This window comes from Electrophorus electricus, chromosome 4, assembly GCF_041902795.1.
Source record: "Electrophorus electricus isolate QZ-2024a chromosome 4, ASM4190279v1, whole genome shotgun sequence".
NCBI lineage: Eukaryota > Metazoa > Chordata > Actinopteri > Gymnotiformes > Gymnotidae > Electrophorus > Electrophorus electricus.
The window spans coordinates 2,881,048-2,942,624 of NC_137500.1; the positions used below are offsets into that span (position 1 = coordinate 2,881,048).

The following is a 61,577-nucleotide window of genomic DNA, read 5'->3' on the forward strand; positions in this document are numbered from 1 at the left end:
CCTGTTTTCAAAACAAGGCTTAAGCAATCATAAAAAAATAAAATAAAATATTCCAAATTCCTCCTCTCTTAGCTGACATGACAATACAGAATATACTAGATTATTAATATTCATTAAATATTAGTTTAGGTGGAGATGGGAAAAATAATTAAAGATTAAAGATAAAATATGAATCTTAGGGTTGTGTGTGTGTGTGTGTGTGTGTGTGTGTGTGTGTGTGTGTGTGTGTGTGTGTGTGTGTGTGTGTGTGTGTGTGTGTGTGTGGTCACTATAAAGTCAAAGAGGTTTTTGAATGACAGCTTCATTAGAATGTATCACTATGGGTGACTTGTGGATGAGGCAATAAACTCAGTGAGTGGTAAACTGGACTGTGGATGTCTCAGAGGTGCAGGAGGGAGTTCTGACCAGTGCAGGAGAACAGAATGCAGCAGCTCTGTCTGTATTCTGTTCTCTGTCCTGGCATTTCTGTTACTTCCACTGAAATAAAGCTTCATTTTGGACATTGTCTGCTCTTTTATAACTGATAAACATCTTTAATAATGTTACCAGACAGTTTCTTGGTAATGGGACAAGCAGGAACGATTACTACTTTAAACAAATATGACGCTTTTACCCTGTGATTCAACTTTTGGTGCTTTGTTGTAAACTTCATTTTTATGCATATTTTCCAACTTCAAGTTGAATGGTTAATGATTTTAAGCATATCAGGTGATGTGTATTTGTGTAATGAGGGAGGATGTGGGCTAAGGAGATCAACACCCTATAAGAAGCTGTGCATAATTATTAGGCAGCTTCTTTTCCTCATGCAAAAAGGGGCCAAAAAAAGAGATTTATCTGACTCTGAAACATCAAAAATTGTAAAAAGTATTCGAGAGGGATGCAGCACTCTTAAACTTGCTAAGATATTGGGGCATGATCACAGAACTGTCAAACATTTTGTTGCAAATATTCAACAGGTTCACAAGAAATGTGTTGAGAAAAAAGACTCAAATTAAAGATTAGAGAAGAATCAAATGTGAAGTGACCAGCAACCCATTATCCTCCAGTACTGTCATATTCCAGACCTGCAACCTACCTGGAGTGCCCAGAAGTACAAAATGTTCAATACTCAGAGATATGACCAAGTGAAATGTCACATAAGGTGAAATGTCAAGACTGGGCCAAGAAATATCTGAAGATATCTGATATCTGAATTTTCAAAGGTTTTATGGACTGATAAGATGGGAGTGACTCTTGACAGATCAGTTGGATGGACCCATGGCTGGATTAGTATTGGGCACAGAGCTCGACTTCGACTCAGACCCCAGCATTGTGGAGGTGAGGTACTGCTATGGGCTGGTATTATTAAAGATGAGCTAGCTGGACCATTTCTGGTTGAAGATGGACGCAAACTCGTCTCCCAAACCTACTGCCAGCCTTTCGAAGGCACTTTCTACAAGCAGTGGTAAAGGGAAAAGTCTGCATCTTTCAATGAGACCATGATTTTTATGCAGATGTAACGGCACTCCGGTCTGTTCCATGTGGACAAACAGCAGGGCCGAATATTAGAGGGATAACATGGACAGTACAAGGGGTTGAAAGACTTTTATAGTAATTACACTGTTAATAGAGGGAACAAACTTGCTGAAGTTCTGTAAAGTAATAATTGTAATTTTCTTACATTGTTCAGGGTGGCCAACTGACTGTGTAGGTAACTACTAGAGTTAATGCATATGTGTAGGTAATTACTAGAGTTAATGCATATGTGTAAGTAACTACTAGAGTTAATGCATATGTGTAGATAACTACTAGAGTTAATGCATATGTGTAGGTAACTACTAGAGTTAATGCATATGTGTAGATAACTACTAGAGTTAATGTATATGTGTAGATAACTACTAGAGTTAATGTATATGTGTAGATTTCTACTCGTGTTAATGCATATGTGTAGATAACTACTAGAGTTAATGTATATGTGTAGATAACTACTAGAGTTAATGCATATGTGTAGATGTAGATATATTTACTATAATAAGGTAACGGGAGTTTGGCTTCAAAGCATGTACTTGTTTTGTTCAGCGGTTGTAAGGGGACAAGTCAAGCGTACTGCCCCGAATTGAGGGGGAGTTGTAGTTTTGGTTCACGTTATTGGAGCAGGTAATTTTCTAAATAGAAAGGAGGAAGATAAAATTGTGACTACTGGCTCTGTTTGGATATGGGTATATTTTATTTTAATAAGACAATATTTGGATAATGGGAAAATGTTTTAAATTTTAGCCTTTGTTTTGAACCATAGGGGAGAGATATTATGAATTCTACATTATGAAGTATCTAGAATTGTTCGTTCTAAGGGGCAAAGATTAAATATAAGGAGTGGCATTGGAATGCAAGGGAGAGATGCGTTGATTGAATGCCATAATTGGATGTATGTTAAGTTGCCTTATTTGGGTATAATTCTTTGTTGGCCTTGATGACTGAATTTTTTTTTTCTCTATGTTTTTTTTGGAATTTATTTATTTTTTTGTCTGCTTATGGCATCATGCCCCTCTCACTGGACTTTTTGAATAAATCTCCATCATTGGCACACTTACTACTGGGATCATTTTGACTGATAGACTTACAGTCCTGAAGATGTTCAGAGGAGGCTGCAGTGTCTCGGCCAAAGAAAGTAGGTGAAACCAACTGACTAGCTACAAATTTGGCTGCACTGTGGCTCAGCAAGGGTTTAACAGACTCCTCTACAAATATATCTGACGCTGAAATTGGCCTCTCACAAACAGTACCATCCTCTCTGATGGTTGGAAGTACTGCAGACAGTAGAGCACACTCACAGATTCAATGAGTTTAACAGGTGAGGAAGCCTGTGCCTCTCTTGAAAATGATTCCTGTATCCCATGGAGCAACCCCAAAACCTTCTTCTGCATGGCTCTGTAAATACTCAGGGGAGCAGAGAAGGAACCCTTTTGTTTTGGGCTTGGTCCAATTACAGTGCTAGCATTCTCAGACATGGCAGCTGAACTCTATGAAACACCTTCAGTTTCCTTCTTCAGCTTTTCTTCTTCACTGAGACCTGCTTCTATCCCACGTACAATAACAACTGTTGGATACAGCGAGATAGCAGATTTTGTGACTGATCACAATGGTTGCACACAAAATCCCAAACTCTGGCCGTTGTATTTGGCTGTTAGGGAAAGATGGATGTGTGTGTATATGTGTTCCAGGTACACTGCCAGGATTTCTACCCTGTTTGAGACTCTGCCCCGTTCCTTGCGGTTTTCCAGCCAACTGTATCAGCTATTTAAAAGTCCCTCCCACAAGAGAGGGAGAGAGAGAGAAAGGAGACTGTGTGTTAGTTTGGAGTTTGTTTGGCTGTGATTAAAAATTTGTATGTTTTGTGTATGACCTTGTTTTTCTCCATTTTTGGACTTCATCTTTGGCTTCGCCCGTCCTGCTTTGATAGCTGTGTATATATACATATATGTAGATTGTGTAAAGAGTGTAAATATTGTTTGTTTGCTACTTTTGTGTTGGACACTGGTGGTAGGGAGTGACTGCCATTTTTGTTGGGTGTGGGTTTTCTCTCTGTTTATGTATCAGAGAGTTAGGAAAGTATTTTGCATGTTTCTGCTATTATTAGGATTAGTTAGTGTGTAGTTTTATTTCATTAGTGTCGGTTTTGGTAATTATTTTGGCCTGGGTCACTCCTGAGGGAATTGCACCAATAAGATTATTTGTAAATGATAACCTCTGTACAATACACTAAAAAAAGCTTCCATTTGTGTTTCTGTTTGTTTTGTTGCTGTTCCTTTTTTTCACAAATTCTATTACATTAGCCATTTGCACTTCTTTTAGCTTGATACGGCCTCACAGCCTAGATGGGGGCGTAACATTGGCGTATACTTCATCAAAGTCATCCATTCCCAGGAAACATGTTACCCATGTTTAGCACATATATGCTTAAACCCCATTCTCGTGTACCATATCATAATGAATAATATAGAACTGAAGGTCAGATAATGATTATACTCACTGCTCATATTTATGACTTCTCCCAACGTTCAGATGGCTCAGACCCCTACTGGGTCTTCTGAGCAGTTTGTCCCACAGGGTCTGGTGCTCCCAGATCACATCTATCTATCTATCTATCTATCTATCTATAAATTGTTCCACAGGTAGGATAGACTGGATGGATATATATTCTTCACGTGACCTTTTTTTGTCCAGGCAGTGTATATGGAGTTTTAAGCATCCCTCATTTGTATATGTATTAGCGCTGATGTAAACAAGGACATTATTGGAAAAATACTTTTAAATTCAAACAATCCATGGTTTTCAAACGTATTTCATTCTTAAAAATCTACTCCTCAAAATAATCGATTTGAGTGAGTAACGGTGCTTTTGTTATTTTTGCAGTGGTGTATTGTGGTGGGTAGCATTTAGCTCGTATAGTTCCATACTTTTACAAATCAACAGTTGTTTCACACAATAGGACATGAAATAAATTCCTATCCGCTGTTAGAAGTGAATTTAGTCGGATTAAATGATCAGATTTCAAAAGTGGCCTCTATTGGCGGTAACTGCTGAGTGACACAAGCCTTTATGTAGAGCGCAGCGCTTGTGATGTCATCGAACAATGACGTCACTCAAACGCTGGCGATAAAGACTTTTATGTTTTTGTTCTACAATAGGCAGAGGCACAGGCAGAGAAGCAAAGACTGCAACAACTGTGTTATACTCCTGCCTCTTCATTTGCAGCTCTAACTCACGCAGCCATATCAGTAAGTGAAGGTCTTCCAGTTTGGATGGAGACTCCTCTGATTCTACGCCCAACTCTGACTGTGGTTCATCCCCACCACTAGCCTCTGCTGAAGGTGGAGATGTCACTGGTTGAGCTGGAACCCAGGGACCTCATTTCTTTATGGCAGGATACCCTCCACTACCGAGACTTCCTAAAAAACAGCCTTCACCTCCACCTCGAGGTATCGCCACATCAAAGAAATCCTCTGTAGTGTGAAGTGTTACAACACCTATCAAACACCTCCAAATTAGTGCAGAGTGAGAAGTCCACTATTGTGAAAGCATCCATCCTAACACAACAGCCAACAATAAACTCACACCCCTCGGACAAAGTGAAAAAATGCCAGACAAAGCACACAAACAAAAAAGGGACGAGCTCTTAATTTCTGTTATGACCCAGTCCAGGTAGGGTCTGTGACAGAAATGAGTAAATGATTAGCTGGACTTAAATGGCAAATGCAACTGAATGTGAATGATGGATATGTGAGTAAACTAAATGGAGCAAATCAGAGATGAATCAGTGACTGTTGTATATTGATACATGATATAAGAGTGTAATACAATAGGCACAAATAACACCAGACAGACTTCAGGTGGGTCAGCACTGAAAATGGTAAATCAGCAAACACAAATAAAGAAACTGACTGACCAAAGTGGAACTACATAACCTAACGAAAACAAAATGAGCAGCAGGAGCTTTTTGTACGACCACTGAGTGAGTTTGTATCACTGTGGAGGACTTTTGGTGGCGGCACAAAACCCTCAGTTGGACATAAGTAACTTTCACTGCTTATCCAAATGTTGGTATTTTCTGAAATAATAATCGATATGTTTGATGTTTGATAATGATGGAGACTTAAAACATGTTGCGGTTGCATTTCTTGTGGTTTACGGTGCAACAGCTATTACGGGGTAATTTATCTAATAATATAATGTATGTTTGTATTTTGTTTAATTACTTTAAAAATCTGAAAAGCATTTGGGTAAGTCTTATGAGTTTTCTAAAGCATTAATGTCGAAGCTGCATATTACATGGTAAATAGTGGAGAGAGCGGCATGTTTAGATCAGGAGGTTTTTGTATGGACAGGAAACAAGATTGTACCTCTGCGGTGGACTTTCAGCGGCGGAACAAAGCTATCAGTTGGACGTGAGTAGACTTTAGGTTTTCTTCACAAATAATCCACGTTATCTGAGCACGTCAATATGCCCGGTGGTTCTGTAAACCACCCGTACTCTTTTATAGACTAATTGTGTACTGACATGTTCTCCTCTCATTCATTAATGTGCTTTTAGATAGTCTGTGTTTATTACTCAAATGTTCCTCTGTTTATTGGTCAAAATGAAATAAAAAAAATTTTGAATAAATATTATAGTCTCTTATTTAAAACATTTCCCACAACATTACTCATAACAATAAATATATTTAAAGTCCTACATTTCTATACAGCAGAAATGCTAATGTGTGATGACATATAGGATTAAACTTTGAAAAAGCTGCCATTTTATTAATCGTAATAAAGAAGGAAGCAGGAAGCCAGATATTATGGAAGCAAAAAGTAAGATATTTCCACATTTCATTCAGTAGAAACTGTAACATGAGTAAGTCGGTGTATTTTTGGAACATCAGGGGCTGGAGGACAAACCATCTTTGGCCCTTTTAGTATATCACAATATTATCATTTTTAGTTTATTTCTGCCAGAAAATAATCCCATCAGGCTTTATATCACTTTGTAGCACAAGATGGGCTGTTTCAATACACTACTGTCATGGGTCACTTATGAAGGCAGAAAGTTGTTCTATCCAAAAAAGACTAAACATTTACAAATGTATCATGAAAAATAAATCTGCCCTACCTGAACAGGTTTAACATACAAACACCCCACTCACATGATATCCACCCCGACTCTGTGTGTGTGTGTGTGTGTGTGTGTGTGTGTGTGTGTGTGTGTGTGTGTGATAGAGAGCATTGCATGTTTGTGTGTGTGAGAATTTTACTGAAAGGAAAATTTTATTTTGAGTTTTCAGACAGTTTAGTAAAAAGTCATTGTTTCAGTTGGTGGCATTATTTCATCTTGTTGTGTAGTAAGTTTATTTAAGCAAGTATAGTGAGGTTATTTAACTTTACCCCCTAAAGATCTTAAATTTTTCACTTTTACTTGTTAACAAAGATTTAGAATGGACATGAAAAGTATGTGTTGGTAGAAATGTTGCACAATGGCTGAGAATAATCAGAGGAAGGCACAGACATGGTGATTAGTGCTTTAGTGTGTGCTTACATCACCTCTAAACAGGACAGAATCTCCTGAAGATTACTGACACTGATTTAGCAGTCATGCTACTAGTAGAGATTTCTTTTCTCTAATAACTACCTGCTCTATTATAAGAACAACTGCCCCAAGAGACCAAAGGTCTCAGTACTGCAGCGTTGTGACAGGTTTCTGATGCTCCATGCACTGGGTGTGTGTAAATGTGCCTCTGTGGGGTCTTGATAAGCACTAGATAAATTCCATGTGTTGTTATTATTGTTATAACTGTAGTGTTTTGTCTTCATCCGCTCCAGCAGAAAGAGAGAGATCATCTTCTCAAAGAAAAGAGAGACAGGAGAAGTTTAGGAGCTTCTCCAGGTTTCTGGTGACGCAGCTCAGTCTGAGCTGTTATCACTGTCAGTGTCAACAGCAACATTAGCATTGTGTTTAATGGTGGGTTTCTTCTTGATGGATTATACTAATGTTCACACCTTCCATTTCTAACACATAGACAGCAGGAGTAGAATGACATATAGATCTACAAAACTCTCTTCCAACAGAAGTGCAACAGTGTTGTCTGTATTGTGTCTTTGTGATTCATTAGAGATTTTTTTGTTGACTTGAGTGAGTGTGTTGTGGTTCCTAGAATAATTATTTTCTATAGATGTGTGTTGTTCAGTAGTGAGTGAGTGTGATGGGGCATCTCTCCTCCACAGAGTGTGTTATTGTGCTGTATCACATCCTCCCCCTCAACACCTGCAGTAGGTCCCAGCTGCAGCAGTGCAGTCTCTGTGCAGTCTGACTGAGGGAGGTTTTTGTATGACTCTCTAACACTGTGTGAACAGGTATGTACTACTGATCTCATGGTAACTCTGACAGTAATAATCTCCTGCATCTTCAGTCTGGACTCCTCTGATGGTCAGAGTGAAGTCAGATCCAGATCCACTTGCACTGAAACGAGCTGGAGTTCCTGAATGTAAGTTAGTAGCCAAGTAGATCAGGAGTTTAGGAGCTTCTCCAGGTTTCTGCAGGTACCAGGCTAAAAAGTTATTATTATACACTGCAGGGTTTGTTCTACATCTGATGGTGACTGTGTCTCCTGGAAGAGCAGATTTCACTGCAGGAGTCTGAGTCACAGTCACCTGACACATGGATTCTGGGTGAAAAAAACAAAACAAAGCAAAGTAAATCCAATTTAAATCACATTTTATTTTCCATTTCTTATGTTGCTTATATCTGTTAATAGAAGGTTTAGAATATTTTATTAAACAAGACATCTGTTTTTTTAGGTTATTCACCTCAAAAGCAAAGCATAAAATGATCTTTTACCTTGAGTCCAGAGGGCCAGCGTGCAGATGAAGATGGGGATCAAAGTCATGGTTGCTGTGGGTGAAGTTGCTGGGGCAGGCAGCTCTCAGTCATGAAGTGTTAAACTCACAGGACTATAAACACTCCCAGAGCACTGCAGGTTCTGTACATGCAAAGTTACCTCCCTGTATTAATACACATCTACCAAATACTCTCTGTGGCCTCTCTGTATTAATACACGTCTACCAAATACTCTCTGTGGCTTCTCTGTATTAATACACGTCTACCAAATACTCTCTGTGGCGTCTCTGTATTAGTTTTTTATGTTTCATTACACACTATGATTAAAAATAACTTACAGTTAGTGAAACCTGACACTCAGAAAGCAAAGCAGAACTATAAGCAAACGTCTCAGCCTCAGACTTTAATCAAATCACTACACATACACAAACCACTTCTACTAAACACACTTCTCTACATTAGACACAGAAATCTAACACGATGTCACTTCTACTAGTTTATCTGTCTTTAAGTAAAAGACCTGCAGTATAAATATATGGAAGTATGTAATGTATTCATGTGATGTGTTCACCTCAGTATTGTTTGCTGCACGCAACCTTTTTACAAGTACGTTTCTATCAGGTCAACACAATGTAGTCTGGACTTAACCTGACAAATGTAAGAAGAGTGAAAAACATCACTGGCCACAGAACTATTTTGAATGTCCAGGGCCAGCATGGTGGTAACGTCACAATGTGGCTACAATCACACAGAATGGAGTCCATTGCCATGGCAACCTGGGTCCTTACAACAACACAGTCTAGACACTCACTTTAGACAGACTACACACCATCATCACAGTCCACACACTCACATTTGACAGACTTCACACCATCATCACAGTCCACACACTCACATTAGACAGACTACACACCATCATCACAGTCCACACATTCACATTAGACAGACTACACACCATGATCACAGTCCACACACTCACGTTAGACAGATTACACAACATCATCAAATTGTCATGTTATTGTATAAATTATTTTGCAAATGAACTGAGGTGTTCTGCTACTTTTATGTTGCTATGTGAAATGTGTGTAGTGATCTGACAAAATGAGCCCTGTTTTCAAAATGAAGCTTAAGCAACTGTATAAAAAATTATACCAAATTCCTCCTCTCTTAGCTGTCATGACAATACAAACTAAACTAGATTATTAATATTCATTAAATATTAGGACAGTGTCATGGTGCTTGTGTGGTATTATGTATGGTAGCTCAGTGGTTAAGGTACTTGACTACTCGTCAAAAGGTCACCAGTTCAAGTCCCCACTGTTGGGCCCCTGAGCAAGACCCTTAACCCTCAAATTGTTTTCAGTCATAACTGTAAGTTGCTTTGAATAAAAGTGTCAACTAAATGCCATAAAATGTAAATAGTTTGGGTAAAGATGTGAAAAGTAATTAAAGATTTAAAAATGATCCATTTCTGAAATATGAAGCTTAGGGTTGTGTGTGTGTATGTAGTTGCTATAAAGTCAAAGAGGTTTTTGAATTACAGCTTCATTAGAATGTATCACTATGGGTGACTCGTGGATGAGGCACTAAACTCAGTGTGAGTGGTAAACTGGACTGTGGATGTCTGAGAGGTGAAGGAGGGAGTTTTGACCAGTGCAGGAGAGTAGAATGCAGCAGCTCTGTCTGTATTCTGTTCTGTGTCCTGGCATTTCTGTTACTTCCACTGAAATAAAGCTTCATTTTGGACATTGTCTGCTTTTTTATAAGAAATTAAGATCTTTATTAATGTTACCAGGCAGTTTCTTGTGCCTGAGCTTATCTGAACAGATCAGAACATCTAGTGAAAGTGTGGCTCTATTCTGGGAGAAAGAGAATCACCCAGCCATGGTAATGCAAATCTGAGTTACACCCCACTGCTCTCTCTCTCTCTCTCTCTCTCTCTCTCTCTCTCTCTCTAGTCCTGCTGAGGTGGATTATGTCGCTCCCTGCTGTCCAGGTTGGTGGCTCACTCTCCCTGCAGCTACACCAACACCACCTAACATTCATTCCTCTTGTGGTGGTGAGTGTATCATTACCCTGATTAAATGAACTAAATAAGAAAAACAAAAGGCCTCATTCTTAGTAAAGAGAACATGTTTATGCCCCGTAACAACACAGTTCATATTCCTACACTCGCTTCACGGTTCACACTTCCTGTTTACACTTCATTGTTTGCACTATCTAAGTCTGATGTATACATATGTAGCACTGCTAATATTTCTATTTCCATTCTATATCTCTTATATTATTTATTATTGTTATTGCTGCTGGTCCCTCTGTGAGCTAAGTTTTGTTGTACAAGTACAATGATAATAAAGTCCTTTCTTATCTTATCTCATCATAGACATGAACTAACACAGGTTGTGTTTGACCCCCACCTCCACACCACATGGTCAGACCTTTAGTATTTAACATGTGGATGACCTCACAATCTCATGCTGAAGTATTCAAAAACTTCCAAGGCTAATATCTTTTTTTCTGTAACTCCTTGTTATGTCCTTGTGATTTTCTGAGTTGTTTCCTCGTGCTGTGGTGTTAAAATTTGTTTTTCAGGTTACCCGCATGAGGGCACACTAATAACCAGTGAGCTGTAGAAATAATACGGTCAAAACAACGGATGACCTGATTGGTTAAAGGGATAATTAACCTTCTATCTGTCATATACAGTCATATACAGATATTTGATTGTCAGAAACATTAAGTGTTGTTCTTTTCTTATTGTTTGGAGTTGTAGGGATGGACGCTGTGTTCTTTTTGCTTTGTTCTTGTATTTCTGTTTTTGTGATTAAGGAGTTGAGGTAAGAGTGATTTGTATTTTATTTTATTTTGTTTTAGGGGGGTTAGTGATTGAATTCACTTTAGTAGATTTTTTGTTTGTTGCTTTGTTGTAAAGCCCACCCTGAAGAAACACTCCTGTTTAGATTCGGTTTTACATATATATATATATATAGTGAGAGAGAGAGAGAGAAAGAGAGAGAGAGAGAGAGAGAGAGAGAGAGAGAGAGAGAGAGAATGTGTTTTTGTTTCCATATAAAATAAAAAAAACAAACATCACTGACTGAAAACCCCGTACAGAGTGTGTCTCCGTGTTTCTTTTTATGTTGTGCCCTTCTTAGTCCTTACTGCATCTTACAGCATTTCTTTTGGCCAGTGTTAGTCTGACGTGAGGGACTATTGTCGGTCTTGTCACACCTGTCAGCTAACCGGCAAACCAAAGCAAAAGATGCCGCCTGCCCTGTTTCGGCCTATACCTGTGGTGGGTGTTCCTTTTGATACACTTCTTTTAGACTGCGTAGGCCCACTGCTCAAAACAAAAACGGGACATCGGCTTCTGACAGGAATGTGTGCCATTACAAGGTTTCCAGAGGCTATTCCATTACGCAACATAAAAGTTAAGTCCATAATTTAACTTTTGTTCTATTTTTGGTTTACCACAGTACATTCAGACCGACCAAGGATCCAATTTTCTATCCAAAATATTTGCCCAAGTTTTACAACAGTTGTCTATGAAGCATAGGGTATCGAGTACTTACCACTCTGAGACCCAAGCAGCTTTGGAATTCCTTTAGTTTTATTTGCGCTTGGACAGACTGTTCAGGGGTCTCTTAGTTTCAGTCCTGCTCAATTAGTGTTTGGACATATGGTTAGAGAACCTCTGAAACTTTTGAAGGATTGATGGCTACGAAGCGATGAGCCAAATTTAGGATTGCTAAATTATGTGAGTCATTTTAAAGAATCGTTAGAATCCGCTTGTTAACTTCTTAAAAGGAGTTAGCTGCAGTGCAATCAAAAATGAAGAGGAGATACGATAAAATTGCTACAGTCTGTTCGTTTTAGCCAGGTGATGAGGTGTTGGTTTTGTTGCCTCATGTCATTCTAAACAAGATTTTCAGCACCATATGTTATCATGGATAAAATCAGTGAGACGGATTATGTGATACAAACTCTGGACCGAAAACATAAAACACAAGCTTGCCACATCAGTAAATTAAAGCAGTATATTCTACTGTCACGTTCAAAACCTAATGTTGTCCCTTCTGCTGTTGCTATGTTGGTACCTATAAAGGAGGAGGATGATGGGTTAGTTCCTTCTGCACCAGTGATGGCTGCGCGTTTGCCCAACTCCACTATACTACAGGACTTGGATGGTTATTTATCAAATCTAGAGCCAAAAGAGTGTTCTGATGTTAAGTCTTTAATTACCCGATATCATGGTTTGTTTTCTGATATACCAACTCAGACCTCCGTGATCGTTCATGATATGGATGTGGGAGATCATCCCCCAACTAAGCAACTCTCTTTGCTTAGTCGGATTAAATGATCAGATTTCAAAAGTGACCTCTACTGGCAGTAACTGCTGAGTCACACAAGCCTTTATATAGTGCACGCTGGCAATAAAGCCTTTCATGTTTTTGTTCTACAATAAACCAAGCAGGAATACAGGTTTACATATTAAGCCATTTCATGTTTAGTAGGAAATTTTGATGAGAACAAAATTATTGTGCTTAAAACAGAAGTTTCTATCTGGTCTGCCTGGTTTATTTTTCCATGGTTTCTTTTACCTATACCATATCAGGGCTGGGTTGGTCCAAACCCACATATCTCCATAACTTCAGCAAGTGTCTCTAGATTACTAATCGCAGCACAAACTGAGAATATACTGAATATATAACACAATGATGTAAATCTTTATTTACTTTACATAGAGAACACAGGTCTGATTTGGTGACACTCTGCCTTAAAGCAGACAAGAGCCAGATTTTCCAGATGCACTACAGTACTTCAGTACTACAGAGTATCAGTCTGTGTGCTCTCTCTAATAGTTATAATGATTTTACCACTACAGCCACTCTACTGATGTCAGTAGCGTAAGGATGATTGATATGTGCCTCAACCAGCTTATTGTAAAACTCCTGTAACTGATTCTTAACTGTACTCATTACCCTGGCAGCAGGTCAGTGAACTGTATTGCCTTTTTGGAAGGCAGATAGAACATTCCAGGGATGAAACATGGAGACGGGCAGATTGGCAAGAAATGACAGACATGATGAAGAAAATAAAATAGGGTGAACAAACAAGAGCAAGATGAGAAACACGAAACAATAATCATGCAGAGAAAGCACAAGTTAGGCTGAAACAGTATGGACCAGTTAAATATTCAACTCTTCTAGTATAATGTTTATTTTAAAGCAACACCTAAATGCATTTATACAATTCTCCAAATTTGATCTTACTGGATATGTTCAAATTTGACCTCCATTATACCCAATAGAAAAAAGACCCAGGCCCAAACAGGTGGCGGTCCAGTGATGTAAGTATCTATTACATAGGGATTTAAATGATGTGTCAAACATTGAGTGAAGCTGTTTGTGTTTGTGTTTGTGAAGTCTTGTCAAACCGTGTTACGTTTGTTGTTTTGTGTGTTGCTTCTGGTTTGTTGAATCTACACCTGTGTTTTGGATTACTCTCTTTGCCTGATCCCTATTTGTTTTGGTTTACATTGTGCATTGCTTTTCTGAATTATGAACTTGGCTTATGTACTTTGGATTCTGTTTGTGAACTAAATGTGTTCTCTAATAAAGATGAAACTGACTTACTGTGAGTGACTCCATCTCTTTACGTGCTCAGAACATTACAAGATGACAAAATACTTTTGTAAATCACTCTAGATAAGAGCTCCTGCTAAATGCCAAAAATTTAAATGTAAAATGTAAGTGTTTGAAAAATTCTTTGGAGTCAAATCTGCAGAGTAAACTAGCTTATATGAATTAAAGTTGTCTGGAATCCTGTTAAATATGAAAATAACAAAGCCCATTAACAGTGTGGTTCCTTGGGAAGGGTGTGACATCATCTTCACAGCCTGGAATGGTACATTTCTGTATGTAATCTGCCATTTTCATTGTTGGTCTGTTGTCATTGTTTTGTTCTTCACAACACCTGCAGAACTGCTGAAGCTTTAACTGTGCAGGTCGATGGTAATGTCACCTCGGCTAGAATGTGACATATGCAACTTTTAGGAGCATGAATATCAATGAGTCAAGACTGTTGTGTAATATTCTAGGATTTTGGAACTGGCTCATTTTACTGCCTTGTTTGGCTTATGTGGTATTTGTATTTGAAAGAGGAGTAAATAGTGTTTGAGGTTCACAGTATGTCAGTTCCATGTATCAAACTCTCCTTATTCAACTTTGTGAAGGAAAATGCCATTTTTTCTTTTTATAAGACTGTCCATAGTAGACAGTGAGCCTCTCTACTCTACACAGGCTGCTACTCACCTGCTCTTCCATGGTGAGATCTTCTCTACCCATAGCAGGTTACATCTCTATAACAACACTGACCCAGAGTCACTGTGAGAATCCAACCGCAGTTTATTACAAAATGAACGCAACATGAATGATAAGCCAGCCAGTGCAAGGAGAGAAGCTTACCTTTGTTTTAATTCCATGATCAGCAGGCTGTTGTAATAAGGTATTTATTGTTTATTTCTGTTGGTTTCTGTTGTGCAATGTGACCTGTGCTATTTCTGTTCAATACATTGTAGGACAAACAGGAAACACAGAAGTATATATCAGGAAAATTCTTTCTATTTGGCCAGGTGTGGGTAAGAATCTGATGTGTTTTGTAAATCTGCATGTTCACTCGACTTTTGGGGATCACTGGCTCTCTGCCTCTGAGAAGAAGATGAGCAATGTGTGAGACAACAGCAGTTCCTCCCTCAGCACAGCTGGCTCTTCATCTGGCTCTGGGCTGATTGGAGATCAGTGGATTGGGTGAGTTCAGGAGTGTCTTTCTGATGAGCTTCACCTGGGTCTCATTAGCTCTGTTCTGGGAGCTGTCCAGGGCTCTGACACACATTGAGTTCCATGTTGCTGAAACAGATGTTACAACCCAGTCTAGATAGGAGCAGTGACAGAAATTATTAAATGATGAATAGGATGAATTTAACACAATCAATAAACAAAAATGGACCGACAAAACTGACCGACCGCAGTTACCTTTCATGTCTTTGTACGCATCAAAGCTGGACAAGCAGCTATCAAGTGCCCTCTTTTGTGAAAGTAAAAACACGCCCGTTTCTCAGGGACTTCACTTTTTCTGTGGGGTAATGGGACAGTCTTGCAAGGATGGGTTTCTCTTTTTGGCACAGGCAGAGAAGCAAAGTTTTGTGTATTAACATGAATTCATTGGCAGCAAAAGCTGTCTGAGAGAGTCGATACTTCTGCTTATTTAAACACACCACTACCTGTGTGGGAGAGTAGATTTTGAATTCTTCTAACATGAGTTCCTTTAGCTCATGAAAGCTCTGACTGACAGGCAGCACACCATTTATCAAATTACACAGATTTCCCATACAAATTCTACATAAGTTTAGAGGGGTGTTTGTCTAGTTGCCTGAAGTTCTGCTGGTAGGCCTCTGGGATTAACCCAAGAGGTTTAGGCGGAACCCCAGGGACCTTGTTTCTTTATGGGAGGATATTCTCCAATACCAAGACTTCCTACAAAATGGCCTTCATGTCTACCTTGAGGCCAATGTATCATTATGTCAAAGAAATCTGCTGTAGCATGAAGACCGTCTTTACAACACCTATCAAATACCTCCATAGTAGGGCAGAGTGAGAAATCCACTATTCTGAAAGGAACCATCCTAACCCAACAGCTAGCAACAATCTCACACTCCCCAGGGAAAAAAAAAATGCCCAACAAATGCACACAACCAAAAATGGATGAGCCCCTAATTTCTGTTATGACCCAGTCCAGGTAGGGTCTGTGACAGAAATTAGTAAATGATGAATTGGGGTTAATTGGCAAGTGAAAGTGAGTATGAATTATGGATATGTGAGTAAACAAAATGGAACAAATCAGGGACGAAACAGTGACTGTTGTATTATGATCAATTATATAATAGTGTAATACAATAGGCACAAATCACACAAGAAAGACTTCAGATGGGTCAACACTGAAAATGGTAAATCACCAAACAAGAATAATGAAACTGACTAATGCTTCCGACAGGAACAGGCAGAGGTAGAATGCAATTGCAGGAGGTGGTTTATTAAATGTAGGAAACATGACACGAAGGGTAAAACAAACAGGCTAAGGGCTGCTGAGGGTAATAACACATGGTTGGAATACACAGAAAAGCAATGACGGCAACAGTAAAACAGGCATAAGGCAAACCTGACAGAGAGACATAACTTACCACCATAACAAACAACCAGAAGACAAAACTACAGGGCTTAGATAAGCAAGACAAGCAGACACTAAACAGATACAGGTGAACATGGGAAGAGTGGAAACTAAAACAAGGAGTGGAATAGAGGAACAGACGGGGGTGGAGAAAATGAAACTAAGGCTTGGAACAAGGGAGTGCAGGAAGACAGGGAAACCATGACATCAGGGACGTGAGGAGGGTGGACCTTTGTGACACTGACCATAAGTGGGGCTACAAAACCTAATGAAACAAAATGAGAAAACCAAAACACATACACACTTTCTTATCTCCCTCACCAGACACAAAACAGAGACAAACCCAAAACTGCAGAACAAACAGCACCCCACCCTACACCTGGTGTGAAGTGACACAAGTGAATACAGACTATACAAACTAAAATATAGACACTGTATACACTATATACACTAGATATAAGGGCAACAGAACAAGCAGAAGGCCAAAGCGAATCTCACTGTGGAAGTAGACTAACAGGGTCAGAGCACAGAACAATCAAAACAGCAAATAACAAACACACAAATGAAAACACAAGGTTGGGCATAAAGCTTCCTAATAGTGTCTTCAGGACCCTTTTATACCTGGAAATGAGATTGTAGCACTGTGGTTGACTTTCGGTGGCGGAACAAAACATGTCAGTTAGACATAAGTAGACTTTAACTTTTAATCCACATTAGGTGACACTATTAATCCACATTAGGTAACGTTGCATCAGAACGCACGGTGCTTTTGTTAACTACCCGTACTCTTTTATAGACTAATTGTGACTTTGTTAAGTATCTTCCTATATCATAACCATTGATATGTCCTTATAGACCTTTTAATTTATACCGATGGAGAGTTTCTTAAGTGTCCTTCAGTAGTAAAAACATACATGTATCAGGAATATCTCTCAACAAGACTTCATCTGCATGCTGGGTTTATTTTAAAAGTCAGAAATATCGGTACCTGACTGCAGCTTTATCGGTGCAGTTCACTTTTACTGTAATACTCACATACTGCAGGATCAAAACGTTGTTACAAATACTCAAATTCCTAAATTATACATCTAGAACACATTTATTTATGTCATTAGATAAATTATCTTGATTTGGATGTTGCATTAAACATTGTTTTTAGTGTACATAAATATATCTAAAAACACAATTCTTATAATCAATTGCTATGATTCTACAAAGTCTACATGTATCTAACGCATAAACATTAACGATATAAGTCTGAAATAGTTTAAAGGGATCACCGAATTCAGTTCTGCGAAACAGGTTCATACACACACGCACACTTTTAGCGGCACAAAACTCTCATTTGGATTTAAGTAACTTGCACTCTTTATTCAAAATTAATGTAGTTACTGTCTTTATTTTTCTATCTTTATTTATCTTTATTTCTAATTGTATATTGTATGTATATAGTATCTTTGATAACTTCTTTCACTACACAAAAAGAAAAGAAAAACAAGCGTCTTTGGGGTTGTATCGTTCACTAACTCTGAAGCTAAACTACGGCGCTGTAAAGAGAGGAGACGGCAGTGTGTTTAGAGCAGGTTTATGTACGGACCTTAAACGAAGTTAGTGTGGAGGACACTGGACGTAAGAAGAACTTCACTTTTTATTCCCAGTAAATCACAGTTTTAAGTAGGTATTGTTTGTAATAAAGGTCTCTTTATTAAAGCGCATTAAAGGTGATTTTATTAGCGCATTTATCCTAACCGTTGCAGTGTTATTACAGCTTTTAGTGTAAATCGACCCACATTATTAGCGTTTTTTGGTAAAAGCATAAATGTTTCAGCAATATCCGCCAGCAAACCTTTATTCTGCCTACTGGGTTAATTTTCATTAGTATAAGTGTTTGTCCCTGAGTGGAGGTTGTCAATGCAAAGCACTTTAACCGTAATACTCGCATACTGATGAACCACCGTCTGTTAAATATACTTCCATTTTAATCTATGTATGACTATACATTATATTTATTTAAATGTTTCATTAATTGAATATATTGGGGTTCTAATGTCCAGGGAAAATAATATTGAAAAAAAAAAAAGGTTGATCTAATACGTTTCTGACTTCTGTTCCTCACTGAAGAGGAAGTGAAACACAACTGATTTTCCTGCTAACGGTTCCTGCCTGTCTGAGCTGTAGACCGTGTTGTGTCTCCTGGGTGATGCCCCGCCCACCCTCACGGTCCTGCCCCCCTCCAGTGTACAGCTGCAGCAGGAGAAGATCACACTCGTGTGTCTGGCCAACAAGGGCTTCCCCTCAGACTGGAAGCTGAGCTGGAAGGTGGCTGGTAGCAGCTGGAGCTCGGGGGTGAGCCAGAGCTCCGGGCTTCTGCAGAAGGACGGCCTCTACAGCTGGAGCAGCATCCTGACCCTCCAGAAGGAGGAGTGGCTGAAGAAGACAGTGACCTGTGAGGCCACCAAGGACTCCCAGTCTCCTGTCACACAGACACTGAGTAGAGAGCAGTGTGCTGAGTAGTGAATCTCCCACATGTGTACTGAAGTGTTCTCCTCTCACTCATTAATGTGCTGTCTTTTAGTTCAACTGTGTTTATTACTCAAATGTTCCTCTGTTTATTGGTCAAAATGAAATAAAAAATGTGAACAAACAACATTATAGTTTCTTAATTGAAGATTCTTTGCCAACATTGCACATAACAAGAAATGCCTTTAAAGTGCTAATTGTCTGTACTGCAGAAGTCCGTGTGTGTAATGAGTTATAGGTTTAAACTTTGATAATGTTGCCATTTGACCACTCTTGGTAAAGTTTGTTAAGGAACCAGGAAATAAGATGACTCAACATAAGTTTCATTCACTAGAAACTGTAAGGTGTAAGTCAGTGTATTTTTTAACATCATGAAGTGGGTGCTAAAACATATTTTGCCCCCTCCATATACCATAATAGTATTACCTTTTTCTAAATTTATGCCAGAAACTAACTGCATATCACATTTTAGCACAAGCTGGGTTTTTTTAATAAAAGATTGTCATGGGTCTGTTAGGAGGTAATAAATGTATTTTTTATTGCAAAAAAATTACAGGTTTCATATAAAAAACAACCTACTTTTTATTGAAAACCCACAGTCGACATATTTTTACAATGGGCTTTATGATAGAAAATCTATGCTCCAGGCCTCTGTTATCTGTTTGGATAAAATAAAGCTTCAAGCTAAACATAATAAATGTAACAGTAAAGAACTGTTTAATGTTTGGTATGTTTTATATGATTTGAGGAAGAGTCACACAGTGCATTAATGACACAGGCATGTCCTTCACACCAAAACAAAATTAGTGTTTGTGTGTGAGAGAGAAAACTTTACTGAAAGGTTTTTCGTCTGGTGGCATTTCTCATGTCTTTACCCCCTAAAAAGCTTTACTTTTAGACCTTTGCTTGTTGGTAAAAAAGATTTATAATTAACAGGAAATGTACTTGCTGGTAGAAGTATTTCATGCTACTATAAGAGATTTCTCTCCACTAATAACTACCTGCCCCAAGAGACCAAAGGTCTCAGTACTGCAGTGCTGTGACTGGTTTCTGGTGCTCCATGCACTGGGTGTGTGTAAATGTGCCTCTGTGGGCTCTTGATAAGCACTAGATAAATTCCATGTGTTGTTGTTATTGTAATAACTGTAGTGTTTTGTCTTCACCTGCTCCAGCAGAAACAGAGAGATCATCTGATCAAAGAAAAGAGAGACAGGAGAAGTTTAGGAGCTTCTCCATGTTTCTGGTAATGCAGCTCAGTCTGAGCTGTTATCATTGTCAACAGCAACATTAGCATTGTGTTTAATGGTGGGTTTCTTCTTGATGGATCATACTAATGTTCACACCTTCCATTTCTAACTCATAGACAGCAGGAGTAGAAGGACATATATATCTACAAAACTCTCCTCTAACAGAAGTGCAACAGTGTTGTCTGTATTGTGTCTTTGTGATTCATTATAGATTTTTTTGGTTACTTGTGCGTGAGTGTGTTGTGGTTCCTAGAAGAATGATTTTCTATAGATGTGTGTTGTTCAGTAGTGAGTGAGTGTGATGGGGCATCTCTCCTGCACAGAGTGTGTCATTGTTCTGTATCACATCCTCCCCCTCCACACCTGCAGTAGGTCCCAGCTGCAGCAGTGCAGCCTCTGTGCAGTCTGACTGAGGGAGGTTTTTGTACGACTCTCTAACACTGTGTGAACACATCACCACTATGGTAACTCTGACAGTAGTAATCTCCTGCATCTTCAGTCTGGACTCCTCTGATGGTCAGAGTGAAGTCAGATCCAGATCCACTACCACTGAAACGAGCTGGAGTTCCTGACTGTAATGTTTTCACATATCTAATCAGGAGTTTAGGAGCTTCTCCAGGTTTCTGCAGGTACCAGAATATCCCTTCATCTCCATCACTCCAGCGGTGCACTGCAGGGTTGGTCCTACAGCTGATGGTGACTGTGTCTCCTGGAAGAGCAGATTTCACTGAATCTTGAGTCACTGTTACCTGACCTCTGGATCCTGGGTAAGAAATAATAAAATCATAAAAAGGTAACATTTGCCTGTACAGATACTTTTGTTTAGTTACTCTAAATCTGTGAATAGTGCATTTTAAATAAGAGTAGTAGACGTGTGTCACATGGATAGTTCACCACAGAGGTAAAGCAGTGAGTTACCTTGAGTCCAGAGGAGCAGTGTGCAGATGAAGATGGGGATCAAAGTCATGGTTGCTGTGGGTGAAGTTGCTGGGGCAGGCAGCTCTCAGTCATGAAGTGTTAAACTCACAGGACTATAAACACTCCCAGAGCACTGAAGCAGGTGCTGCACATGCAAAGTGACCTCTCTGTTTTAATACACGTCTACCAAATACTCTCTGTGACAATACACATCTACCAAATACTCTCTGTGACCTCTTTGTTTTAATACACATCTACCAAACACTCTCTGTGACCTCTCTATATTAACACATGTCTACCAAATACTCTCTGTGGCCTCTTTGTATTAATACACATCTATCAAATACTCTCTGTGGCCTCTCTGTCTGAAGTAATGACTCCACTGAATACAATAACCATATTTAACAGAACCAACCATACTTGATAACTATAAACTTTATAATATAATGCAATATATAGATGTTTACTATCAACAATGTCAGAACACTATGGTACAGCGTGCTGATTATTGGGTAACTGGAATTGAAGAACAGATTAAGAGAGAATGATAAATCAGAAGTATCTAGTATATTTTATGTAAGTATTTCCAAACGTGCGTGTGGTGTAGTGCTCTCAATCGCTTCTCTGTACAAATCTCTGTTTTGCCTGCTGTCTACATACTTTCCACAAGGGGCGCTGGTGAGTTGTACAGTGGATGCCTAAGATGTGAAGGAGCGTGTTCTGACCAGTGTACAGCCCTGTACAATGGAGTCTACAGTCTGAAGAATGCTCTTTTTTTCTTAATTCAACACTCAGCTGGTTTTGATTCTTGGGTTTTGTTATCACTGCAAATAAGCTTCATTTTGAACTGTTCTTGTATCATTTTAATATTCATTATCTGCACTGTAAGATTCTTTGTACTGGAGTGTGTTGTACTGGATTGTGTTGTGCTTGAATAAGTTTGGTTAATGAATGTTGAACATCTGCAAAAAGTGTTGCTTCTGGGAAGGAGCAGGTTTCTCAGGGCTGTAAACACAAATCTGTTTCACCCCACTGCTCTCGCTCTCTCTCACTCTGACTGGTATTGACATTAGAGACTAGTTTCAGTTCTTCATTTTATATCTGAACATTATGTACACAGGAAACGGAAATAATTACCAATAAAACAGTATGAAGATTGGATCCAAATTATGTTCTCAACTACATGTAATTTAGATAATGAATAAAAATGTATTTAGCAAATAAAGAAATTAATGAATAAGCAATCATATAAATTAATGCTTCTGAGCAATTGCTCTAGTTGTGTTCAGTCATAATTATATGTTGTTTTGGATAAAAAGCTTCAGCTAAATGCTGTAAATGTAAATTTCTCTACTTCAGCATTACGACCTCGTCTAGGCTTAAGGCTGTAACAAGAGTTTTGTGTTAAGAATGTAAGTTAAAGAAACCTCAGAGAAGACCATCGTAGTTCAAGGTCTGCCAGTGTATTATACAAACAAATATCCAACATCTAATAGACACAGTTCAAAGTGTAAGACTGGTGTTACAGCAGCAGGTACACAGGACAAAACAACAAACAAACCCACACTAGAAAACAAAGATGCTGACTAAAGCTGCACAGGACAAAATAAACACATAAAACTACAATAGCTCCCTTAGTGAAAACACAGACAAACTAACCCAGGACCCAAAGCCAACGGCAGTCACTCCCTACTTACCAGAGCACACAAATAGATACATAAATATACAAATATATACATACAATATACAAATAGATACATACAATATAGATACAAATAGATATGTTATGTACAAATTTATCATTTATATATATAAATAGATACATAAAATATAAAGATCGATAGTTAATATATACAAATTTACAACAGTGGCCAAGTTAGAAGGATCAAACAAGCTCAGAATCAGAGTAAGGGAGAAAGAGACCAAGCACTGAATCAAAGATCAAAACTGTCACAAGACACAAACAGGTGTCCAAAATATTATCTTTCTCTTTCTTCACACAGGATGTAACTACTGTCTCATGCTCTTCACCTGCAGGTCAACAGCAATAATGTGAGCAACTGTCCCCATTGTTATATATTTTTTTATTTGGAGTGAGTTAACACTCACTCATCTGCAGCATCAGAGAGACATACAAGTTTTTGCTCATTTACATTTACAGCATTTAGCTGATGCTTTTATCCAAAGCAACTTACAATTATGACTGAGTATAACTTGAGCAACTGAGGGTTAAGGGCCTTGCTCAGGGGCCCAACATTGGCAACTTAAATGCAAGACAAGTTTTTCCAGCAAAACACTCTTAAAATTCTTTCAAAGTACAAGTTCTCTAAGCTGTTTGAATGAAGTTACTTTACTCAATTTGCACCATTTATCGAACAAGCCATTAATCTCCCGTGCAAACTCGTTACCAACAACACTAGCATGGTCCATGGTTGTAGAGACAGGTTAGTCAGAGACAGCACATTACTGGGTCACATTATCCTGCCATCAAGGACATTTTCAGCCAGTGATATATCAGGAAGGCCTGAAGCATAAGGAAGGGTCTCTTTCAGCCCCCAGACGGTGTGTTTACAAACCAAGTCCTCTGGACTGTGTACTGTGTACTGCACACACTGTGTTTTGTTCAACATTCAGCATTTCTGTGGCTCCTTCACTGTGGTTACATCAGCTCACGTGAAAACTTAGCATCAGACCAGCAGCCCTGATATTAGTACACTACACGTCTCCGTGATACTATCGCCCCATGCCACACGTCTGCCTGATACCAGTGCCCCATGCAATTATAATGATTTTATCTCAATCATGAATGTAATATCTATGAATATCATATATATCTATGAAGTTCCTCTCACAAAATGTTCTTCCTCAATTTGATTTTACAATTCAAACCATATAAGATAGCAATAAACTCATTTTTATTTATGTGTTTGTTACGACCCAATTACCTAACCTTTTCAAGAGTTCAAAATCTAGGACCAAAATAGGCATATGGCTGAAGGCCATAACATTATATTGAAAACAATCATCCTGCGTAACAAAAGCAGAATTATCTGAAGCACGTACTTGTATTAGTCCTAAGAAATGTTATGTTGATCAATGTACTGTACTTTAAGAATATTCAATGTTATCAAGTAATTTATTTGAGTATTCCAGTTTGGGCCTGCCGGCTGGCCCGCTAGGGGGCATTGGTGCATAAAGGTTAAAGACTTAACATCAGAACACTCTTTTGGCTGTAGATGCAATAAATAACCATCCAAGTCCTGTAACATAGTGGAGTTGCAAGCACACAGCCATCACTGGTGCAGAAGGAACTAACCCATCATCCTCATCCTTTACAGGTACCAACGTAGCCACAGCAGAAGGCACAACATCAGGTTTTAAACATGACCGTGGAATATACTGCTTAAGCCTATTCATATTGCAAACAAGAGTTTTACGTTTTCAGTCTGGAGTTTCTATCACATAATCCATCTCACTGATCTTATTCATGATAATTTATGGCCCTGAAAATCTCATTGGTAATGAAGACCCTACATGAGGCAACAAAACCAAGAAATCGTCACCTGGCTGAAATGAACGGAATGTAGCAATTCCATCACATTATTTCTTAATTTTCAATTGTACCGTGATCTATCTTTCATATCCTCTAACCATATGTCCAAACATTAATTCAACTGTCTTCAACTGTCTCTCGAACCGCAAATAAGCAACCTCCTCAATGGAGCGCCAGCCTATTAGGCTACAGCCCCAAATTCAACGTCAAATGGCGAAGCCATAGATCTGAGCAACCCAACACGGGCCGGCGTAAGCAGCACAGAGGGGGGTAGGACAGGGACCAGGATGACAACAGATACACTGACAGGCACAGGCACAGACACAAAGGGGAACAAAGTGACTGGGACAGACAATGTGATGGGGATGGACACAGTGACAGGGACGAGTACAAAACTACATAAAGGACTATTAGAGTCCAGGTAAGCTGGCAGGAGCCCCGGCCTGTCCCCCAGTCATCGGCGGGGCTGGAGTCCTATCCGCCTGTGGGGGAATCGCCCCTCGCTGATTTGGGGGGCGGTGACTTCCGCGTACTCATTTCAGGAGGCTGGAGTGGGCACTGGTGTGGCCTCCCCCTTTCCTCTATGAGGCTTAGGTACAGGTGCATGCGTCCCGGGACTGTATGCCCTAGTAGAGGGAGTTTCCTCCTCCTCGGAAGTCACCTCTAGGACTGGCTAGATTGTGCCTAGGTGAAACCTCCTGGGCGGAGCGTTGTGCAGTACGTGCTGGAGGCTCGTCGTTCCCGTGAACGTCCAGTGAACATTACTGTCTGCAAGAGAATCTCCATGGAGGACTTCCTCTACCTCCATCGATGGATCCTCCACATAATCGGACTAAAAGTCAGACTGCATAGTGACGTCGCTGTACCCTCTCTCTCCATACTCAGCATAGCCCTCAGAATAGTCCATGTAGGGGTTGTAGGACCCAGCAGAATCTGGAAAGTTCGACCCTGGACCATATTCAGGGCCTCCTCAAAATCGTCCAGTGGCCTCCTCCCCTGTTGTGGTAGTGTGAAGTGAGGCTAGGATGATGGAGGGTCACTCCACGGGGTAGTAGGACTCTACAGAGTGCAACTCTGAGTACTGGACATCATTGTACCAGTCCCAGTAGCCCAGGTCTGTGGGTCCCGTACGACTTCACCGAGTCCCGACCCAGACCACACTCACCAACTCCCCCAGTGCCACTCTCCCCTGCTGTGGGAGTGAGGAGCACACCCAAGAATAAGGAGGGCTTCCCTGCGAGGGTTGTGGGAGGGCATTTATGTCCCTTCTTACCCTTCCTCTTTTTCCCTTTCCCAGGCATCCTTCGTCGGACGGTGTTTCTGTAACATCAGGAGACTAAGCAGGATGCAGGGATGAGTTACGTTGAAGAAAACCACAGAGAACAAAGAATACGTAGCAATTAAGTTAGTATAACATCAAACACCAACACCAGACAACAGAACCATAGGGGTTTATATACACACGTAAATGAAAAACAATTACAAACAGGTGTGACACATGGGGGGTGTGGCAACACAGTATAGGTTGATGAAGGGAGGTGGTATCTTTAGAATTGGTTTGCTCGGTGAACTGACAGGTGTTATAAGAGCCTTTTATGTCAGACTTTAATGCTGGCCCAAAGAAATGCTGCAAGATATGTTTGTATGTTTTGTTCACCCCCAATTAACCTGCTACCAAGTGATTATGTGCTCAAGTTAAAACCTAGGCTCGGTACTCCTGACACAACTATTTGAACAATCCAATTACACTTCTTCTTTTCTCAGTATGAAGACGGAGTCCACCTCAATATGCCATCACCCCACAGATATGTGGGTACTGTAGAATCGACATTGTGCACTCTATCCATGCTCTCTCTGCAATGTTGTAATGAAGGATCTTTAAGCTGAGCATGAGTAAGCTGTTCTTTAGTGGCACAGAAATCCACGTTAGCAAACACCCCAAGTGATTTAAAAGGCCTACTCGACTCAGTACACTGCTCAACATCAAGCTCATCAGGCTTAACGGATACATCTCTAGGCTCTGTATGGAACCAATTTGACTCATGCATGTCCACAACATCCTCAAATTTATGACTCTGAGCATGGGTAACTACACATGCTGGAAAAATAGATAGTAACTCTTTATCCTCCATAGTCTGTACAACAGTATTACCATCTGGATGCCTTATTACTTCAGGGACATAAAGAACACTTTTCCCTGCACAATCCATTCCCATTATAAAGGAAACCCCAAAAGTAGGCAACATATAACAGATCCCAACAACAACTGTTCCCATAACAAGTTCCGACTGCAAGCTTATAGAGTGTAAATTTATAGAGTGTAAGGGAGTGTAAGTACAAGTTCTCTAAGCTGTTTGAAGGAAGTGACTTTACTCACTTTGCACCATTTATAGAGCAAGCCACTAATGTCCCGTGCAAACTCAACATACGTCTTGTTGGCTGTTTCTGAAATTCTGGTGAGACGCTTCCAGATGCCTTGACCACATCATAATCTAGGCTTTTATCATCAGGCAATGCAGAGAAAACCTCCTGAGACTTAGCAACTAGTGTGCACTGGAGCAGAAGATTCCATACTCTTCTAGGCCATTTCAAGGTGGTAGCTACAGGCTAGAAAGCATCAAAATAGGACTCAACTTATGACTCCTGAAACTGCGGTACAAGGCTAATCTGTGGACTAACATAGAAGTCATTCACCTGACCAACTGGATGTGGACAAACAAGGTACAGGCATGGGTCTCTCTGCAAACCTTACCTCCAGCTCCAAATGCCGCAGCCTTATCTCTTTCAGCCTGGACTTCCAGGACACGAACCTGCTTGCGTTACAACTCCATTCAAGCTCCTTCAAGCATATCATCAAGCCAGGGTTGGAAACAGGAGTCAAAGGACTAATATAAGTGTCACTGGCGGGCACCAACATGTCCTCCTCTTCTGCTTCCTCCTCAGCTGAAAGACCTTCCTCAGCACTGCCCACACTCCTAAAGACAGCACAAGCACTTTCAGGCAACACCCATTTTTCCACCAACTGTATATGCAGATCAGCCTTGATGTCAACCTTTGTAGCAAAATGGTTTTCTTGAATACTGAAAAAAATCAGCAACGAGTAGCAAATCTGCCTTGCAGCAAATGTCAAACTCCTCCAATGAAGGTGCAGCGGTAAACGCGTCTAAATCAAATATGGTAAAAACTGAAACCGCAAAAACCCCCCACACCAAAAAAAAAATAAAACAGCCAAGCAGAAACACGCAGAGACCAAAACAAGCAGAAGAGCCCCCAATTTATTTTACGACCCTATTACCAACCCTGGGTGGGCTTCAGGGTGGGTTTTACCAAGCCTTTTCAAGAGCTCAAAATCTAAGACCATAAAAGTGTGCAACATAAAAAAGAAACATAGAGACACACTCTGTACAGTGTTTTCAGTGATGTATTCTTTGTTTTCTTGTTACATACAGGAACAAAACACATCCAAAATATATAGACAACATAATCTTTCTTAATAGGAGTATTTCTTCAGTAGGGACTTTATGGCAACACAACAAACAAAAAGTCTACTAAAGGGAATTCAATCATTAACTTCCCTAAAACAAAAGTAAAATAAAATACAAATCACGAAGAAAAGGCCTCGAGGGAAGCAAGCCGGCGTCAGGAACAGGCTGAGGGCTCAGGCACACTGAGCTCCCTTACCTAGCATCCTGCTAGCCAATGTCCAGTCTCTGGACAACAAGCTCGATGACCTCCGGGCCAGGATAAAGTTCCAGAGGGACATTCGGGACTGCAACCTCATATGCTTCACCGAGTCGTGGCTGAACCTAGCGGTACCGAACCACGCCATCCAGCCGGCCGAGTTCTTCTCGGTTCACCGCATGGACAGGATGGCAGATTTGGGAAAATCAAGAGGCGGTGGAGTGTGTGTGATGGTAAACAACAGCTGGTGCAACAATGCCAATGTTGTTACTCTCGCCTGCTCCTGCTCACCCAACCTGGAGCTGCCCGCCTAAAAGTTTCGTCCTTTCTATCTTCCTTTGGGAGTTCACTTTGGTGATCATCAACACTGTGTACAATCCACCTCAGGCCAACACGGACATTGCACTGTGTGAACTTCATGAGGCTCTCATACAGTTTCAGGCACAACACTGGGACGCTGCACTTATCGTGGTGGGGGATTTCAACAGCGCTAACCTCAAGCGTGCAGTGCCCAACCTTTACCAGCACGTGCCCTTCCCCACCAGGGGAAATAGAACACTTGACCACTGCCACACCCGGTACAAGGACAACTACAAGGCACTAGCTCATCCACCGTTTGGCAAGTCGGACCACGCCGCCATCTTCTTCCTACCAAAATATAAACAAAGGCTGAAACAGGAAGCTCCGGTTCAGAGGGAGGTCGCGCGCTGGACAGACCAATCAATGGCCTCTCTGCAGGACGCTCTGGATGACACAGATTAAGACATGTTCTGGCGCAGCACTGATGATGTCAGCAAGTTTACGGAGGCAGTAGTGGGGTTTATTGGGAAACTGGTGGACTACACGATTCCAAGAGCCACCAACAAGAAGTTTCCCAACCAGAAGCCCTGGGGGGACAAAACCATCTGCGAGGCTCTGAACTCTTGCGCTGCTGCCTACAACGCAGGCATCATAAGCGGGAACATGGACGAGTACAAATCTGCGACATACGGAGTGCGCAAGGCAGTGAGAGAGGCGAAGCAGCGCTACGGGAGGAAACTAGAGACACAGTTCCAGCAGAGTGGCTCTAGATCCCTGTGGCAGGGATTATGGATGATCACGGACTACAGGAGCCCACCCTCCAGATCAATAAGTGCGGATGAGTCTCTGGCGATTGAGCTAAACACATTCTTTGCTTCGAGGCTACATCTAGCAGTGCTAATGCTAACAGCGCTAATGCTAACAACGCAAATGGTGCTATCGGCACAGCGAATGGCACATGCGCAGAGCCCACCATAGAACAGCGCCCCCTCATCATCATGGAGAGTGACGTGAGGAGAGTGTTCAAAAGAGTGAATACCAGGAAGGCAGCGGGACCAGATGGTATCTGCGGGAGAGTCCTCAAAGCCTGCGCAGACCAGCTAGCCCCAGTATTCACCCACATGTTCAATCTCTCCCTGACGCTCAGTACTGTCCCATCCAGCTTCAAGCGATCCACCATCATCCCCGTCACAAAGAAACCTCAACCCTCAATGACTACCGCCCTGTTGCCCTCACATCAATCGTGATGAAGTGCTATGAAAAGCTAATCAGAGACTTCATCACCTCTTCACTACCAGCCTCCATGGACCCACTGCAGTTTGCATACTGCCGCAACCGCTCCACTGAGGATGCAATTGCACATCTGCTCCACACCAAACTGACACACCTGGATAAAGGGAGGGGTAATTATGTTAAAATGCTGTTTGTCGACTACAGTTCAGCATTTAACACTATCATTCACTCCCTACTCACTACTAAGTTGGAGGATCTAGGACTGCATACATCCCTGTGCGACTGGATCTCCTAACAGACAGACCACAATCAGTACGGGTGGGCAACTGTGTCTCATCCACCCTCACCCTCCACACTGGAGCTCCTCGGGGTTGTGTCCTAAGTTCCCTGCTCTACTCACTACGACTGCACAGCCACTTCCAACTCCACCATCACTGTCAAGTTTGCTGACGATACCGTCGTCATGGGCCTGATCTCGTACAACGATGAGAGGGCCTACCTGGAGGAGATTAAACACCTGGAAAACTGGTGCCAGGAAAATAATCTCCTCCTAAACATCAGCAAGACAAAGAAGCTGATTGTGGATTGCAGCAAGAAGCAGGAGCGGCACTACCAACCTGTGAGGATCAATGGAACCACGGGGGAGAGAGTAGATAGTTTCAGATACCTTGGAGTTCACATCTCACAGGACCTGTCCTGGTCCTGGTCCTGGTCCTGCCACACCAACTCCCTAGCAAAGAAGGCTCGTCAGCGTTTTTACCACCTCAGACGCCTAAGAGACTTCAGACTGCCATCCAAGGTACTGCGGAATTTCTACACCTGCACTATCGAGAGCATCCTCATGGGGAACATCACAGTCTGGTTTGGGAACAGCACCAAGCAGGACAGACAAGCACTCCAAAGGGTGGTGCATTCAGCAGAGCGCATCACTCATACGAAACATCCTGACCTGCAGACCAGCTACTACAAGCAGTGTCAGACCAAGGCCAGGAGGATTGTGGACCCCACCCATCCCAACAATAGGCTCTTCTCTCTGTTGAGGTCAGGGAAGCGCTTTCGCTCCCTGAAGACCATTAGATAGAGACTGAAGAGGAGCTTCTTCCCACAGGCCATTCGGGCCCTGAATCAGGGAAACTGATAAACTGTGGGGACCACCACCACCAAGTGACTGTAAATTTGTAAGTTAGATTTGCACATTGTGTACATACACACATCCATATATCCATATATACATTGTACATTGTGTATATATACATATACATATATTGTACATACATTGTTATATATATATATTTTTGTATATATATAGATGTAGATATATTTCCCTATACACCCCTGTGTTTTTTTCCTCAGTTTGAACAGAGCACTCTCAAACCATTTCACTGCGAGTTATACCATGTATGACTATGTACGTGACAAATAAACCAAACTTGAACTTGAACAAAGCAAAAAACTAAAAAACCAAAACACAGCATCCACCTACAACTCCAAAAAATAAGAAAAGAACAGTACTCAATATTTCTGACAATCAAATATTTGTATATGACTGTCATGAATGGCCACCCTCCTGGCGTCCCTGTTGTCATGGTTTCCCTGTCGTCTGTTTTGCTGCACTCCCTGGTTCTGCTCCTTAGTTTCGTTTTCTCCGTCCCTCATCTGCTACTAGAGATGCCACTCAGACTGATCCTGGTCCTGTTCCCGGCGTGAGATGCCGCCCATCCTGAGCGACGCCACCCGTCCTGAGACTATTCCAGGCATGAGAGAAGCTGCCCGTCCGTCCTGTTACCAGGTCTGTTCCCATAGCCGCGCCTCTGGACCCACCCGTTCCTGTTCCTGGAGTGGAAGAAGCCACTCCACGAGCTCCCGTGCCTCATGCCTTGAAGCTCTTCTGTGCCCCAAAAGGCTGCCACTGCCATTTCTCCAGTCTCTTCTGTGTCCTTAGACCTGCCTCCTGTTTCACAGGCCTCATGTTCCCTGCCCATCCTGCTAGATTTGTGTCTCCTGCTGCCTCTGACCCTGGGTTCCAGCCCTCCTGCCCCAGCCTGTGTGTCCTGTTGCCTGTGTGCCTCCTGTGTCTCCTTTGTTGCCTGCTCCTCCTGCCCCATCATTTTTGCCTTCTGCGTTGCCTGGTGTTGTCTTTCCTCCTGTTGTGTTGTCTGTCCCTGTGCCCCTTTCTGTGCTCAATCCAGTGCCTGTGTCCGTTTTTGTTCCTGTTCCTTTGTCATTGGCCTGGTCTGTTTTGCATTTTTGTTTTCTTCGTCCTTTTGTGCCTCCAGTCGTACCTCATCGTTTATTGTCTTTTGTTGTTTCTCCTCGGCCTCCCTCCTGGCACTTTTTTCATCCTCAGTCTGTTTCTGTTGTTGGTTCTGCTTCCACTTCCACATCCACTTCTGCTGCTGCTGTTTCTGCTCCTGTTGCTGTCGCTCCTGTTCCTTCGGTTCCTGTGTCTATTCCTGCTTTTGCTCCTGGTTCTTGTCCTGTTCAGTCTTCTCCTGTTGCTCCGTTTTCAGTGTCTGCTCCTGTGTCTGCTTCTGTTCCTGTGCCTGTTGCTCATCGTGCCCCTTGTTTGGCTCCTGTTTATGCTCCTGTGTCTCGTCTGGGTCCTCTCTGCTCTACGTCTTCTCCGTTCTGTTTCTGTTGGTATCTTGTCCTAGTCCTGTTTTGTTTTGGTGGTTCCTGTTTGTGCGCGCCCAGGTGTTGCATGCTTTGGGATGGGGGGTTGGGGGGTACTGTCACAATCAGTCCCTCCCAGCTTCCATGTTCTGTGTTTCCCCTGTCTTGTGTTTTTTTAGTTCCATTCCATAGTTTTGTTTTCTCCGCACGTCGTTTGATTTTCAACACCCGTCCCTCATTTAGTTCATGCATTTAAACCCTTCTTGATCCCTGTGTTTTGGCAGTTCATTGCTTGTTTCTTGACTCTGTACATGCTTATTTCATATGGTTTTGTTTCTTTGTAGTCTGTGTCTATGTGTTTATCATAGCCTTCGAGTTTCCTAGCCTTTGTGTTTCGTAGCCATGAGTCTGTTATAGCCTGCTTCCCTTGTTTGCCTTAGTGTGATTGTTTATCATGTTTCCCCATACTCTCCGTGTCTTGAATTAATTTTAAATGTGAGCCTTTGTGTTATGTATAATTACTGGAGCATGACAGAGGTTTATGTGCAATGACTTTATTGGAATCTCTGTAGGGGACTTTTAATATCAAACCCATTTTCAAAAATCTTCTGAAATTCAGTGCATTAATAAAACTTTTTATTCATAGATAGATAGATAGATAGATAGATAGATAGATAGATAGATAGATAGATAGATAGATAGATAGATAGATAGATAGATAGATAGATAGATAGATAGATAGATAGATAGATAGATAGATAGATAGATAGTGTAAAGGAAATACTATGTGCTTCAGTGATTCACATACATTCAGCAGTATCCTGTTCCCTAGGAAAAATGTTTATGTAAGCAAAGAACTTTAAGGGAGTGAGACAGTAGATCAGATAAGCAGGAAGATGTCTCTCGTTTTATTGCCTGCAATTGCTTTACTGCCTGCAATTAAGGGATGACACTCAAGCAAGATTGTTACCAGCCGGCCTGAAAGAGATAAGCAACGCTTAAAGCTTAATGGTGTATGAGCCATAGCAACAAGAGGCAGGAAGTCCGTGATTGGTCAAGGCATACAGTTAGAATTGTATATCAAGCAATGTTCTGTATGACTCGGGGCTTCTCTTGGTAGTGAGCCCCACACTCTGTGGAATCTTTCTTTTCTATTAAAACCTTTTTTACTTATTATCCACATCTGACTCCCCGTTTCATTGAATTTCCGCCACAATAGATAGATAGATAGATAGATAGATAGATAGATAGATAGATAGATAGATAGATAGACCTTTATTTTCATTGCATACAGTACAAGTACTAATTGTTCTAGCACTTCTAGCACATAGTTTATTGCACATAAAGTTAATAATCATATTAACATATATCAAATCTGTTTCAACCCACTGCTCTCTTTCTCTCTCTCTCTCTCTCTCTCTCTCTCTCTCTCTCTCACACACACACACACACACACACACACACACACACACACACACTCCTGTGCTTCCTGTAGTTGTGAGAGTGAAGCTGCTGCATCAGTAATGTCCTTTTAGCAAATCTCCAGTTGGTTAACTGTTACCTGCTCCTGTCATCAGGAGTTTAACCAGGAGACTGAGAGACACTGGCAGGAGCAGAGACACTATTGCTGTGGTTCTGTGTGTCTCCATGAATCCTGATATGTGCATCATTCTTAGAGGTGATATCAACATAAAATATGTCATGAAAAGGTTTTGTGAAAAGATGGTAAATACTTTGGGGTTCTGTAATAGAGAATATGTACCCATAATATGTTTAACAGACTGCACCAGTCTCCAGTTCAGCACAAGTGCCACTAACACATGGGCAGTAGCACAGCGGTGAGATTCAGCGCCATGTAATTAGTCTTCGCATAACACTGGATACATTCTATCTTCATTTGTCAGTTTGTGTGTTTCGTTGAAAGTCTATTGTGGTTCCTCTCCTCCATAGAATGTCATTCTACTGTATCACATCCTCCCCCTCCACACCTGCAGGAGGTCCCAGCTGCAGCAGTGCAGTCTCTGTGCAGTCTGACTGAGGGAGGTTTTTGTACGACTCTCTAACACTGTGTGAACACATTACCACTATGTTCACTCTGACAGTAGTAATCTCCTGCATCTTCAGTCTGGACTCCTCTGATGGTCAGAGTGAAGTCAGATCCAGATCCACTACCACTGAAACGAGCTGGAGTTCCTGACTGTAATGTTTTCACATATCTAATCAGGAGTTTAGGAGCTTCTCCAGGTTTCTGCAGGTACCAGAATATCCCTTCATCTCCATCACTCCAGCGGTGCACTGCAGGGTTGGTCCTACAGCTGATGGTGACTGTGTCTCCTGGAAGAGCAGATTTCACTGAATCTTGAGTCACTGTTACCTGCCCTCTGGATCCTGGGTAAGAAATAATAAAATCATAAAAAGGTAACATTTGCCTGTACAGATACTTTTGTTTAGTTACTCTAAATCTGTGAATAGTGCATTTTAAATAAGAGTAGTAGACGTGTGTCACATGGATAGTTCACCACAGAGGTAAAGCAGTGAGTTACCTTGAGTCCAGAGGAGCAGTGTGCAGATGAAGATGGGGATCAAAGTCATGGTTGCTGTGGGTGAAGTTGCTGGGGCAGGCAGCTCTCAGTCATGAAGTGTTAAATTCACAGGACTATAAACACTCCCAGAGCACTGAAGCAGGTGTTGCACATGCAAAGTGACATCTCTGTATTAATACACATCTACCAAATACTCTCTGTGGCCTCTCTGTATTAATACACATCTACTAAAGAATCTCTGTAGCCTCTCTGTATTAATACATGTTTACTAAATACTCTCTGTGGCCTCTCTGTGTTTCAGTTTTTTTTATGGTTCCTTACACACTATAATTAAAACTCTCACAGTTAGTGAAATCTGAGACTCAGACAGCGAAACCTCAGCCCAGATCTGCACAACTATAAGCAAATTCTCAGCCTCAGACTTTACACAAATCCCTTCTGCTAAACATACTTCTCTACATTAGACACAGAAATCTAACATTTACAGCATTCAGCAGACACGCTTATCCAGAGTGACTTACAAAAGTACATTGCCATGTACTCATAGAATATATCCAAGTACAGTAGGTTAGAATTAAACATACCAATGAACTAGAATAATGTAGAATACAGGGATGAATGCTGATACCTAGAAGTGCAAAATATATAAGGTCTATCTTAAACTATGATATGTGCTATAAATAATAAGTGTTATAAACAAAATATGCTAGAGTTTGTTAAACAACATAAATAATGCCCTACAATAAATATTAAATTAGTCAGTCAATATGGGAGCAGGGTCAGTTGTCCTTTAAATATTCCATAAATAGATGGGACTTCAGTCTGCGTTTGAAGACTGCAAGGGACTCTGCTGTCCGGACAGCAAGTGAGAGTTCATTCCACCATCTTGGAGTCAGGACAGAAAATAGTCTCGGTGCTTGTTGTCCATGAGACCTGAAGCAAGGTATTTCAAGCGGAGCCGTACTTGAGGTTCGAAGTACATGAGGTACGGCTCGGGCTTTAAACGTTGACTTCATGTATGAAGGGGCTGGTCCATTTTTGGCTTTGTAGGCAAGCATCAAGGTTTTAAATCTGATGCGTGCAGCTACAGGGAGCCAGTGAAGGGAGCGCAGCAGTGGAGTAACGTGTGAACTTCAGAAGATTGAAGACCAGTCGTGCTGCTGCATTCTGGACAAGAGGTTTGATGGCTCTTAGAGGAGGACCAGCAAGTACTGAGTTGCAGTAGTCTAGCTTTGAGATCACAAGAGACTGCACAAGCACCTGGGTGGCTTCCTGTGAAAGAAAGGGTAGAATCCTTCATGTTACAAACAAGGAATCTGCAAGACCGGGTTAGATTAGAAAAATGAGTTGAGAACGACAACTGGTTGTCCAAAGTTACGCCCAAGCTACGGGCAGCTTCGGATGATGATACCAGGGAGTTCTCAAAGGAAACAGTGAGGTCATGGTAAGGATTGGGAGTACCTGGGATGAACAGAAGCTCAGTTTTACTGGGGTTGAGCAGTTTTACTGGGTTGGGTTGTCATCCATGATGCGATGTCAGTCAAGCATGCCGAGATACGTCTGGAGACCTACATGTCAGAGTGTGAAAAAGAAAGAAATAATTGAGTTTCATCGGAATAGCAGTGGTAGGAGAAACCATGAGAAGATATTACATCATCAAGAGAACGAGTTTACAAAGAGAAGAGAAGGGGGCCCAATACTGAGCCCTGTGGAACACCTACACGGTTTGGATGTGGATCCTCTCCATGTCACCTGATAGGATCATCCCTCCAGATAGGACTGAAACCATCTCCAAGCAGAGCCAGTCACACCAAGCCTGGAAAGAACAGAGAGAAAAAAGTTGTGGTTCACTGTGTCAAAGACTGCTGAAAGGTCTAGAAGAATCAAAACAGATGACTGTTTGGCAGCATGAAGTTTCTCAGTCACTGCTATGAGGGCTGTTTCTGTAGAATGTGCCAGTTTGTAGCCAGACTGATTGGGATCTTGCAGCTGGTTCTGGGTGAGAAAGATAAACAATGGATTATAAACTGCTCGTTCAAGGGCTTTTGAGAGGAAAGAGAGAAATAATACCGATCTGTAGTTGGTAACGCTGGAGCTGTCAAGTGTGCCCTTCTTGAGGATTGGTACCACCCTAATGGTTTTGAATGCAGTATACACGTATCCAGAAGGTAACATGGTGTCACTTCTACTAAATACACTTCTCTACTTTAGACACAGAAATCTAACATGACATCAATTCTACTAGTTTATCTGACTTTAAGTAAAAGACTTGCGGCATAAATATATGGAGGTATGTAATGTAGTCATGTGATGTGTTCACTTCAGTATTATTTGCTGCACACAACCTTTTTACATGTACGTTGCAATGTTGTCTGGTGTTAACCTGACAAACGTAAGAAGAGGGAGAAACATCACTGGCCACAGATATATTTTGACTGTCCAGGGCTAACATGGTGGTAACATCACATTGTGGCTGCAATCACACATAATGGAGTTCTCCATCGCCATGGCAACCTGAATCCTTACAAAAACACAGTCTACACACAAACGTTATACAGACTACACACCATCACCACAGTCCACACACTCACGTTAGACAGATTACATACCATCATCACATTGTCATGTTATCATATACATTATTTTTCAAAAGAACTGAGGTGTTCTGCTACTTTTGTGTGGCTGTGTGAACTGTGTGTAGTAATTTTACAAAATGAGCCCTGTTTTCAAAAACAGCCTTAAGCAATCGTATAAAAACTATAATACACCAAATTCCTCCTCTCTTAGCTGTCATGACAATACAAAAAAAACTAAATCATCAATATTCATTAAATATTAGGACAGTGTCATAATGCTTATTTATGTTATGTATGGTAGCTCACTGGTTAAGGTACTTGCCTATTAATCAAAAGGTTGCCAGTTCACCTCTCTGCTGTTGGGCCCCTGAGAAAGACCCTCAATTGCTCAAATTGTATTCAGTTATAACTCTAAGTTGCTTTGGATAAAAGTGTAAGCTAAATGCAAAAATTAGTTTGGGAAAAGTAATTAATTTTTTTTTTTAATTATCCATTTCTGAAATATGAAGCTTGTGTGTTTGTGTGTGTGTAGTCACTATAATGTGAAAGAAGTTTTTGGATGATGCTTCATTAGAATGTATCACTGTGGTCGACTTGTGGATGAGGCACTAAACTCAGTGTGAGTGGTAAACTGGACTGTGGGCGGCTCAGAGGTGAAGCACGGAGTTCTGACCAGTGTAGGAGAACAGAATGCAATAGCTCTGTCTGTATTCTGTTCTGTGTCCTGGAATTTCTCTTACTTCCACTGAAATAAAGCTTAATTTTGGACATTGTCTGCTCTTTTATAAGAGATAAACATCTTTATCAATGTTACCAGACAGTTTCTTGTGCCTGAGTGAGCTTATCTGAACAGACCAGAACATCTGGTGAAAGTGTGGCTCTATTCTGGGAGAAAGAGAATCACTCAGCCATGGTAATGCAAATCTGAGTTACACCCCACTGCTCGCACTCTCTCTCTCTCTCACTCGCTCTCTCGCTCTCGCTCTCGCTCTCTCTCTCTCTCTCTCTCTCTCTTTCTCTCTCTTTAGTCCTGCTGAGGTGGACTATGTCGCCCCCTGCTGTCCAGGTTAGTGGCTCACTCTCCCTATAGCTACACCAACACCGCCTAACATTCAGTTTATCACTACCCTGATTAAATGAACTAAATAAGAAAAACCAAAGGCCTCATTCCTAGTAAAGAGAACATGTTTAATGACACCCTCCATATTCCTACACTCACCTCACTGTTTACACTTCTTGTTCACACATCATTTTTGCACTTTCCATGTCTGCTGTATACATATGAAGCCCTGCAAATGTTTGTTTTTTATTGCCATTCTATTTCTATTATATTATTTTATTATTTTTATTGATGCTGTGAGCTACCTGTTTTGTTGTACAAGTACAATGATAATAAAGTATTTTCTGATCTTATCATATCATAGACCAGCGCCCTCCATACAGAACACGTTTCTTTATTAATTATTGATTCCCCCTCTTGTCACGGTAGGCCAGTCATCCAGCAGGAGGGACACACTTACTCCTGCCCAGGACCGCACTACACTACACTACACACTACACTACACTACACTACACACTACACACTACACTACACTACACTACACACTACACACTACACTACACTACACTACACTACACTACACACTACACACTACACTACACTACACTACACTACACTACACTACACACTACACACCTCTCGTCCCATCAGATGAGGACTAGCCTGGTTACACACTCACCACCCCCAGTTCACCTCCATCAAGAGTCCAGCGCTGAGTCTGACATCTCCATCCCAGCTCCCTATCAAGACCTCACTGAGGTATTCAGCCCAGTAAAGGCCACACAGCTTCCCCCACACAGAAAAACCGACTTCTCCATCAAACTACTGGATAACACCTGCCCTCCTCAGTGTAAGGTTTACCCTTTATCTCAGTAGGAAAACCGAGTGATGGAGCAGTATATTCAGCAGGCCTTAGAGCAGGAGTACATTTACGCCTCCACCTCCACCTCAGTGTCTTCTACGTATAGAAGGACAGCAGGCTGAAGCCTTGCTGGGACCACAGAGTTCCTAATACCCTTCTGGTGAAATATCCTCATTGCTGCTTTTGTGCATAATTTGTGAAATTGATTTGTAATACAATAGTCATGACTTATGTTTGACTGTCAAATAGCAAAAGTTTACATTGTAGGAGTTTTAGTGTGAAAGGTAGTATAGTATATAGATGGATGGACATGTTTTGGCTATGCTGAATACTGTTCTGTGCAGATGAGACTTTTCTGGTTTTTGGCATATTTTGGTTATAGTTATATTGCTCATTTTTCATTTGTACACATGAAGCTTTATATTTTGATATTCTGTGAGGCTTAATATCTAATTTAAAGTCATTGTTCAGTCATATTTTATGTCAGTCCCTCTAAGATTTGGTGAAAGTAATGTGACAGACCACACTTTTAATCAAGAAATGATTGTACAAAATTTCATTTTAAACATTTATTACACATTTCTATACTACTTTATTCATATATTTCACTACATTTGTGACCCAAACAGTTTGGGTCACAGTTTGATGTTATTTCCAACATCAAAACAGTTGATATTTCTTTATGCAGTGCTCTAGGTCAAATGGTACCTCATTAGGAATAGAGCTGAGATTTGTCTAAACATTTTCATGTAAAACATATGGGTATCACCTTTAAAGTAAATTTAAGAAAGTATGCAAAAACAGAGAAAATGCCCTGAGACTTCAGAAGATTAATTAGATCTGGGTATATCCATCATTGTTTACCTTGACAACATACTGGTATATTCCTTTTCCCTAGACCAAGATGTTGAAGGAGGTACAGATAGATGGTGTTTTTGATGTAGGTAGGGGTAGATGGTGGGGTGGTGGTAGCTCAGTGGTTATGCTACTTGATTTGTATTCAGAAGGTTGTGGATTCAAGCCCTGCTACTGTTGGGCCCCTGAGTAAAACTCTTAACACTCAAGTTGTAATCAGTCATAATTGTAAGTTGCCTTGGAACAAAGCATCAGCTAAGTAATATAAGTTTAATGTCTTTGTTGGAGGTACAAGTAGGTAGTGTTTTTGATGAAAGTACAGGTAGATCATGTTTTTTTTAGAGGTACGGATAGATGGTGTTTAATGGAAGCACAGGTAAATTTTTTTTAATGGAGGTACAGGTAGATGGTGTTTTTGATGGAGGTATGGGTAGATGGTGTTTTTGATGGAGATATGCGTCTATGGTGTTTTTGATGGAGGTATGGGTAGGTGGTTTTTTTAATGGAGGTACAGGTAGGTGGTGTTTTTGATGGAGGTACAGGTAGATGGTGTTTTTGATGGAGGTACAGGTAGATGGTGTTTAATGGAGGTACAGGTAAATGTTTTTTTAATGGAGGTACAGGTACATGGTGTTTTTGATGGATGTTGTGATGGAAAATATTATTCGATCATGTATTATCGTGTGATTCGTATGTAATGATTCATATATAATCATGTTAATCCTTTCATCATATAATACTATATGAATAGTTTAGTCTGCACACTCTGTCTCTGTATATTGTGTGAACAAAACGACTGTGGCAATGTTGCCTTATGACCTGCATGTGTCGTGACCTCGAATGTGTGGTAAAGAGGAATTAGGCTTAGGCTTATCTTGCAAACTGTGTCTGTCCTGGTGAGTGCTCTGGTACTGCAGGAATGTTCATCGCCATAAGGAGCAGGGAATGGGTAAACAGATTACAGAGCACCCCTCTCTGGGGGTGAAGTCTAGGCATAAGGAGCAGGGAATGGGTAAACAGATTACAGAGCATCCCTCTCTGGGGGTGAAGTCTAGGCATAAGGAGCAGGGAATGGGTAAACAGGATTACAGAGCACCCCTCTCTGGGGGTGAAGTCTAGGCATAAGGAGCAGGGAATGGGTAAACAGGATTACAGAGCACCCCTCTCTGGGGGTGAAGTCTAGGCATAAGGAGCAGGGAATGGGTAAACAGGATTACAGAGCACCCCTCTCTGGGGGTGAAGTCTAGGCATAAGGAGCAAGGAATGGGTAAACAGATTACAGAGCACCCCTCTCTGGGGGTGAAGTCTAGGTATAAGGAGCAAGGAATGGGTAAACAGATTACAGAGCACCCCTCTCTGGGGGTGAAGTCTAGGCATAAGGAGCAGGGAATGGGTAAACAGGGATACAGAGCATCCCTCTCTGGGGGTGAAGTTTAGGTATAAGGAGCAGAGCCAGTCTACCCCTTTAGAGCTTTTGCTTCAGAGCATTAGTTCTCACACAGCTGTGTTCTGTATGTCCTATTTTCTTTATTAAATTACTCTTTTAATCACGTCTGACTTGCTGTTTATCCAAAATTCCACCACAATGTATAGATAGATGATGTTTTTGATGGAGGTATGCATAGATGCTGTTTTTAATGGAGTTACAGGTAGATGGTGTTTAGTCAACTGGTTAGTCAACTTCACCCTCATTCCTTTTGGTGTTTGCAGCTTTTGGGTGGAGTGTCCCATACATTGTTTCCTAGACTCGATGTTGGCAGCTTGCAGTTCTTCTCTTTGCCAACTTATCATGCCTGCTGGATAGCTGATCACTGGCATGGCATACGTGTTATGCTCATGATCTTATTGTTCCCAGTCAACTGAGTCTTGAGGACTTGCCTTACCCTACAGAGGTACTTGAATGTTGCCGTCCATCTCATTACTGCCTAATGATTCCCGTGTGATAGGGATTCTTCAAGGTATTAGTGGGTGTCCTCCAGGTCTGAAGACATTTTCTATTTGTACTATTAGCCAACCACACCTTTCCAGTTGAAATGACATGATTCTTGCTGAAGGTCCTGGGTAGGTGCATCACCTACCCAGTCATTGTCTCTTTCTTTCTACAGCAGTAGAAATTAGTAATGGAATGAATAACTAGACAAAGTTGACAGCAAAGATCTAGTGTATTTACAAGTTTTGGTCTTTAAGGGCAATAAACAGGTGCAATCCTGTCATGAGTGACCAAGGCCTACACAACAAACAAAACCACACTAGAAACAAAAAGATGACTGACTAAGCTAACAAAAAGAAACATACAATGAATACATTGTTATAAACAAAGATAAACCCACACCCAAACAAAATGGCAGCCACTCCCTACAACCAGTGTGTAATTATGTACAGGACAAGACATATATACAAGATACAAAAAAACATACATTATACAGCAATCAAACCAAAAGGGGCCAAGAAAACCGTTATATCAAGGGGTGAATCCAAAATCATACACACAAAGCAAAACTAACAAGATCGAAATGCAGCAACACTATCAACAACAATCATTTCTCCAACAAATCCTAAGCTGAGCCCTTGTCTCTTCCTCTTCCTTTTATATGGTGCTCTGCTCACCAGGAAACCTGGTGTGGATTGGGATGAGGGATACCGGAGAGGCAGAGGCAAAACCTGGAATTCAGGGAAGACGGACACACAGGCAGACATAACATTACATATATCATCATTCAGCTTGGTGGCTAATATTCCTGATAGGATCTTCCATGTTGTGGACAGGCAGGTTACTGATCTGTAGATGGATGGTGTTTGGCCCTAGTGGGGGTTCTTCTGTTAGTCAGCCCAGATGGGAGCGGGTAGTTCATTTGTTCTGCTAGTCAGCCATGCAGAGCTATATATTTTTTTAGCCTGTAGGCGTAGATCATATCAGGGCCAGGGGCCACCATGTTCTTCATGTTTCAGACCCACTTTTGGATACCTGTTTTTGAAAAGCTGACCATTTCCTGCTCTGGGAGATTGTGGTGCTCTGCTTTGAGATCTTCTAAGCACTGAGCAGTGGTGCTCTGTGATGAGTCATTCTCCCATATATTCTTTCTGTGCTGTTGTTTTATCTCTGGCTGGATCCACAGTGAGGGTTATGATGCACTGCTACTGAAAGTACGCTTTGGTTGGTTCATTGCTGAAGAAGCATTTACTCTTTTGGCTGTTGCTTCTTTTGTATGTGTCTGCAGTTTTGATGCCATTGCTGTTAACTTTTGTTTAGCAGACTGTATAGCTTCAATTATGAGCTCCCCATTGTATCTCTTATGTATCCAGAGTCCAAATGTGATCTTTATGCCCTTCTGAAGCTTTGTAAATTTTACTTACTTCTGAGCTGTCTTTCATCTTGGTCTCTATTTCCAAGCAGGACAGTGGGAGTGGCCTGAGTCGTGTATTTTGTAGCCTAGGGTCTCAAGCATTTACATCACATAGACAAATACAAATAATCACAGAATTATTTAGATGGTATATTAAAACATTTAAAACACAATCAACCCTAAAAAAAAAGGTTTGAAATTTCTGAGGGACATGGAATATCAGGTTTCAAGTTTTTCGCTCCCAACGACACCCTAACTAAGAAAAATCCACATATTATTAAATAAACACTAATCCAGGACTGAGCTACAGAAAGCCTTTATTCATCAATATCAATGAACCAGTGTTTATGATGGTTTTGCCATGCATCTGAATGAGGCTCGCATGATTTTGGAGATGGCTGAACACTTTCGAGGCAGAAGTTTACGGCCTTTTTTTCTAGAGGACGTAAAAGCATTTGGTTCTATGTGTGAAGCTGCAAAAGATGAGATTAATCAGAACTGCAGCATCAGTCACCATAATAAAATGCTTATGAAACACGAGCATTCTGCCTGATAGACTTATAGTCCTGAAGATGTCCAGAGGAGGGGCTGGGCTTGTGGTCATCAGCTACCAGGCCAACAGGGTTCACTTTATTTGACTTCTTGAAGAGCAAGAATTAAACAAAGCAAATTGAACAATCAGCATTCACAAAAGTAGCCAAAAGTGCTCCTTCAAAATAATCCATTGTTCCAGTGAGCTGTGGAACAGCAGTGTATAATGTAATTTCACATGACTGGTGTGAGGTATATAAAAAGTTATACCTACCTTCCAGTGAACGTTGATATTAGTAACTTTCTTTGGAATACTGAAACGGAACCCATAGTTCCTTTTCAGCACCACACAGATTGGATCCATGAAACAGCTGTCAGTTACTCTGTCCTTTACTGTGGAATAAATACGTACCCCACTCACAGCTGGGCTGGAAACCTTGGAACACTGTTTGGAGACAGAGGCAGAAAATTTCTCTCATGTTCTCAGGAGAAAATTACTGACAACCTGTGTTGTTTTACTTTGGAACTCCTTGCTGAAAAATCCCTCAACCTGATTTGAAGAGCAGCCTACAGGAATATCTTATTAAAAACCGTGTCCATCTTAGAGAATGAAATGTCCTTCCTTCCTCCTAGATCTCAGTTCTTCACACTGCTCCTGGATGAAGCTCTGCTACTTGTGATTTTTTCCAAACTCTCCATTATACCATGCGCTTCATGGTGGGAGACTAGATTCTCTTTTGAACCTTTCGGTCTCACAGGTTCTTAAAACTCAGATTATATTTCTGAGTAATAAACATTTATAATCTCATTGATTATATTGTTTGTGTATGTTACAATAAGATCATCAACCAGGGAAACACCATGATCATTAGAGAGCTGCAAAGCAGAGTGGTGGGAGGTTGGCTGGCTCTCGCATTTGATAGAGGACTGCTCTTTAAAATAACTCATGAATATGGCCTGAAGATACCTAAGTACCCTGTTAAACAAGCCACAGTTTGTTGGAACTTCTGAAATATCAGATCTACTTAGGCTACATGTGAATGAAACCCAAGAAAATGAATCAAGAGCACTAAATATTGTAGTAGAGTCAGTTTCACTCCCTATCACACTTGATTCAACAAGCCTATCCAAAGAATCAACTGTAATATTAACAGCAGCACACTTCAAGTCTGTTGATGACACTGATGGAGAGCTTTGTCCTGTGCTAAGGTTCAAATCAATTTGGGTGGCTGTACCTCGTGCCATCTGTAGTGATGCATTTGTGGGAAGGACGTCGCTCACTACCTGACTGTCTGTGGTAAGGGATCTCCCAGAGTTCATTGTTGCTGTGCTGATTTCAGACTCTGAGTACTGGGAAGGTGCAGCTGCTGACCTTGTCACTCCGAACCCTAGAATGCAAACATATTTCAGATGAACTGGACTTAGCAGGCTGCATTTCCTTTTTATATAAATTAAGGATTTTGCAGATGTCCTCATCAGTGCAGGAATCACCATCACTCACTTTTTGCAAGACCAGCAAAAAAAAAGTTCTCTGCTATGACTTCAGTGTCAGAATGCGTAATTGGACTTTTATCCAATGCAACTGGAGTGCGTGTGGAGTATGAAGATCTCCTCAGAAGAATTAAGCATTTGTTACAACCACGTCCAGGCTGTGAGGCCATAACAAGGAAAATGAAAGATAAATTGCTAACAGAATGTAAGCTGTAAAAAGTGAATAGCAATAAAACAAACAAAAGCACAAATGGAAGTCTCCTTTTGGTGTATTTCACAGAGGATATTATTTACAAACAATCTTATTGGTGCAATGTCTTCAGCAGTGACCCAGGCCAAAACAATAAACAAAATCCACACTAATGGAAGAAAAATACACACTAAATAATCCCAACAAACAAAAGAAACATATAACAGACTTTCCTACCTGACAGATAAACAGAAGCAAAACCCACACCCAACAAAAATGGCAGTCACTCCCTACCACCAGTATCCAACACCAAAGTACCAAACAAAACAATATTTACACTCTCTGTCCAATATCTACATGTATATATGCAAATGCTACTGAAGCAGAAGGGGCGAAGCCAAAGCACAAAGTCCAAAAATGGGGAAAACAAGGTCATACACAAGTTATACAAAATTGCAACCAAAAGCCAAACAAACCAACAAAACTGTGTCTCTTCCCTCTTCCCTTCCTCCCTTGTGGGAGGGGCCATTAAATAGCAGGAGCAGTGAGAACTGTGTCCCTTAGTAAGCAGAGCACTACGGGCTGTGAGCCCCATACTGGGAGAACGGCTCCAGCAGATCCCAGGAGCAACATCTGAGATCTCCATCCAGAAGATCACAGTCTAATTATTAGTACTCTTGTATGTTTCTATAGGTTTCATGACAATAGGTGTTACTAATGTTAGTATAGTAAATTATTGAGTTATAAACTGGGGGTAGGCAGGAATAAACTAGGTAGAGGCAGGGGTAAACTGGAGAGAGGAGGGGTAAACTGGATAGAAGCAGGGGTAAACTGGAGAGAGACACAGGGGTAAACTGGAGAGAGACAAAGGTTAACTGGAGAGAGACGGGGTAGACTGGAGAGAGGCGGGGTAAACTGGAGAGACACAGGAGTAAACTGGAGAGAGACACAGGGGTAAACTGGAGAGACACAGGGGTAAACTGGAGAGAGACACAGGGGTAAACTGGAGAGAGACACAGGGGTAAACTGGGCACAACAGAGGAAACTGGAAGCAGCTCCATCAGCAGATTGATGACTTCTCCAGAGGAATAATAACAATGGGGTGTATTTTTTTTCAGCTGCAGCTGTCTGAAGGGATTAAGGACTCAGTGAAGAGGAACCAGATACACTGATCTTGGATCAGCTCATGGGCATAGATAATATGGTTAACCATCCACATACTGTCTGTACAGTTTTTCAGATGTAATACCAAACACATACAAAACAAAAACAAAAATCTATGTTAAAATTGTACTGTCGTGAGTCAGTGTGTTGTGGTTCCTAGAAGAATGGTTCTACAGTTGATGGTGTGAGAATGAATAAAGAATGAATACAAAACACAAAAAAGTTAACAATTAACTGTACACATGTTTTTATTCAGTAGTACTAAAACTGTGAATATTGAATAAATAAGAGTATGAGACCTGTATCACATGAATACCTCACAGAGGTAAAGCAGTGAGTTACCTTGAATCCAGAGGAGCAGTGTGCAAATGAAGATGAAGATCAAAGTCATGGTTGCTGTGGGTGAAGTTGCTGGGGCAGGCAGCTCTCAGTCATGAAATGTTAAACTCACAGCACTATAAACACTCCCAGAGCACTGAAGCAGGTGCTGCACATGCAAAGTGACATCTTTTTACACAAATTAATCTACACACACACACAAATAAAACTTCTCCCCAAATTGAATTTAACAGACCATACTAGACAGCTGTAAATTGATTTTTAGGGAGAGGGGCTTGAAATTCTATAAGGGATTATTTCCAACATTTCAGAGTTACATAGGAATTAATCACACACACACACACACACACACACACACACACACACACACACACACACACTTATGACCTCGTCTAGGCTCCAGGCCGTAACAGGAAGTGTGAAAAAAAAAAAAAACAGCTAAACAAGTGTGTAGTGGACACTCACTAAACCTACACAGACAAAAGAAAATACACACACAACTACACTTACACCCTACATGGAAAACACAGAGCAAACCCACATCCCAAACAATAAGGCAGTCACTCCCTACTTACCAGTGAACACAAAAGGAACAAAGTGGAACATTTACAAATACACAATGGAAAAATTATTAGGGCAAAGTCAAAATGGGAAGTTCATACACCAAGTCAAAATATCAAATACTATCAACAAAAGTCTCAAACGTGTCTCTCTTTCTAGCTTCTTCCTCCTTTTTTATTGCTCCTCAGGGGAGGCACAATCTTGTCTCCAGATTTTCTCTGTAATGCAATCTGGAACTGGAACAATCTGTAACTGGACCTGGAATACACACACACACACACACACATTTAAAGCATTTAGCTGACACTTTTATCCAAAGCGACTTACAATTATGACTGAGTACAACTTGAGCAATTGAGGGTTAAGGGCCTTACTCAGGAGCCCAACAGTGGCAACTGGGCAGTCATGGGGCTTGAACCAGCAACCTTCTGATTACAAGTCAAGTACCTTAAAAAAATCAGGTAAACTAACTAGCACGTTGTTATCTTACACACGACTTCAAACATCAGAACTGATGAAGTAACGACTCCACCACATTAAATGGGGACTTATGAAAAAACTATAACATGGCTGATGGGGACCTCATTTACATATTGTTTTTTTGCATAATTCACACACTTCCATTTGATTTGTGGGGACCTTGCAACAATAAGTGTATATAAGTGACAAGCATTTATATCAATAATTAACATACAGAAGGAAATTTAGCTTAGATAATGTAGAACTGTAGAATGAGGTCTGCAAATGGTGCTAGTGACACAAAGCATCAGTTGCATAGTGCAACTAGTGCTGTACATGTAGGCTTGATTGGAATATTAGTGATTTAAGTGAATATTAATAGATGAAGCAGTGAAATATATCAACTCATGTACAAAGGGTTCAAAGAGTAGAACACTGTCCAGATATTTTCAAAATCTATAACATACCCACAAGTGAAACCTTCAAATGCTTCCATTTTCCACTGTTAGAGTGCAATCACTTTTTTTTTTTAGATTTGTACCCAACTACCCAGCAGTTAAATACTATTATACTAAAATTAACTACTAATTAAACATTAAGACAAACTCAATTTAAATTGTAATATTCAACTTTAGAATAGAACTTCAAAATGAACATAACAAATGAAGTCAAATGGACCTCAAACCTGAAAATTACATCGCCTATATTTTACAAAAGAGATTTCATAAATTTCAAATTTCCTTAAAAAAAGTAGTTTCACATTTTTCCTTTCAAATTAGTGTCATTTTAGGAAATAACTAGCACTTCAAATAAAAAATGTAAATGCTCAAATTCTTTTTACAATCTAAAATAAGAAGACCTTTAGGAGACAGTGTGTTTTAATGACACACATAAATGTAAATAAAAAATTGCACAACAGAGTAACCTTCACCCTATTTACATTGCAATTTTCTTTTATAGGCTGTAATGAGGTTATAGACATAAAAATTTCAGGTTCTGCCAATCCTGATTTTTTAGAGCTTCTGGTTCAGCTCTTAAACACTTTTCACAGTCAATCGATTCATGTGCCTTTCCACAGCCTACACCTCAGTGTGCTGCCAGGGTGTTTTCTTCTTTTGGGCAGCTTTATCTTAAAATGGTCAGAAAAATAAATATGTAATTGAAAGAATAAGGAAGAGAGAATGCTGACTCAGTCGTCCCTTGTCAATGTGGCTCAGATCCTTATGCTCATACATTTTTACTGCTTCCAAGCAATCAACTTCATGGATTGACTGTTCAGTTGCTGCCTAATGTTTAATGTTGTTGCTGATTGGTATATTAGATATTACAACCATGACAAAAGCACTCATATGGTGATAATGGCTTTAGCATCTTTGGCTCTGTTAACAATTATTTCCATTGATATTAAAGTTACATACAAAAGCGAAATGTGCAAAGAGTTCACCTTTGCAGGAAGGCCTTGTAGCACTGACTCCTGAAGGTATCTAATGATGATGGTTTGCATCTCTTGGGTGGTGATGGCAACATTTCATTTGTCTCGTTAGGATGAAGTATCTCCTCTGCTGATAAATCAATGGAAAATAAATTAACTTTGACAAAGACATCAATTTTACATGTACTTAAGAATGCTGACTATACACAACTGTTGTATCATTGATATTAATTATAGAAAAAGTGTTCATCAGGAATACATATTACTGAATGATTAATTTCAATTTGTGTGATTCAAAAAGAACCAAGTGCCAACTATCTCATAAGGTTTACTTTATCTGAGTAGGCTACATAGTTTATTTTATCTGAGTAGGCTAATCAGACAAGAAACAGGCCCAATTTGTTATGGAGTTACAGTGTATGTGTAGTGGGTATCCCATGAAGGATGATGGATTCTCTTTTTTTTAATATCATTGTAGCTTTCACATTCCAATCACAAAGCCCACATGCCCTCTAGTGATACACACATTCTATGAATCATACAGAAATGACAATTCATCCCCAATGCTGCCCATTAGTTTGAAGGGAAAAAAATACAGGCATTAGCTAAGTAACCAACTAACTACAGGGTGCTGAAACCCATTTTATACACTGAGACTTCATTACAAAAAGAAATTTTATTAAAATAGAAGGAAAATGTAGTAATCCAACAGTACCTTGCTGACAATACATACCATCAACATTAGATGAAAAATTCCTTCCTGTGTGCTCCCATCGTCCTCATCCTCACTGTCAAGAACTATTTCTGTGGAAGTCATACAAAGTACACCTTAGCAATGTGATGAAAGAATGAGGAATAGACGTTAAACAGAAAAAAACAAATAAAGTCAAATAAAACAACATACCATCTGGATCTATTCCAATTATATCCAAATTCTTGCCATGAAACTCAGCTAATCTTCCTTACTCGAGTGCCATAAGAACTTTTCTGATCTTTGCAAGTTGCAGGGTCTTCTCAGGAAGCCGTGTCATTCCTAGATTTTCCTAAGTTCAAGACCTAATTTCTGGAATTAATTGAAGAGAATCGCTGGTCCCATCTTTATTCTGAGCTCAATGTTACAAACGAGGCATTGTCCAGAGAATGTCTAACAGTCTCAGGTGGGCAAACCTTTTATACATTTTCTTCAAGGACCCTTACATAACCATTTTTATTTTTTCATAATACTTGTCCAGGTTCCACTATTGTTCTCCAAACCAAACATTATTCAATGTATGCAAATTGATATTCAATACTTACAACAACAAGTTCTTGGTACCACTATGTTCAACCTGAACTATTTCTAATTTTTAAAGGGCGATCCTATTCCATATCAACATAGCTCCTGGTCTTGCAAACATATAATAATTTTCTTTTTGAACCCCACAAGCCTCTCTTTGCTTAATAAGGAGTTCTATAGCACCCAGCATTTTTCATGTCAGAAGAATAGGAACCGGACGACCACATTTTCTGATGACAATCATTGAGAAGTGTCTGCAGAGATTTTTTTCCACTTCAGAAAGTGCCCAGTCCACATCCTCATGTAGACCAGAAGTGTCTCTTGATGAAAATGCAGATAAGGGCATGCGTGCCACCTCTCCTTCCCTACTCCGGTTAAAGAGAATGTTCTGGGCCAGACACACCTGTACCAGCTCCATCCAGGCCCTTGTAGAGGAATATTCAGAGAGTGAACTGTACCACTCATCTTGCACTTGACTGAGATGTGCATGCATTTTTTGAACATCTCCAGTAAAGAGCATGAGAGTGGGCACATTCCACTTTGCCTCCCTGATGTTCCTCAATGCTGTAGAAGAAATAAGCTCATTCCACTTGTCATGATGGACATCCTGAAACTCACTGGCATTCTTTACAAGCTCTTTGTTGTAGATTAAACCCTGAGCTTTTAAGAGTTTAGTTACTTTAATCAGGGCATTCCCAAGTTTGTTTGCTAGTGATGGAATCAAGAACATGTTTCTTACACTGCCAATCCCACATGTGATCCTGACAGCTGTAACAGTCTCTGTGTACTTCTTCCATCCTTAAAGTGGTGAATTGTCTGGTGCTGTCAATCAACCTTCCCATTTCTTGTATTTTCTCTCGCACATACTGCTGATTTTCTGATGTACCTCCTTGTTTAACAAGTGCTGCCCAAGGTCAGTAATGACTTGGTCATTTTTTATAATATGTGATTGGGTCAGGATTCATGGCACTGATTACGCTCCATAGTTGTTTACTCATGTGTGAAGACACAGGCCCGGTGTATGTACACATGGACTGAACACAGTTCTTTCCAGGTTTGGGTGTGACTGATCCAGGTCTTGGTCTACGGCTATGCATGTTACCACAGGACCTTTCTTGTAAAAAGTCCTTGACAGTAAGTGCAGTGCATGAAGTCATTTCCCAGCATTTCTTTAGGTCATCATTTAAATGGAAGTGAAGTTCCCTTTCCTGACTCCCTAATAGCAGCATTGTGGGCATAGTTTCCTCTGTTGTGAATATAAGCTAGCTGTTTTTTTCTCTCCTTGGAATCCTTTGGAAAGGTCTGAGCTTTAGCCACATCAGATTCATCTTCATGTGCATGCGCAAGCTGCCTTGCCATCTTAGCATAAGTCTTAGAGCAACACAAGCAGTAATGCCTCTTGTCACGCATTCTAGTCCCACCACTCTCTTTTCGCCTTTTTTGCCACTAACAACTATGCAGTCATTTATGTTCTGACTTAAACAGGGTTTTTCTTCTGTTCCATTGTCTTCTTGCTGTGCCTGTCAAAGGTCATTTTGTCTGATGTTGTGGAGTCACACATAGGGAAACTCACTGAGCCAGAGACATTTATATGATCCACATCTTTCATCTAAAAAAAAGTAATAATTAATGTGCAGAGCTGAAACAATTATTTAGATAATTGATAATATATTGACAGAAATAAAACAGCAGTTGTTTTGATAATTAATTGTTCTAAGCCCTTTTAAAATTTTGCAAGGTTTTTATTTTGTAACAGATTTTCTTTTCACTGGCTACATTATAATAAACCGAATATTTTGGGTTTTAAACCAACTGTCGACAGATCTGACAAAAAACAGAAAAAAGACTTCATTTTGGGCTGAAAGAAAAAGTGGTGAACATTTTCACTGTTCACTAGTATTTTATAAACCACATAATTTATGATTTAAGAATACAATCCAATGAATAATTGATAACGAAAATAACGACTGAAACTCACCATAAAATGTATTATTTTTTGCCACTTAATTGAGAATTTACTATGATACTTTTAGTCTGTCTCAGTCTTGATACAAAAATCAAATTTTCATTTTGGAACCACTGCCAAGTTGCCACTGTTGGACTCCTGAGCAAGGCCCTTAACCCTCAATTGCTCAAGATGTACTCAGTCATAATTGTAAGTCGCTTTGGATAAATGCTTCAGCTAAATTTCATAAATGTACAAGCAACAGTATAAACAACATTTTAATCAATGTAGTTCATAAACAAAATTAGCTAAACAGACTTCAGAAAAAAAAACTTCACATTCACGATGAAGTAAAACAAAATATTACTGTTCTCTGTGGGACCAGTTTATTACACTTTCCACAAATTTCTACTCAGGCATTTACAATACTATTCTGGACATATAGAATAGAGTGATAATTACCAAAAACAATTCTGCCTTTTAGCTCCTTAAAAAACAAAAATACAATAAATGACAAGGAAAGACTACAGAATTAAATCTGAAGTGATGAACATGAATGTACCTGTTGATAAGTGCTGGTTGGATCAGTACCATCATCGATTTGAGTCTTTGACAGGACGGAAAGACAGGAGTCTTCCACCATTTTGCTACTAGCTGTAATGCTGGTCATCTGTAAACACATTTCATATTTACAATACTTTAGAAAATAAAAAAACAATTTTATGTAACTGCTGCATAACCTGCCAATAGATTGAACTGAAGGAGTACAGTGGGGACGTTGTGAAAAGTATTTTTTAAAGCATGTTCATTTTTATTCTCATTTTGCCAGAAAGTTGTTACATTCTGCAAAACCTACCTATTCTGTACACTGAGTACTGGACAACATACTTGTGTTCTCCATGGGCAGTCTTCAGCTCCATAGTCACAGGTGATTTCTTCTCTTTTTTTGATGGCATTCAAAGCAAACAAACAAAGGTGTGGGTTTCCATTAACATCAGTCTTTATCATCATACAGTTTGGATGTCTGTGGCCGTCATTAATAGCCATCCAAATGATCTTCTCTAGAGGCATCAATACTTAGATGGAAACAGAAATGTAAATGTAAATGATCCAAATGTGCATGTGCCTTCTGCAGTAGGTAGATAACAGCATCATCCATCCCTACCTGCTGCTGGTAAGCAAACTGCAGAGGGTCCAGGAAAGGGCTTACTATAGGTCTAAGATATGACAGCACTAGTCTTTCCAGGACCTTCATGACGTGAGATGTGAGCGCCACCATTCTGTAGTCATTCAAGGAGGAGGCAGTGGAAGTGTTTGGAACAGGAACTAGGCAAGAGGTTTTCCACCACACTGGCACCTTCTCCTGTTTAATGCTCAGGTTATAGAGTTGCTGAAGGATCCCACACAACTGGATTGCACAAACCTTCAGTACCCTTGGGCTGAGTCCATCCGGCCCTGCGGCTTTGCCGACTCTAAGCTTTTCCAGCTGTGTTTTCACCTGGCTGGTTGTTACTTCTGGATGGGGGAGTTGTGAAAGTTCATCAAACAGATCAACAGATAATGACTGTAGGGTGAGAGGGGGTGAGTGCTGATGTTTAAGAGGTGTTGATGTTAAGGAAGTGGGGGAGATGCCCCTGCATGTGTGTGGGGAGCATGTTGTACTGAACCTGTTAAAAAACACATTCAACTCATTGGCCTTGTCTTGACTGCCCCAACAGTCTGTTGCCTTATTTTGAAGCCAGTGATCTGCTTCATGCCTGTCCACACCTCCTTTGTATTCTGCTGAAGCTTCATCTCCAGCTTCCTTCTGTAGGCTTCCTCGTTCTTCCAGAGTCTCACCTTAAGCTCTTTCTGTACCTCCTTCAATAGTAGCAAAGTGATCTGAGTTAGGTGAGTGTTGGGAGGTGTATATGATATAGATGTGATTTGTGTTGATGGTCCAGGGTAGATAATACATAATTAATGGGAGAAATCTTTGATTGCACAACATACGGGCCAGAAAATTGTGTATTAAAGAGAACCTGAAATGGGCAAAAGGGCTAGCACATGATCTCCTACTTCAAAAGAATGTGACAGTTTTCTGATCAAACTGAGATTTCTTAGCTGCTTTGGCTGAACATAGGTTTTTGCTAGCTAAAACACAGATGGCCCACAACCTCTCACCTTAAGGCTTAAGGACAGAGGGATCACTCATAAATGTGTGAGCCAAGGACAGAGTATTCCACAATTTGCGTGCTTGAGCACACTTTAACTTACAAGCAGGAAATACTGCCTGTTCAATGGCAACAAAACCATCATCAACAGAACTTGAAACCATTTCAGGTTAGGGGAATACATTTCCACCAGCAATGTCATTTCCTAATATAAAGGACACCCCATTCACTGGCAAAGCTGAACTAATAGCTACTCTAACCATGCCAGTGATTCTGTCAGTTCTTAGGAAAATGTTATGCTGTGGCAGCCGAAGTACTTCTAGTTCAACACCTTGCACTACCCTGTCACTACCACAATAATACTGATTTGAAAAAGCAACAGTATCTAACATAAGAGACACAGTAGCCCCCGTATCATGTAAGCCTGTGATGGGCTGTTTGTCTTCATCTGCCTCAAAAAGAGAACCAGATCCCTCAAAAAGAAAAGGCTGAAACACAGCATCTGTGGGAAGAAGAGAAGACTTATCCTTAGATAAAGTGCTTACTGCACTTACCATTTTTATTAAGTGGGAATTCTTGCGATTAAGTGCAGGACAATTAGCTATAATGTGTCCATGCTCATGGCAGTAGAAGCACTTTCGTGTTTCCACAAAAACAGCCGAAATGGGGCATTCGATTTTGGGAAGCTCACAGAAGTCTTCGAGTGAGTTGAAAGACTGGGAGCTTCACTAGGGGAAACAGGTGCATTAAAAGCATTTCTGTGAGTCAGTACTAATTCATCAGCAAGCATAGAAGCAGCAGATAGATTACACACTTTGTTCATTTAAATACATTACAATGTTCTCAGGAAGACAATTCTTGAATTCTTCAACTAGTATGAGCTCATTAAATTGGTCAAATGCGATAATGTTACAAGTAGCACATCACTTCTCTAATAAAGCTTTTCTCTGAAAAATTCCACAAAGGTCTTGCTGGGGTTTTTCTTTTAGCATCTAGAATTATGTCTGTTTGCTTCTGGCACTAGTTCCTATGCTCGGAGAACAGCTGCTTTCACAAGGTGGTAATCTAGGCTCTGCTCAAGCGATAGGGAGGAACACACATCTTGGGCCTTACCAACTATCTTACATTGCAGTAAGAGAGTCCATACTTCCTTGGGCCAATTTTAATCCAGCACACAACCTCATACAGAAAACACTGCAGACCAGCCTTAATCAAGCACACGGATCCCATACCGAAAACACTGCAGACCGGATTTAATCCAGCAGAAAGACCCAATATTATATATGAAATATTCAAATTTTATCTGAAAATACACTTTAAGTACAAAAATCTTGCCTTGAGCCTCAGTAAAACCATGAGACATAGTCTTCTTGTTTTGAGGGAGTTCATGTTGTCTGTTGTAGTGGTAGTGATCTCTTTAAGTATTATTTTTTATATTATCTCTGAAGAATGCTTCAGATGTATTACACTATTTAACAGACAGGAGCTCAGCCACAGTGTGAGTAGAGGTTTCTTAGCCTGTCAAAGACTGAATCAAATGCGGGGAGCCAATATGCCTGTTGTCTGTGTATGATCTGATTATGCACGTTGTATTATTATGACTACACATAGAACACAGAAGAAATATTCAACCGAATTGGTAGACATCATGAACACAACTATGTACCATCAAAATAAACAGAAGATAATTCAGTCTGGAAGATCATCTGGTATTCTGGAATCTTCTTCATTCTGATGGGATGACCCTCAGTTTCCACCATTATACTCCGTGACGTCACTAAAGGAGAGGTTCTGTGACTTCACTGACAACAGACTCATGTCCATTTATTTTGCCAGATTAGGAAAGTTCTCTCTTAGTGTGAAATGGCTGCGATGTAACAAGAAGGACCTTGGTTGGGTCAGACCTTTATTGCCATTTTGATTTGATATCTGACATTTTTATTTATCACCTCAAGGGGAGCTCTGGTGACATGAGCATGTCCTGGCAGGAACACAAGTGGACCTGCAGTGCTGTGTGCATTCTGGCTTTATGGTTCTTTACAGATGTGTGTGTACAGTAGTGGTGAGTGTGGTGTGGTTCCTGTCCTCCACAGAGTGTGTCATTGTACTGAGTGGTGCAGGAGAGAAATACAACTGTGATCTACTTGAGGAGTATAAACCCAACAGGCCTCTGAGATCACCAGCAAGCAGTCAGCTAGTCGTGTCTAGAGAGATTTTTAACATCCTTGACATTTAACTTTTCACTTTTAATTTTAGCACTAAAATTCACTTTTATGTCTTTAAAAAAAATTGTTTTTTGTATTTTTTACCTACATTTGAACTCTTTGCACTTTAATTTTTAGCATTTATATTAGTTTGAAGTGTATTTAGATGTTTCTTCTTGACACCTTCCATTTGAAGTTTGTTGTGATTAATCACTTCTTTTTTGTTCTATTATATTTTCCCTTTGCCTCAGTAGTTTTATTTATCTGTGTAATCTATTTCTTTTTTTTACATAAGCCTTCCTAACATGATGGTACTCAGGATGTTATAAGCTTGTTATGTAACTCTTTTGTGAAGTATTTTAAATTACCATTGTGTATAAAGTGCTACATAAATAAACATGTGTTGCTTTGTATCATATCCTCCCCCTCAACACCTGCAGTAGGTCCCAGCTGCAGCAGTGCAGTCTCTGTGCAGTCTGACTGAGGGAGGTTTTTGTACGACTCTCTGACACTGTGTGAACAGCCAGTTACCACCAATGTTGTGTAAACTCTGACAGTAATAATCTCCTGCATCTTCAGTCTGGACTCCACTGATGGTCAGAGTGAAGTCAGATGCAGATCCACTGCCACTGAAACGATCTGGAATACCTGACAGTTTATATTTAACCTCATGGATCAGGAGTTTAGGAGCTTCTCCAGGTTTCTGCAGGTACCAGGCAAGACGATAAGTACAGTGTGAACAGGCCTGATACACTGCATGGTTGGTTCTACAGCTGATGGTGACTGTGTCTCCTGGAAGAGCAGATTTCACTGAATCCTGAGTCACTGTTACCTGACCTCTGGATCCTGGGGAAGAAATTAATAAAATCATAAAAAGGTTACATTTACCTGTACAGATACTTTTGTTTAGTTATTATGAATCTATGAATAGTGCATTTTAAATAAGAGTAGTAGACCTGTGTCACATGGATAGTTCACCACAGAGGTAAAGCAGTAAGTTACCTTGAGTCCAGAGGAGCAGTGTGCAGATGAAGATGGGGATCAAAGTCATGGTTGCTGTGGGTGAAGTTGCTGGGGCAGGCAGCTCTCAGTCATGAAGTGTTAAACTCACAGGACTATAAACACTCCCAGAGCACTGAAGCAGGTGCTGCACATGCAAAGTGACCTCTCTGTATTAATACACATCTACCAAATACTCTCTGTGACAATACACATCTACCAAATACTCTCTGTGACCTCTCTGTATTAATACATGTCCACCAAATACTCTCTGTGGAATCTCTGTATTAATACACATCTAGCAAATACTCTCTGTGACCTCTGTATTAATACATGTCTACCAAATTCTCTGTGCTATTATTTTTATTACTTATTTATTATTATTTATTATTTTTATGTACTTATGAAAATATCTGTTCCAAAATGTGAAAACTATGGAAATGTGGGAATGGGAAAATAGAAAATAGAAAAAAAATCAATAAAGCTGGATATAACTGTAGTGCATTTTACCTGATTAATTAACTACAGCTTTAGAAGCTCTGCAGCTGATCTCAGATCAGTCTGCATTTCTGAGTCAGAGCAGTTCCTCTACAGCTGAGGGAGGTTTTTGTACAGCACTCTGTTTGAACCAGCTGTAATCCTGCTGACAGTAGTAATCTCCTGCATCTTCAGCCTGGACTCCAGAGATTTTTAGAGTAAATTCTGTACCAGATCAACTACCACTGAAACGATCTGGAATCCCAGACTGTAAGTTAGCAGCCCAGCAAATCAGGAGTTTAGGAGCTTCTCCAGGTTTCTGTAGGTACCAATCAATCTCATTGCTACAGTATTCACTGCACGTGCACCTGATGGTAACAGTCTCTCCTGGAGAAACAGACTGAGAAACTGGAGACTGAGTCAACATTATTTCTCGCATTGATTCTAAAAAGAAAAAAAGAAAATATAAGAAAATTTAAACTTACAAATTATTTTGAAACTTTTGACTTAAAAGAGATTCATTCACCATCAATACAGAAATAAATAGTCACTTTATTAGGGTCACCTATTGTAGAGCAGTACATTGCTGACTTCCATTTCACCTTCAGTTGTATTTTGATATCCAACACTGCTGACGCCACTATTGTACATTTGTAAACTGGTTATTTACAGAGTTGTCTGTAAGCATGGTGCAAATGACTGGAAAATAAGTGATCAGTCCTTTAACACATGAATGCCTGAAATGTCTAGGTGCAGCTTTAGAGAGGGTGTACCAAATCAACTTGTAACTCAGAGTACAGAATATGATGAGAATTTATTTGTAAAGAAAATTTTGAACTTCTAATTTAATTTTTTTTTTCAGCTAACTAAGAACAAACAAAAAGGTATAATAAATAGACCTGTTTGTCTCACCCTACTTCTGAGAGCCCAGAAGTGTGTGTGTGTGTGTGTGTGTGTGTGTGTGTGTGTGTGTGTGTGTGGTCACTATAATGTGAAAGAGGTTTTTGGATGACAGCTTCATTAGAATGTATCACTATGGTTGACTTGTGGATGAGGCACTAAACTCAGTGTGAGTGGTCAGATGGACTGGGTGACTCAGAGGTGAAGGAGGGAGTTCTGACCAGTGCAGGAGAGCAGAATGCAGCAGCTCTGTCTGTATTCTGTTCTGTGTCCTGGCATTTCCGTTACTTCCACTGAAATAAAGCTTCATTTTGGACATTCTCTGCTCTTTTATAAGAGATAAACATCTTTATTAATGTTATCAGACTGTTTCTTGTGCCTGAGTGAGCTTATCTGAACAGAGCAGAACATCTGGTGAAAGTCCTGCTGAGGTGGATTATGTCTCCCCCTGCTGTCCAGGTTGGTGGCTCACTCTCCCTGCAGCTACACCAACACCACCTAACATTTGTTCCTCTTATGGTGGTGAGTGTATCATTACCCTGATTAAATGAACTAAATAAGAAAAACAAAAGGCCTCATTCTTAGTAAAGAGAACATGTTTATGCCCCATAACAACACAGTCCATATTCCTACACTCACTTCACTGTTCACACTTCCTGTTTACACTTCATTGTTTGCACTATCTAAGTCTGATGTATACATATGTAGCACTGCTAATATTTCTATTTCCATTCTATGTCTCTTATATTATTTATTATTGTTATTGCTGCTGGTCCCTCTGTGAGCTAAGTTTTGTTGTACAAGTACAATGATAATAAAGTATTTTCTTATCTTATCTCATCATAGACATGAACTAACACAGGTTGTGTTTGACCCCCACCTCCACACCACATGGTCAGACCTTTAGTGTTTAACATGTGGATGACCTCACAATCTTATGCTGAAGTATTCAAAAACTTCCAAGGCTAATATCTTTTTTTCTGTAACTCCAGTCCCCACCCACTCTCACTGCTCCACCCACAGAAGCTCACATTCTGCTCAGCATCAGAAAAGCTGCCCTGATACTAGTGCCCCACACTACACACATCTCCCTGAAAATAGTGCCGCATGCCGCACGTCTCCCTGATACTAGTGCAGCCAGGCAGTGTATTTTTGCAGTTGTGTATAGACTGTAGCGTTTAGCTAGTATAGTTCCATACTTTTATTAATCAACAGTTGTTTCACACAGTAGAACATGAAATAAATTCTTATCCACCGATAGACGTGAATTTAGTCGGATTAAATGTTCAGATTTCAAAAGTGACCTCTACTGGCGGTAACTGCTGAGTCACACAAGCCTTTATATAGTGCACGCTGGCAATAAAGGCTTTCATGTTTTTGTTCTACAATAAACCAAGCAGGAATACAGGTTTACATATTAAGCCATTTCATGTTTAGTAGGAAATTTTGATGAGAACAAAATTATTGTGCTTAAAACAGACGTTTCTATCTGGTCTGACTGGTTTATTTTTCCATGGTTTTTTTTACCTATACCATATCAGGGCTGCGTTGGTCCAACCCCACATCCAAATA

The 61,577-nt window shown here is 40.4% G+C and overlaps 1 protein-coding gene and 2 long non-coding RNA genes across 3 annotated transcripts; all 3 read right to left on the minus strand.

Moving 5' to 3' along the window:
• Positions 1-20,919: 20,919 nt before the first annotated feature.
• LOC145657622 (uncharacterized) lies at positions 20,920-22,388 on the minus strand. Its single transcript, XR_014123498.1, has 2 exons — positions 21,265-22,388; positions 20,920-21,109 (listed from the first exon to the last, which is right to left on the minus strand). It is a non-coding gene; the product is annotated as an uncharacterized LOC145657622 (long non-coding RNA).
• A 12,454-nt stretch (positions 22,389-34,842) lies between these two features.
• Positions 34,843-35,455, minus strand: LOC145657623 (uncharacterized). The gene is made up of 2 exons (XR_014123499.1): positions 35,188-35,455; positions 34,843-35,032 (listed from the first exon to the last, which is right to left on the minus strand). It is a non-coding gene; the product is annotated as an uncharacterized LOC145657623 (long non-coding RNA).
• Positions 35,456-42,696: 7,241 nt separating this feature from the next.
• On the minus strand, positions 42,697-47,922 carry LOC145657624 (uncharacterized). Its single transcript, XM_081713838.1, has 5 exons — positions 47,603-47,922; positions 45,700-45,803; positions 44,690-44,860; positions 43,895-44,525; positions 42,697-43,201 (listed from the first exon to the last, which is right to left on the minus strand). The coding sequence occupies exons 1-4, from the start codon at positions 47,649-47,651 to the stop codon at positions 44,412-44,414; spliced, it is 438 nt and encodes a 145-aa protein (XP_081569964.1). The 5' UTR covers positions 47,652-47,922; the 3' UTR covers positions 42,697-43,201; positions 43,895-44,411.
• Between the last annotated feature and the right edge of the window lie 13,655 nt (positions 47,923-61,577).

Bases quoted from the DNA above. Each gene is read 5' to 3' on its own strand.
- LOC145657624 (XM_081713838.1), bottom strand. From the start codon at position 47,651: ATGACTTTGATCTTCATCTTCATTTGCACACTGCTCCTCTGGATTCAA. The intron at 45,804-47,602 runs GTAACTCACTGC...TTTGCATTCTAG, and splicing joins ACTGCTCCTCTGGATTCAAG to GGTTCGGAGTGACAAGGTCA. The intron at 44,861-45,699 runs GTAGTGAGCGAC...GTCTCCAAACAG, and splicing joins CCCTTACCACAGACAGTCAG to TGTTCCAAGGTTTCCAGCCC.